We start from the raw sequence: 72,089 nt of genomic DNA on the forward strand, positions 1-72,089 counted from the left end.
GTAGCTGGTTGCTTGAAGCCCACCCCGGCATTCCACCTGCCAGTCCTAGCGGGAATCGCCCCGGCCGGCCTCCGACGGGAGGCTGCTACCCTCGCCCTGGCAAGGAATGCCCAGAAACACGACTGGCACATCCTGCACAACACCACAACGATAGTGGCGCCTCCAAGCAGACTCAAGTCCCACCATCCCTACAACAAGGCGGCACAAGAGATGCTCAGTTCTATCCCTGAGGACCTGTCTAGAAGCGCATGGCTGGCGGCATCTTGGAAGCAGGTGTGGGAAACGGCCGGACCCACCCGCATCCACCGCTACATCTGGGACCCAGGAAGTGGTGTCGTAGGAGAAGACCTACCATGCCTGCAATGGACCTTGCTGAACCGTCTACGTACGGGGGTCGGCCGCTTCAAATCATCACTAAAGATGTGGGGCCTGGCAGACAGCGCCGCATGCGAGTGCGGCGAGCCTGAGCAGCCTGCCGAACACATAATTACCACCTGCCCCCTATACAGACCACCTTCAGAAGCCGGCCTCTTCGACGTAGGACCAGAGACGAGGGCATGGCTGCACGACACTGAGCTGGCCATCTGATGATACACGAAAGAAGAAATGGCTGTCAAGGATATTTTTGATTTATGGATTAATCATTTAATCGATGAATTATTTATTGATTAATCAATTAATTATTTATTTTTTTATTAATGACTTATTTCATTAAATTTTTAAAAGATACATCTTTGGATGAAGCACTCGTGGTTTAGTTATGCTATTAGACAATTGATTAAGAAAATATTTTGTGACAATTGTACACCGCACCTTTCCTATGCCATCTCCAGGCATTGCAAATCGTCATTGCTGGGCACCGAAGGGGGCTCGGCAGTGACGCATGCTGAAAGGGAGTACTCTGTTTTCACTCTGGTTGTTGTACACCGCACCTTTCCTATGCCATCTCCAGGCATTGCAAATCGTCATTGCCGGGCACCGAAGGGGGCTCGGCAGTGACGCACGCTGAAAGGGAGTACTCAATTTTCACTGTGGTTGTTGTACACCGCACCTTTCCAATGCCATCTCCAGGCATTGCAAATCGTCATTGCTGGGCACCGAAGGGGGCTCGGCAGTGACGCACGCTGAAAGGGAGTACTCTGTTTTCACTCTGGTTGTTGTACACCGCACCTTTCCTATGCCATCTCCAGGCATTGCAAATCGTCATTGCCGGGCACCGAAGGGGGCTCGGCAGTGACGCACGCTGAAAGGGAGTACTCAATTTTCACTGTGGTTGTTGTACACCGCACCTTTCCTATGCCATCTCCAGGCATTGCAAATCGTCATTGCTGGGCACCAAAGGGGGCTCGGCAGTGACGCACGCTGAAAGGGAGTACTCAGTTTTCACTCTCGTTGTTTGTTTTCTTTCTTGTTTTTGGACACCGCACCTTTCCAATGCCATCTCCAGGCATTGCAAATCGTCACTGCTGGGCAACGAAGGGGGCTCGGCAGTGACGCACGCTGAAAGGGAGTACTCAGTTTTCACTCTGTTTGTTTGTTTTCTTTCTTGTTGTACACCGCACCTTTCCTATGCCATCTCCAGGCAATGCAAATCGTCATTGCTGGGCACCGAAGGGGGCTCGGCAGTGACGCACGCTGAAAGGGAGTACTCAGTTTTCACTCTGGTTGTTGTACACAGCACCTTTCCTATGCCATCTCCAGGCACTGCAAATCGTCATTGCTGGGCACCGAAGGGGGCTCGGCAGTGACGCACGCTGAAAGGGAGTACTCAGTTTTCACTCTGTTTGTTGTACACCGCTCCTTTCCTATGCCATCTCCAGGCATTGCAAATCGTCATTGCCGAGCACCAAAGGGGGCTCGGCAGTGACGCACGCTGAAAGAGAGTACTCAGTTTTCACTCTGGTTGTTGTACACCGCTCCTTTCCTATGCCATCTCCAGGCATTGCAAATCGTCATTGCCAGGCACAGAAGGGGGCTCAGCAGTGACGCACGCTGAAAGAGAGTACTCAGTTTTCACTCTGGTTGTTTGTTTGTTTGTTTGTTTTCTTTCTTGTTGTACACCGCTCCTTTCCTATGCCATCTCCAGGCATTGCAAATCGTCATTGCTGGGCACCGAAGGGGGCTCGGCAGTGACGCACGCTGAAAGAGAGTACTCAGTTTTCACTCTGGTTTCTTGTTTGTTTTCTTGTTGTACACCGCTCCTTTCCTATGCCATCTCCAGGCATTGCAAATCGTCATTGCCGGGCACCAAAGGGGGCTCGGCAGTGACGCACGCTGAAAGAGAGTACTCAGTTTTCACTCTGGTTTCTTGTTTGTTTTCTTGTTTTCTTTCTTGTTTGTTTGTTTTCTTTCTTGGTTGTCCGGACGATATCTCAGCCATCCTTTGAGCTAGGAAGCTGAAATTTCGGCACAATAGTGAGCAAGTCCTTTGTCAAATACGGTATTTTTTGTTTTTTGAATAATCAATTAATTGAGGAGTTATTTAATTATTAGCGTTTAATTAAGTACTTATTTAATTAATTAAATTTCATTTATCTTCTGACCATTATTAACTCAGGCACCTTTTGAGTTAGGAAGCTGATATTTGGACATGCCAATGACCAGGTGATTTGGCTGCAAAGGATATTTTTGATTTATTAATTAATCAATTAATCGATTAATTATTTAATTATTCGATTAATGACAAAAAAATTTTTTTTTTTTAAGTTACAGATTCTGATGAAATAGTGGTAGTTTATGTGTTCTCTGACCAAATTGATTAATAATTTAATTTTTTTATGATTATTATTTATTTATTTTCATTATTAATCATTTATTTATTTTCTTTCTCATTTGGCCAATATCTCAGGCACCTTTTGAGCTGGGAAGCTAATATTTGGACATGAGTGACCAAGTGATGTGGCTATCAAGGATATTTTTGATTTATTGATTAATCATTTCATCTATTAAGTATTTATTGATTAATCGATTAATTATTTATTGAGTAATCAATTAATTATTTAATTTTTTATAAATGACTTATTTAATTAAATTTCTAAAAGATACATCTTCGGATGAAGCACTACTGGTTTAGTTATGCGATTAGCCAATTGATTATGAAAATATTTTGTGATAATCTTTTATTGATTTTAATTATACAATTAATCAATCAATTAGTGTACACCTCTCCCTCCCAATGCAGCCTCAATGAGCTGCACTGCGGTATTGCCGGGCGCCGGAGGCGCCCCGGCAATGCCGCGCTGCAGCATATTTAATTATTTGGCATGGGGCGGTGTACTTTGAATGTATGTGTACTTGTTTTCTTTCTTGTTTGTTTGTTTTCTTTCTTGGTTGTCCGGGCGATATCTCAGCCATCCTTTGAGCTAGGAAGCTGAAATTTCAGCACAATAGTGAGCAAGTCCTTTGTCAAAAACGGTATTTTTTTTTTTTTGATTAATCAATAAATTGAGGAGTTATTTAATTATTAGCGATTAATTAAGTACTTATTTAATTAATCAAATTTCCTTTCTCTTCTGACCATTAACTCAGGCACCTTTTGAGTTAGGAAGCTGATATTTGGACATGCCAATGACCAGGTGATTAGACTGCAAAGGATATTTTTGATTTATTAATTAATCAATTAATCGATTAATTATTTAATTATTCGATTAATGACAAAAAATTTTTTTTTTTTAAAGTTACAGATTCTGATGAAATAGTGGTAGTTTATGTGTTCTCTGACCAAATTGATTAATAATTTAATTTTTTTATGATTATTATTTATTTATTTTCATTATTAATCATTTATTTATTTTCTTTCTCATTTGGCCAATATCTCAGGCACCTTTTGAGCTGGGAAGCTAATATTTGGACATGAGTGACCAAGTGATGTGGCTATCAAGGATATTTTTGATTTATTGATTAATCATTTCATCTATTAATAATTATTTATTGATTAATCGATTAATTATTTATTGAGTAATCAATTAATTATTTAATTATTTATAAGTGACTTATTTAATTAAATTTCTAAAAGATACATCTTCGGATGAAGCACCAGTGGTTTAGTTATGCGATTAGCCAATTGATTATGAAAATATTTTGTGATAATCTTTTATTGATTTTAATTATACAATTAATCAATCAATTAGTGTACACCTCTCCCTCCCAATGCAGCCTCAATGAGCTGCACTGCGGTATTGCCGGGCGCCAGAGGCGCCCCGGCAATGCCGCGCTGCAGCATATTTAATTATTTGGCATGGGGCGGTGTACTTTGAATGTATGTGTACTTGTTGTACACCGCTCCTTTCCTATGCCATCTCCAGGCATTGCAAATCGTCATTGCCGGGCACCAAAGGGGGCTCGGCAGTGACGCACGCTGAAAGAGAGTACTCAGTTTTCACTCTGGTTTCTTGTTTGTTTGTTGTACACCGCTCCTTTCCTATGCCATCTCCAGGCATTGCAAATCGTCATTGCCGGGCACCAAAGGGGGCTCGGCAGTGACGCACGCTGAAAGAGAGTACTCAGTTTTCACTCTGGTTTCTTTCTTGTTTGTTTGTTTTCTTGTTTGTTTTCTTTCTTGTTTGCTTTCTTGGTTGTCCGGACGATATCTCAGCCATCCTTTGAGCTAGGAAGCTGAAATTTCGGCACAATAGTGAGCAAGTCCTTTGTCAAAAACGGTATTTTTTGTTTTTTGATTAATCAATTAATTGATGAGTTATTTAATTATTAGCGATTAATTAAGTACTTATTTAATTAATTAAATTTCATTTCTCTTCTGACCATTAACTCAGGCACCTTTTGAGTTAGGAAGCTGATATTTGGACATGCCAATGACCAGGTGATTTGGCTGCAAAGGCTATTTTTGATTTATTAATTAATTAATTAATCAATTAATCGATTAATTATTTAATTATTTGATTAATGACAAAAAAAAATATTTTTTTTCACTTACAGATTCTGATGAAATAGTGATGGTTTATGTGTTCTCTGACCGAATTGATTAATAATTTAATTTATTTATGATTATTATTTATTTATTTTCATTATTAATCATTTATTTATCTTCTTTCTCATTTGGCCAATATCTCAGGCACCTTTTGAGCTCAGAAGCTAATATTTGGACATGAGTGACCAAGTGATGTGGCTATCAAGGATATTTTTGATTTATTGATTAATCAATTAATCAATGTATCGATTAATTATTTAATTATTCGATAAATTACTAAAAAAAAATTTTTGCCCCCAGTTACACATTCTGATGAAATGGTGGTGCTTTATGTGTTCTGTGACCGAATTGATTGATAATTTAATTTTTTAATGATTATTATTTATTTATTTTCATTATTAATCATTGATTTATTTTCTTTCTCATTTGGCCAATATCTCAGGCACCTTTTGAGCTGGGAAGCTCATATTTGGACATGACAGTGACCAAGTGATGTGGCTATCAAGGATATTTTTGATTAATTGATTAATCATTTAATCGATTCATTATTTATTGATTAATCGATGAATTACTTATTGATTAATCAATTAATTATTAAATTTTTTATTAATGACTTATTTGATTAAATTTCTAAAAGATACATCTTCGGATGAAGCACGAGTGGTTTTGTTATGGTATTAGCCAATTGATTAAGAAAATATTTTGTGATAATCTTTTATTGATTTTAATTATACAATTAATCAATCAATTAGTGGACACCTCTCCCTCCCAATGCAGCCTCTATGAGCTGCACTGCGGTATTGCCGGGCGCCAGAGGTGCCCCGGCAATGCCGCGCTGTAGGATATTTAATTATTTGGCATGGGGGCGGTGTACTTTGAATGTATGTGTACTTGTTTGTTTTCTTGGTTGTCCGGGCGATATCTCAGCCATCCTTCAAGCTAAGAAGCTGAAATTTCGGCACAATAGTGAGCAAGTCCTTTGTCAAAAACGGTATTTTTTGTTTTTTGATTAATCAATTAATTGAGGAGTTATTTAATTATTAGCGTTTAATGAAGTACTTATTTAATTATTTAAATTTCATTTCTCTTCTGACCATTAACTCAGGCACCTTTTGAGTTAGGAAGCTGATATTTGGACATGCCAATGACCAGGTGATTTGGCTGCAAATGCTATTTTTGATTTATTAATTAATCAATTAATCGATTAATTATTTAATTATTCGATTAATGACCAAAAAATCTTTTTTTTTATAGTTACAGATTCTGATGAAATAGTGGTAGTTTATGTGTTCTCTGACCAAATTGATTAATAATTTTTTTTATTTATGATTATTATTTATTTATTTTCATTATTAATCATTTATTTATTTTCTTTCTCATTTGGCCAATATCTCAGGCACCGTTTGAGCTGGGAAGCTAATATTTGGACATGAGTGACCAAGTGATGTGGCTATCAAGGATATTTTTGATTTATTGATTAATCATTTAATTGCTTAATTATTTATTGATTAATTGATTAATTATTTATTGATTAATCAATTAATTATTTAATTTTTATTAATGACATTTAATAAAATTTCTAAAAGATAGGTCTTCGGATGAAGCACTTCTGGTTTAGTTATGCTATTAGCCAATTGATTAAGAAAATATTTTGTGATAATCTTTTATTGATTTTAATTATACAATTAATCAATCAATTAGCGAACACCTCTTCCTCCCAATGCAGCCTCTATGAGGTGCACTGCGGTATTGCCGGGCGCCAGAGGCGCCCCGGCAATGCTGCGCTGTAGGATATTTCATTATTTGGCATGGGGGCGGTGTACTTTGAATGTATGTGTACTTGTTTGTTTTCTTGTTTTCTTGTTTGTTTGTCCGGACGATATCTCAGCCATCCTTTGAGCTAGGAAGCTGAAATTTCGGCACAATAGTGAGCAAGTCCTTTGTCAAAAACGGTATTTTTGTTTTTTGATGAATCAATAAATTGAGGAGTTATTTAATTATTAGCGATTAATTAAGTACTTATTTAATTAATTAAATTTCCTTTCTCTTCTGACCATTAACTCAGGCACCTTTTGAGTTAGGAAGCTGATATTTGGACATGCCAATGACCAGGTGATTTGGCTGCAAAGGATATTTTTGATTTATTAATTAATCAATTAATCGATTAATTATTTAATTATTCGATTAATGACAAAAAAAATTTTTTTTTTTTTCAGTTACAGATTCTGATTAAATAGTGGTAGTTTATGTGTTCTCTGACCAAATTGATTAATAATTTAATTTTTTTTATGATTATTATTTATTTATTTTCATTATTAATCATTTATTTATTTTCTTTCTCATTTTGCCAATATCTCAGGCACCTTTTGAGCTGGGAAGCTAATATTTGGACATGAGTGACCATGTGATGTGGCTATCAAGGATATTTTTGATTTATTGATTAATCATTTCATCTATTAATTATTTATTGATTAATCGATTAATTATTTATTGAGTAATCAATTAATTATTTAATTTTTTATGAATGACTTATTTAATTACATTTCTAAAAGATACATCTTCGGATGAAGCACTAGTGGTTTAGTTATGCGATTAGCCAATTGATTATGAAAATATTTTGTGATAATCTTTTATTGATTTTAATTATACAATTAATCAATCAATTAGTGTACACCTCTCCCTCCCAATGCAGCCTCAATGAGCTCCACTGCGGTATTGCCGGGCGCCGGAGGCGCCCCGGCAATGCCGCACTGCAGCATATTTAATTATTTGGCATGGGGCGGTGTACTTTGAATGTATGTGTACTTGTTGTACACCGCTCCTTTCCTATGCCATCTCCAGGCATTGCAAATCGTCATTGCCGGGCACCAAAGGGGGCTCGGCAGTGATGCACGCTGAAAGAAAGAGAGTACTCAGTTTTCACTCTGGTTTCTTGTTTTCTTTCTTGCTTTCTTGCTTTCTTGTTTGTTTGTCCGGACGATATCTCAGCCATCCTTTGAGCTAGGAAGCTGAAATTTCGGCACAATAGTGAGCAAGTCCTTTGTCAAAAACGGTATTTTTTTTTTTGATTAATCAATAAATTGAGGAGTTATTTAATTATTCGCGATTAATTAAGTACTTATTTAATTAATCAAATTTCCTTTCCCTTCTGACCATTAACTCAGGCACCTTTTGAGTTAGGAAGCTGATATTTGGACATGCCAATGACCAGGTGATTTGGCTGCAAAGGATATTTTTGATTTATTAATTAATCAATGAATCGATTAATTTATTTAATAATTCGATTAATGACAAAAAAATTTTTTTTTTTAAAGTTACAGATTCTGATGAAATCGTGGTAGTTTATGTGTTCTCTGACCAAACTGATTAATCATTTAATTTTTTTATGATTATTATTTTTTTATTTTCATTATTAATCATTTATTTATTTTCTTTCTCATTTGGCCAATATCTCAGGCACCTTTTGAGCTGGGAAGCTAATATTTGGACATGAGTGACCAAGTGATGTGGCTATCAAGGATATTTTTGATTTATTGATTAATCATTTAATCGATTAATTATTTATTGATTAATCGTTTAATTATTTATTGAGTAATCAATTAATTATTTAATTTTTTATTAATGACTTATTTAATTAAATTTCTGAAAGATACATCTTCGGATGAAGCACTAGTGGTTTAGTTATGCTATTAGCCAATTGATTATGAAAATATTTTGTGATAATCTTTTATTGATTTTAATTATACAATTAATCAATCAATTAGCGTACACCTCTCCCTCCCAATGCAGCCTCAATGAGCTGCACTGCGGTATTGCCGGGCGCCAGAGGCGCCCCGGCAATGCCGCTCTGTAGGATATTTAATTATTTGGCATGGGGGCGGTGTACTTTGAATGTATGTGTACTTGTTTTCTTTCTTGTTTTCTTTCTTGTTTGTTTGTCCGGGCGATATCTCAGCCATCCTTTGAGCTAGGAAGCTGAAATTTCGGCACAATCGTGAGCAAGTCCTTTGTCAAAAACGGTATTTTTTTTTTTGATTAATCAATAAATTGAGGAGTTATTTAATTATTAGCGATTAATTAAGTACTTATTTAATTAATCAAATTTCCTTTCTCTTCTGACCATTAACTCAGGCACCTTTTGAGTTAGGAAGCTGACATTTGGACATGCCAATGACCAGGTGATTTGGCTGCAAAGGATATTTTTGATTTATTAATTAATCAATTAATCGATTAATTATTTAATTATTCGATTAATGACAAAAAAAAATTTTTTTTTTAAGTTACAGATTCTGATGAAATAGTGGTCGTTTATGTGTTCTCTGACCAAATTGATTAATAATTTAATTTTTTTATGATTATTATTTATTTATTTTCATTATTAATAATTTATTTATTTTCTTTCTCATTTGGCCAATATCTCAGGCACCTTTTGAGCTGGGAAGCTAATATTTGGACATGAGTGACCAAGTGATGTGGCTATCAAGGATATTTTTGATTTATTGATTAATCATTTCATCTATTAATTATTTATTGATTAATCGATTAATTATTTATTGAGTAATCAATTAATTATTTAATTTTTTATGAATGACTTATTTAATTACATTTCTAAAAGATACATCTTCGGATGAAGCACTAGTGGTTTAGTTATGCGATTAGCCAATTGATTATGAAAATATTTTGTGATAATCTTTTATTGATTTTAATTATACAATTAATCAATCAATTAGTGTACACCTCTCCCTCCCAATGCAGCCTCAATGAGCTGCACTGCGGTATTGCCGGGTGCCAGAGGCGCCCCGGCAATGCCGCGCTGCAGCATATTTAATTATTTGGCATGGGGCGGTGTACTTTGAATGTATGTGTACTTGTTGTACACCGCTCCTTTCCTATGCCATCTCCAGGCATTGCAAATCGTCATTGCCGGGCACCAAAGGGGGCTCGGCAGTGACGCACGCTGAAAGAGAGTACTCAGTTTTCACTCTGGTTTCTTTCTTGTTTTCTTTCTTGTTTTCTTGCTTTCTTGTTTGTTTGTCCGGACGATATCTCAGCCATCCTTTAAGCTAGGAAGCTGAAATTTCGGCACAATAGTGAGCAAGTCCTTTGTCAAAAACGTTATTTTTTTTTTTGATGAATCAATAAATTGAGGAGTTATCTAATTATTAGCGATTAATTAAGTACTTATTTAATTAATTAAATTTCCTTTCTCTTCTGACCATTAACTCAGGCACCTTTTGAGTTAGGAAGCTGATATTTGGACATGCCAATGACCAGGTGATTTGGCTGCAAAGGATATTTTTGATTTATTAATTAATCAATTAATCGACTAATTATTTAATTATTCGATTAATGACAAAAAATTTTTTTTTTTTTTAAGTTACAGATTCTGATTAAATAGTGGTAGTTTATGTGTTCTCTGACCAAATTGATTAATAATTTAATTTTTTTTATGATTATTATTTATTTATTTTCATTATTAATCATTTATTTATTTTCTTTCTCATTTTGCCAATATCTCAGGCACCTTTTGAGCTGGGAAGCTAATATTTGGACATGAGTGACCATGTGATGTGGCTATCAAGGATATTTTTGATTTATTGATTAATCATTTCATCTATTAATTATTTATTGATTAATCGATTAATTATTTATTGAGTAATCAATTAATTATTTAATTTTTTATGAATGACTTATTTAATTACATTTCTAAAAGATACATCTTCGGATGAAGCACTAGTGGTTTAGTTATGCGATTAGCCAATTGATTATGAAAATATTTTGTGATAATCTTTTATTGATTTTAATTATACAATTAATCAATCAATTAGTGTACACCTCTCCCTCCCAATGCAGCCTCAATGAGCTCCACTGCGGTATTGCCGGGCGCCGGAGGCGCCCCGGCAATGCCGCACTGCAGCATATTTAATTATTTGGCATGGGGCGGTGTACTTTGAATGTATGTGTACTTGTTGTACACCGCTCCTTTCCTATGCCATCTCCAGGCATTGCAAATCGTCATTGCCGGGCACCAAAGGGGGCTCGGCAGTGATGCACGCTGAAAGAGAGTACTCAGTTTTCACTCTGGTTTCTTGTTTTCTTTCTTGCTTTCTTGCTTTCTTGTTTGTTTGTCCGGACGATATCTCAGCCATCCTTTGAGCTAGGAAGCTGAAATTTCGGCACAATAGTCAGCAAGTCCTTTTTCAAAAACGAACGGTATTTTTTTTTTTGATTCATCAATAAATTGAGGAGTTATTTAATTATTAGCGATTAATTAAGTACTTATTTAATTAATCAAATTTCCTTTCTCTTCTGACCATTAACTCAGGCACCTTTTGAGTTAGGAAGCTGATATTTGGACATGCCAATGACCAGGTGATTTGGCTGCAAAGGATATTTTTGATTTATTAATTAATCAATTAATCGATTAATTATTTAATTATTCGATTAATGACAAAAAAAAAATTTTTTTTTAAGTTACAAATTCTGATGAAATAGTGGTAGTTTATGTGTTCTCTGACCAAAATGATTCATAATTTAATTTTTTTATGATTATTATTTATTTGTTTGTTTGTTTTCTTTGTTTCTTGTTTTCTTGCTTTCTTGTTTGTTTGGTTGTCCGGGCGATATCTCAGCCATCCTTTGAGCTAGGAAGCTGCAATTTCGGCACAATAGTGAGCAAGTCCTTTTTCAAAATCGGTATTTTTTTTTTTTGATTAATCAATAAATTGAGGAGTTATTTCATTATTAGCGATTAATTAAGTACTTATTTAATTAATCAAATTTCCTTTCTCTTCTGACCATTAACTCAGGCACCTTTTGAGTTAGGAAGCTGATATTTGGACATGCCAATGACCAGGTGATTTGGCTGCAAGGGATATTTTTGATTTATTAATGAGTCAATTAATCGATTAATTATTTAATTATTCGATTAATGACCAAAATTTTTTTTTTTTTAAGGTACAGATTCTGATGAAATAGTGGTAGTTTATGTGTTCTCTGACCAAATTGATCAATAATTTAATTTTTTTATTATTATTATTTATTTATTTTCATTATTAATCATTTATTTATTTTCTTTCTCATTTGGCCAATATCTCAGGCACCTTTTGAGCTGGGAAGCTAATATTTGGACATGAGTGACCATGTGATGTGGCTATCAAGGATATTTTTGATTTATTGATTAATCATTTCATCTATTAATTATTTATTGATTAATCGATTAATTATTTATTGAGTACGTAATCAATTAACAGTAATCAATTAATCAATTAATTATTTATAAATGACTTATTTAATTAAATTTCTAAAAGATACATCTTCGGATGAAGCACTAGTGGTTTAGTTATGCGATTAGCCAATTGATTATGAAAATATTTTGTGATAATCTTTTATTGATTTTAATTATACAATTAATCAATCAATTAGTGTACACCTCTCCCTCCCAATGCAGCCTCAATGAGCTCCACTGCGGTATTGCCGGGCGCCGGAGGCGCCCCGGCAATGCCGCACTGCAGCATATTTAATTATTTGGCATGGGGCGGTGTACTTTGAATGTATGTGTACTTGTTGTACACCGCTCCTTTCCTATGCCATCTCCAGGCATTGCAAATCGTCATTGCCGGGCACCAAAGGGGGCTCGGCAGTGATGCACGCTGAAAGAAAGAGAGTACTCAGTTTTCACTCTGGTTTCTTGTTTTCTTTCTTGCTTTCTTGCTTTCTTGTTTGTTTGTCCGGACGATATCTCAGCCATCCTTTGAGCTAGGAAGCTGAAATTTCGGCACAATAGTGAGCAAGTCCTTTGTCAAAAACGGTATTTTTTTTTTTGATTAATCAATAAATTGAGGAGTTATTTAATTATTCGCGATTAATTAAGTACTTATTTAATTAATCAAATTTCCTTTCCCTTCTGACCATTAACTCAGGCACCTTTTGAGTTAGGAAGCTGATATTTGGACATGCCAATGACCAGGTGATTTGGCTGCAAAGGATATTTTTGATTTATTAATTAATCAATGAATCGATTAATTATTTAATAATTCGATTAATGACAAAAAAATTTTTTTTTTTAAAGTTACAGATTCTGATGAAATCGTGGTAGTTTATGTGTTCTCTGACCAAACTGATTAATCATTTAATTTTTTTATGATTATTATTTTTTTATTTTCATTATTAATCATTTATTTATTTTCTTTCTCATTTGGCCAATATCTCAGGCACCTTTTGAGCTGGGAAGCTAATATTTGGACATGAGTGACCAAGTGATGTGGCTATCAAGGATATTTTTGATTTATTGATTAATCATTTAATCGATTAATTATTTATTGATTAATCGTTTAATTATTTATTGAGTAATCAATTAATTATTTAATTTTTTATTAATGACTTATTTAATTAAATTTCTGAAAGATACATCTTCGGATGAAGCACTAGTGGTTTAGTTATGCTATTAGCCAATTGATTATGAAAATATTTTGTGATAATCTTTTATTGATTTTAATTATACAATTAATCAATCAATTAGCGTACACCTCTCCCTCCCAATGCAGCCTCAATGAGCTGCACTGCGGTATTGCCGGGCGCCAGAGGCGCCCCGGCAATGCCGCTCTGTAGGATATTTAATTATTTGGCATGGGGGCGGTGTACTTTGAATGTATGTGTACTTGTTTTCTTTCTTGTTTTCTTTCTTGTTTGTTTGTCCGGGCGATATCTCAGCCATCCTTTGAGCTAGGAAGCTGAAATTTCGGCACAATCGTGAGCAAGTCCTTTGTCAAAAACGGTATTTTTTTTTTTGATTAATCAATAAATTGAGGAGTTATTTAATTATTAGCGATTAATTAAGTACTTATTTAATTAATCAAATTTCCTTTCTCTTCTGACCATTAACTCAGGCACCTTTTGAGTTAGGAAGCTGACATTTGGACATGCCAATGACCAGGTGATTTGGCTGCAAAGGATATTTTTGATTTATTAATTAATCAATTAATCGATTAATTATTTAATTATTCGATTAATGGTCTGGCACCCCACGATTAATGGTCTGGTCTGGCACCCCGCGAAACCCATTCAGGGATGTTTTATACCTCTCCCACCACCCCCTTCCCATGCCACCCCCCCCCCCCCCCCAAAGCCCTCGCCCTCTCTCAGATCTCTCGATGTCTCCATGTCTCTCGGTCCCTGCTCTCAAATGTTGTGTTTGTGTCCTTCCCCCTCTCTCCCCATCTTGTCTACCGCTCCCGATGTTATATGTTTTATGTGTCGGTTTGTCTTTCTGTGTGATTAATGTTCGCTCTTTCACGAGCCTCGATCTTGTATAAAAAAATAAAAATAAAAAAAAATGACAAAAGATTTTTTTTTTTAAAGATACAGATTCTGATGAAATAGTGGTCGCTTATGTGTTCTCTGACCAAATTGATTAATAATTTAATTTTTTTATGATTATTATTTATTTATATTCATTATTAATCATTTATTTATTTTCTTTCTCATTTGGCCAATATCTCAGGCACCTTTTGAGCTGGGAAGCTAATATTTGGACATGAGTGACCAAGTGATGTGGCTATCAAGGATATTTTTGATTTATTGATTCATCAATTCATCAATTAATCGATTAATTATTTAATTATTCGATCAAGTACTAAAAAAACATTTTTTTTTTGGATAACATTTTTTGGATAACAAAACATTTTTTATCAAGGATATTTTTGATTTATTGATTAATCATTTAATCGATTAATTATTTATTGATTAATTATTGATTAATCAATTAATTGTTACATTTTTTATTAATGACTTATTTAATTAAATTTCTAAAAGATACATCTTCGGATGAAGCACTTGTGGTTTCGTAATGCTATTAGCCAATTGATTAAGAAAAAAATTTGTGATAATCTTTTATTGATTTTAATTATACAATTAATCAATCAATTAGCATACACCTCTCCCTCCCAATGCAGCTTCTATGAGGTGCACTGCGGTATTGCCGGGCGCCAGAGGCGCCCCTGCTATGCCGCGCTGTAGGATATTTAATTATTTGGCACGGGGGCGGTGTACTTTGAATGTATCTGTACTTGTTTGTTTGTTTGTCCAGGCGATATCTCAGCCATCCTTTGAGCTAGGAAGCTGAAATTTCGGCACAATAGTCAGCAAGTCCTTTTTCAAAAACGAACGGTATTTTTTTTTTGATTAATCAATAAATTGAGGAGTTATTTAATTATTAGCGATTAATTAAGTACTTATTTAATTAATCAAATTTCCTTTCTCTTCTGACCATTAACTCAGGCACCTTTTGAGTTAGGAAGCTGATATTTTGACATGCCAATGACCAGGTGATTTGGCTGCAAAGGATATTTTTGATATATTAATTAATCAATGAATCGATTAATTATTTAATAATTCGATTAACGACAAAAAAAAAATTTTTTTGAAAGTTACAGATTCTGATGAAATAGTGGTAGTTTATGTGTTCTCTGACCAAACTGATTAATCATTTAATTTTTTTATGATTATTATTTATTTATTTTCATTATTAATCATTTATTTATTTTCTTTCTCATTTGGACAATATCTCAGGCACCTTTTGAGCTGGGAAGCTAATATTTGGACATGAGTGACCAAGTGATGTGGCTATCAAGGATATTTTTGATTTATTGATTAATCATTTAATCGATTATTTATTGATTAATCGTTTAATTATTTATTGAGTAATCAATTAATTATTTAATTTTTTATTAATGACTTATTTAATTAAATTTCTGAAAGATACATCTTCGGATGAAGCACTAGTGGTTTAGTTATGCTATTAGCCAATTGATTATGAAAATATTTTGTGATAATCTTTTATTGATTTTAATTATACAATTAATCAATCAATTAGCGTACACCTCTCCCTCCCAATGCAGCCTCAATGAGCTGCACTGCGGTATTGCCGGGCGCCAAAGGCGCCCCGGCAATGCCGCTCTGTAGGATATTTAATTATTTGGCATGGGGGCGGTGTACTTTGAATGTATGTGTACTTGTTGTACACCGCTCCTTTCCTATGCCATCTCCAGGCATTGCAAATCGTCATTGCCGGGCACCAAAGGGGGCTCGGCAGTGACGCACGCTGAAAGAGAGTACTCAGTTTTCACTCTGGTTTCTTGTTGTACACCGCTCCTTTCCTATGCCACCTCCAGGCATTGCAAATCGTCATTGCCGGGCACCGAAGGGGGCTTGGCAGTGACGCACGCTGAAAGAGAGTACTCAGTTTTCACTCTGGTTTCTTGTTTGTTTTCTTGTTTGTTTTCTTGTTTCCTTGGTTGTCCGGACGATATCTCAGCCATCCTTTGAGCTAGGAAGCTGAAATTTCGGCACAATAGTGAGCAAGTCCTTTGTCAAAAACGGTATTTTTTGTTTTTTGATTAATCAATTAATTGAGGAGTTATTTAATTATTAGCGTTTAATTAAGTACTTATTTAATTAATTAAATTTCATTTCTCTTCTGACCATTATTAACTCAGGCACCTTTTGAGTTAGGAAGCTGATATTTGGACATGCCAATGACCAGGTGATTTGGCTGCAAAGGATATTTTTGATTTATTAATTAATCAATTAATCGATTAATTATTTAATTATTCGATTAATGACAAAAAAAATTTTATTTTTAAAGTTACAGATTCTGATGAAATAGTGGTAGTTTATGTGTTCTCTGACCAAATTGATTACCAATTTAATTTTTTTATGATTATTATTTATTTATTTTCATTATTAATCATTTATTTATTTTCTTTCTCATTTGGCCAATATCTCAGGCACCTTTTGAGCTGGGAAGCTAATATTTGGACATAAGTGACCAAGTGATGTGGCTATCAAGGATATTTTTGATTTATTGATTAATCATTTCATCTATTAATTATTTATTGATTAATCGATTAATTATTTATTGAGTAATCAATTAATTATTTAATTTTTTATAAATGACTTATTTAATTAAATTTCTAAAAGATACATCTTCGGATGAAGCACTAGTGGTTTAGTTATGCGATTAGCCAATTGATTATGAAAATATTTTGTGATAATCTTTTATTGATTTTAATTATACAATTAATCAATCAATTAGTGTACACCTCTCCCTCCCAATGCAGCCTTAATGAGCTGCACTGCGGTATTGCCGGGCGCCGGAGGCGCCCCGGCAATGCCGCGCTGCAGCATATTTAATTATTTGGCATGGGGCGGTGTACTTTGAATGTATGTGTACTTGTTTGTTTTCTTGTTTGTTTGTTTTCTTTCTTGGTTGTCCGGACGATATCTCAGCCATCCTTTGAGCTAGGAAGCTGAAATTTCGGCACAGTAGTGAGCAAGTCCTTTGTCAAATACGGTATTTTTTGTTTTTTGAATAATCAATTAATTGAGGAGTTATTTAATTATTAGCGTTTAATTAAGTACTTATTTAATTAATTAAATTTCATTTATCTTCTGACCATTATTAACTCAGGCACCTTTTGAGTTAGGAAGCTGATATTTGGACATGCCAATGACCAGGTGATTTGGCTGCAAAGGATATTTTTGATTTATTAATTAATCAATTAATCGATTAATTATTTAATTATTCGATTAATGACAAAAAAATTTTTTTTTTTTAAGTTACAGATTCTGATGAAATAGTGGTAGTTTATGTGTTCTCTGACCAAATTGATTAATAATTTAATTTTTTTATGATTATTATTTATTTATTTTCATTATTAATCATTTATTTATTTTCTTTCTCATTTGGCCAATATCTCAGGCACCTTTTGAGCTGGGAAGCTAATATTTGGACATGAGTGACCAAGTGATGTGGCTATCAAGGATATTTTTGATTTATTGATTAATCATTTCATCTATTAAGTATTTATTGATTAATCGATTAATTATTTATTGAGTAATCAATTAATTATTTAATTTTTTATAAATGACTTATTTAATTAAATTTCTAAAAGATACATCTTCGGATGAAGCACTACTGGTTTAGTTATGCGATTAGCCAATTGATTATGAAAATATTTTGTGATAATCTTTTATTGATTTTAATTATACAATTAATCAATCAATTAGTGTACACCTCTCCCTCCCAATGCAGCCTCAATGAGCTGCACTGCGGTATTGCCGGGCGCCGGAGGCGCCCCGGCAATGCCGCGCTGCAGCATATTTAATTATTTGGCATGGGGCGGTGTACTTTGAATGTATGTGTACTTGTTTTCTTTCTTGTTTGTTTGTCCGGGCGATATCTCAGCCATCCTTTGAGCTAGGAAGCTGAAATTTCGGCACAATCGTGAGCAAGTCCTTTGTCAAAAACGGTATTTTTTTTTTTGGATTAATCAATAAATTGAGGAGTTATTTAATTATTAGCGATTAATTAAGTACTTATTTAATTAATCAAATTTCCTTTCTCTTCTGACCATTAACTCGGGCACCTTTTGAGTTAGGAAGCTGACATTTGGACATGCCAATGACCAGGTGATTTGGCTGCAAAGGATATTTTTGATTTATTAATTAATCAATTAATCGATTAATTATTTAATTATTCGATTAATGACAAAAAAAAAAAAAATTTTAAGTTACAGATTCTGATGAAATAGTGGTCGTTTATGTGTTCTCTGACCAAATTGATTAATAATTTAATTTTTTTATGATTATTATTTATTTATTTTCATTATTAATAATTTATTTATTTTCTTTCTCATTTGGCCAATATCTCAGGCACCTTTTGAGCTGGGAAGCTAATATTTGGACATGACAGTGACCAAGTGATGTGGCTATCAAGGATATTTTTGATTTATTGATTCATCAATTCATCAATTAATCGATTAATTATTTAATTATTCGATCAAGTACTAAAAAAACTTTTTTTTTTCAGTTACAGATTCTGATGAAATGGTGGTGGTTTATGTGTTCTGTGACCGAATTGATTAATAATTTAATTTTTTTAATGATTATTATTTATTTATTTTCATTATTAATCATTATTTAATTTCTTTCTCATTTGGCCAATATCTCAGGCACCTTTTGAGCTGGGAAGCTAATATTTGGACATGACAGTGACCAAGTGATGTGGCTATCAAGGATATTTTTGATTTATTGATTCATCAATTCATCAATTAATCGATTAATTATTTAATTATTCGATCAAGTACTAAAAAAACTTCTTTTTTTTTTCAGTTACAGATTCTGATGAAATGGTGGTGGTTTATGTGTTCTGTGACCGAATTGATTAATAATTTAATTTTTTTAATGATTATTATTTATTTATTTTCATTATTAATCATTATTTAATTTCTTTCTCATTTGGCCAATATCTCAGGCACCTTTTGAGCTGGGAAGCTAATATTTGGACATGACAGTGACCAAGTGATGTGGCTATCAAGGATATTTTTGATTTATTGATTAATCATTTAATCGATTAATTATTTATTGATTAATTATTGATTAATCAATTAATTGTTAAATTTTTTATTCATGACTTATTTAATTAAATTTCTAAAAGATACATCTTCGGATGAAGCACTTGTGGTTTCGTTATGCTATTAGCCAATTGATTAAGAAAAAAATTTGTGATAATCTTTTATTGATTTTAATTATACAATTAATCAATCAATTAGCGTACACCTCTCCCTCCCAATGCAGCTTCTATGAGGTGCACTGCGGTATTGCCGGGCGCCAGAGGCGCCCCTGCAATGCCGCGCTGTAGGATATTTAATTATTTGGTACGGGGGCAGTGTACTTTGAATGTATCTGTACTTGTTTGTTTGTTTGTCCAGGCGATATCTCAGCCATCCTTTGAGCTAGGAAGCTGAAATTTCGGCACAATAGTGAGCAAGTCCTTTGTCAAAAACCGTATTTTTTGTTTTTTGATTAATCAATTAATTGAGGAGTTATTTAATTATTAGCGATTAATTAAGTACTTATTTAATTAACCAAATTTCCTTTCTCTTCTGACCATCAACTCAGGCACCTTTTGAGTTAGGAAGCTGATATTTGGACATGCTAATGACCAGGTGATTTGGCTGCAAAGGCTATTTTTGATTTATTGATTAATCATTTAATCGATTAATTATTTATTGATAAATTGATTAATTATTTATTGATTATTCAATTAATTATTTAATTTTTTATTCATGACTTATTTAATTAAATTTCTAAAAGATACACTGCGGTATTGCCGGGCGCCCTGGCAATGCCGTGCTGTAGGATATTTAATTATTTGGCATGGGGGCGGTGTACTTTGAATGTATCTGTACTTGTTCATGATCTTTCTTGGGAAAACCACATTTCCAAGCTGGCCTCCAAAGCCAGTCGCCGACTGGGCATCCGCCATCGTGCGAAGTCCTTGCTCGGCACCACTGAGCTTCTCACCACTTGCAAAGCTTTCATTCGCAGCTCAATGGAATACTACTCTCCGCTTTGGGCTGGTGCCCCTGCCTCACACCTAGCTCGGCTTCACGCTGTAGAAACCAAGGCTTTTAGGATCATTGGAATCTCCCGCGATGAAGCTGATTCTGAGGGCCTTTCATTGTCTCACCACAGGCAGTTTGGTGGACTTTCTGTCTTCCACCGACTCCTCTCCAGCCTAGCTCCCCCTGCTGTGTCTGTTCTCCATCGCCCAAATATTTCTGCAGGACGCACAAGATCTGCCAGCAACCCTCTTCGAGTGAAACTGACAAAATCAAGACTCTCTGCTCACCCTTTCATTCACTCCATTTCAACCCCTCCCTTTCACTTTCACTCCCTGATAAGTGATAAGATTCGATAAGATAAGGATAAGTGATAAGTTTCACTCCCTTACATTCCTCTTTTCTCCCGCCTCTGGAACAAACTCCCTCATTCTCTTCAATCCCACTCCTCCCTCCAGGTCTTTAAAACAGCTGTTCACCACCATCTCTTATCTTACCCCATCCAAAACCTTCATCTTTTGTACCCCCATTAATCCACCCCAAATCCACCATTTTCAAATTTTTCTTTCCTGAGAATACTTGGTGTTCATCTTGTTTATCCCGTGCACCGCTCCCCAACCTTCTCCCTTCCACAGGTCTACCAATCCCTGTTCTCCACTGTTGTTGTGCTTCCCTCTCTCTCACCCTCTTGTCTCCCGCTCCATTTACTGCATGTTTTATGTTTTCTGTGTATGTCTTCATGTTTTATGTTACTCTTACACGAGCCTCGACTTTGTATACAAAAAAAAAGTATAACTTTTTTTTCAATAAACCCCACATTCCTGTGCCACCTTTAGTTGAACACCAGATATTGACAGCAGGTTCGTGAAGGACTTGGACAAAAAAAGATGTACCCAGTCCGTATGTTGCTTTATCCAGTCAATGGCGAAACTGCAAATGGGGAATCCGCAAATGTCACGGATGGAAACCCTTACGTCTTTTCCTCAATCTGCTTTAATCTCAAAATCTCTATTTTCATTCCAAACAGCATATTTCATCATTCCAATCACAAATTAATACTATATAAATAATATATCAAATGTAATGTTAAATCACAATTGTATTGAGATATCATCAATCCAGCGAACAGTCTCATCTTTTCACTTCCAAATTCGGGAGCAAGGTCCGTGTCAATCGCATTTCAAATTCATGTGTATTGAGTAATTTGTGAAACCTCCTCCCTACCTTACGACACCCGCTGGGACCCCAAAACATTCCACAGGTTACTAAATTTATTTTGAGTGAAATATGCAACTGTAATGGTTGCTAAATGCTGTCCACCTGTCATGTGACCAGATCCTCAGCTCTGATTGGTGGACGTTTGTGAAGGACATACATACATACACCAGATGGAGAGACAAACGCTGCTCCAGACGGCATTGCCCTCCGGACTACGCCATAAAAATCTTTAGTATAACTCGGCTGGGGTCACGGGTTCAACTGAACCTTCCCAAAGTCAGAGCAGATTCTCCAAACTCTAACCGTTGAATGTTGCACCTATTGGAAACTATATATGCAGCACTCAGTAAAAGTTTATAATTTCTTGGAAAAGCTGGACTTACTAGTCGGTAGAGTCGACGTTTCGAGGAGGACCCACTCACCTTGGTCACGGCAGATGTGGAAGTGAAGAAGCTTGAGAATCGTCGCATGACCTCAAACGTTGGGAGGGTGAATTGGTGTGCTGACCAATCCGGTCCTCACGTGACGATTGCAGACGACGTGGGAGAGGTGTTATAGATTCAAGGCGAGTGGATCCTTGTCAAAACGTCAGCTCTACCGACTAGTAAGCCCAGCTTTTCCAATTATAATGGTTGTGGTTCGTGTGCATCCACTCGGCTGCTGGTTGCATCATTTTTCTGTGGGCGCCTCTGCCGCTGATGCAATGCCTCTCTATAACCAGTTGTCTGGTACTCTTTTTGCCGACTTCCGAAGGATGAACAGGCCGAGTCAACCCCACCCGGTGTTAATTCAACGGGATTTTGAACTCGGGACTTTAGGATCCCAAGCCCACCGCCCTAACGATTAGGTTAGGCCAACACCAAGTATTCCAATTATAATAAACTTTTACAAATATTATTTCCACACTTGATACAGACTGCTGCACACTTTGTGTTCTGTCATGGTTTTGGATTGGGGATGATCCGAGATGGTGGTGAACAGCTGTCTTGAAGACTTGGAGGGGAGAATGAAATTGAAGAAAATGGGAAAGTTAGATCACAGGCAGAAAAAAAAGAGGGACAAATGATTGGAGGTGAGCGGTGATCCTGGATATAGATAGTTTAACCAGAAGGGGGTCGATGGTGGACCACGTATGCCCTGCAGAAACCTGGGGGAGATGAAGCACTGAGAGGGCAGAGGGTGGAAGACCAGAAAGGAGGTGGTAAAAGAACAAGAGACCACTGACCTGTCTGCAATGGTGAAGTGATAGATCCATCGACTCAGCTTCAGCACAGGAGATTCCAATAATCTTGAAGAACTTGTTTTCCATAGCGTCAAGCTGAGAAAGATGTGAGGAAGGGTAGCCAACCCAGAGGAGAGAGAGCAGCCATGCCTGCAGTAATTTGGCAGGAATTTCTAATTTGTTTGGGATGATGATAGCTTGCATACTCTTCGCGAAGGACACCGTGGGATCTTATCGTCCAGCAACTGTCGGCAGACGGGATGCCCAGTTTAACAGGGACGACACACGCATTGTCAAATCACTCTGCCTGTGAAACACTGGGATGACTGTTTATAGCTGGGTCGGGATTCAATCCCAGGATAGACGACTTAGAGGAGTGCATGCAAACCTTCAGGCCATCCTGTCAGCCCTTAAGGATTTAGATGATTACAGAGCAGAAACAGTATTAAGCACAGCATCTTGACAATACCTAATCACCACAATCAGTGATCCTGGAGCTTGGAAAATCAGAAACAAAAGTGAAGCTTGGCAATGGAATTGCATTGGTAGCCAGCTAGCACCATCGAGGAATCAACGCTAGATAAGGAATTGACCATCAAGATCACCGCTGAAGTTAAAAGGCCCAAACAGAGTAAATAGTAAATGCTGGCACCAGCCTGTGTAAGTTCGTTCATGTGATGTATTGACTTTACTTTTTATTTACTTTACTTTGTTTCTGGTTACTCAAGCTCTCATGCAAAGGTATTTTAGACAGGTAAAAGGAATTTGGCTCATAATTCTTGTGCCACGACACGCCAGAACTCACACCTCCTGCAGGAATGCCAAATACATGATGAATGGTCTCTGTATTTTTAAAAATCTAGTAATCAAAGGCTTTATGTAGATCTTGCAGTGTCACATGCAGGACGGAGATTAGAGATATTAATGCACTTTTATTTGGATTTGCAAAGCCATTAGTAGCCAATGGACAAAATAATGGGAAGTTTTTTTTTCTTTTTTTCCTCAAATTTGGTTCAGGGGTTGTTACTTTTCCATAGGTAGCATTTCAGTTGCCTTAAAGGCAACAAGAACTCACAGGTGTATAGATGTATGTATGCATGTGTATATATATATATATATATATATATATATATATACTCAGAGGCAAAAGTTATTTTGACATGGAATTTTTTCATTGGTAATCTTGTGAATGAATTTTGGGATTTGAACCAGAGAAAGTGTGTTAAAATGGTAGAAGAAATGCAATCAAGCAGTTGTTTTTCGAATTGCACGAAATTTGCAAGAAGCATGACATATTCGAGAAAAATGGCCAGCAATGTTCACTTGAAAAGGCCAGACAACCAGACGCTTATCATTTCCACTCAATGCAGTCTTAAGAAGTGCAGAAGTCAGAAAAACACCTCCATTCATCGTTCTGGAATAAGTTCGACATGCCACGCCTCGGGGAAAATGACAGATGGAGAGCTATAGGTATGCTTGTCTGGTACCTCGCAGCGTGACGTTGCTCGTCGATTCAACGTCCATAGAAACACCATTTGGCACTTATGACGACATCAGGCCATGTGTTCTGGAAGGGGATCGTTTTGGAGGTCGGGGCGTTATGATCTGGGGTGGGATAACAGTTGCAGCAAGGACGCCAATGATTGTGATTGAGGGGAACTTGAATGCTGCGAGGTACCGAGACGAGATTTTGCAAATGGCCGCTCTACCGTTTTTGCAACAGAACGGCCCTGGAGTGACGTTTCAACACGATAACGCCAGACTACACGTTGCTCGAGTTGTACAGCAGTATCTTAATCAGAACAATGTTAATGTGTTACCCTGGATCCTGGATGTTACCCTGCAAGATCCCCTGATTTGTCACCCATTGAACACGTCTGGGATGAAATGGAGCGACGTTTATGACGTCATCCGAATCCTCCAACAACGCTGCAAGAACTCCGCCAAATCCTTCCTCGGATATGGAATGATCTTCCCAAGGACTTTCATCGACGTTTAGTGGCCTCAATGAGACGAAGGTGCCAGGCCTGCATCAATGCACAAGGTGGACACACTCACTACTGACCGTGTGAACTTGCTTGTGAACCCCCTCTTGTGTTGTGGCTCATTTGCATATGCCAGGTGCGCTGTTCTTATGGACTGTTGATCGTTACCACACCTTGAAGCATTTGTCTTTCCATGTAATAACATTTCATTCGCAGCAGTAAAAGTTTAACACTGATTCTGTTTGTTGTTTGTGTGTCACAATAACTTTTGCCTTTGAGTATATATATATATATATCAAATGACAATCCAATAGTGCCATAACTCTCCTGAAACTAACATGGTTTTTAAGCTTAGAACCAAAATGCTCAATACTGATGCCTTCTTGCAGCGAATCCACACCAACTGGTGTTCTTCAATCAGTCTTCTTCATTCATATGCAGCACAAGACTGCGGGTAGCATAATTTGCCGAGGGTGCGGCTGTGCGCTGATGCAATACCGTGCTGCTGGTTCAGGCAGGAATGTGGAATTTGTTCAGCGTGCCGGCGATAGCTTGCCTGCTCTGGACTCCATGGTATCTTTAGCCTCCACCAACGAATGGTGGCAGACTGGATGACCGTTTAACGTCTATCCGAGTGGGGGAGGGCACACACATTGATAAATCACCTCACCTGTGAAACAATGAGGTGACAGTTGAAAGCTGGGTCAGGATTCAAACCCAGGCTAGACAGCTTCGAGGCGAGTGTGCAGACCTCCAGGCCATACTGTAGGCCAATTGTCTTCAATTAGGCCGCAATCATACTCTACCTGTCATCACAACCTCATGAGGAACGTGATCATGAGGGAACAGCAAGCAAACACACCAACCCCAAATTACATGTATGTCAACAATTACATTGATCGTAAAAAACAATATGTACCTTTGCCTGTCCCGTGGTTAAATAAATCATGCCTCTGATGTTCTCTCATCTCTACAGTGATTAAGGTTCCTCCATTTGTGGGACAGAATAGTCCTTTAACATTGAGAACTACTTCTACATTTGGTCGTTAAACCGACTCACTTGTAAAAAATATATAAAATTGCCCTGAACATTTTTTGTTGGGAGGAAGGAGGAGAAGAGGGAGGGTGGGGGGGGGGGAGCAGAGAGGGGTGGGGTGGATACAAAGTTAATTTCAGTCTTGTTAATTTTTATGTTAACAATTCTTAATTAATTTCTCAATTCAATTAACAATTCTCTTGTTAATTTCACAGTAATTTACGTGGAAGTTGCATTGTTTTGCCTTTGATCGAGTTGGGAGGAGTTGAGGGGGGGGGGCAGGGGAGGGAGGAGGAAGGCATGGTTTGATATTAAAGAGTAGGTTTTTGTTTTTGTAACGAGACAGTGCAAAAGGGAACATCCGGAATTCTACATCTCCCATAAAATGGAGGTGGGTTTGGTTCTTCAAGGTGCATTTTATATCAGCAAGTTATCATATCCATGTTTATTTCAAAATATAAATATAAAGTTTTCAAATAAATCACGAGGCGTCACGTGTGAAAGGCAACAAAACTCCACGTACGCCTCAGAGAGCTTCCCAAAGCAGCAGACAAAACAAACAAAACAAGCAAACAAAAAGAACAACAAAACATTTGCAGCAATGTAAAACAATACAATTACAACTTGGCAAACCTTAAATATTTCCACAACCATTTTTCAAAGTACAAACTCAGCAAACATGACACATTTGTTGGGAAATTATGGAAGGGGGGGTGGAGGGGGGGAACTGGGCTTGTGTGCAATCAGATGTTTGACAAAGCCCCTGTAACATGCCTTGATCCTGGGAGCAGGAAGACCCGATAGTGCTTGATGGGACATGAGCAGTGAGCAGTGTGGCAAAGACCAATGATTTATGGCAGAATAATTAAGGAACAAACAACTGTGGCGCCCCGATGGATTGTGCAGTGTTTGAGCTGCCCTGGTTCAACCCCATCATGTTTTTTTTTCAAAAGCCTTCACCACAGAAGCCTGCCCAAGTGGCTTTAGTGCTTCGCAAACATCCTCACATCAGCCCATCCATCAAAGTAGTTCAGATGCTCGCTTTGCCACTCTTTTCAAGCCAATCGCCATGTGAACTTGGCCTTATACAGTCCGCCAAGTTAGGGATTGGTCCTGCGGCAACACTTCAATCAACCCTCTAGCTGCTGACGGCTTGTAGTTGGGGCACTTCTTCATTGGTCTCACACAGAAGCTTGGCCGACTCGACTCCATTCTGCAAGCTCGCTTGGTCATCTGGCACATCCCACTGCACAAGGATTCAAAGACTCAGGCCTTGGTCACATTTGTCGCCCAGTGGAAGTGAAGACCAAGAGGCACAGAAACGTTTGCACTCACATGGTGATGGTCGCTGCGGTCCAGGTGGAACTGTTGCTTGCACAAGTTATTCAGGAATGCAATCCCTGTTCAAACAAAGTTAGGGTAGTATCATGTGCCATGAAAAAAAGATGAAAAGAATAAAAAGCTCAGAAAGAGGAATAAAAGAATAGGTTTATGAGAATGTTTGCTCGGAAGAATTGCTCGAACCGTTACTTTTTGTGCTATAAATGTATACATTAATTGCAGTGATTAATGAAACATTTACGACAGCGGTTCAAGGTTGAAATGGACTCTGTTGTAGAAAAAGAAAATGTAAAAAATATATATATATATATATATATATATATATATATATATATATATATATATATATATATATATATATATATATATATACTGTACTGTATAAAATAAAATTTAAAAAAGTATTCAAAAAGACAAATGCCAAAATATGTGTACTTCCCAATGGAGGATTGGCTTTGGGGAGGAGCGGTGTGGGGGAGGTGGTGCAAGTGTGGCATGAAGTTGTCACCAATACGGAACTGCGACATTACGATCTCCCCCTGTTCCTGTAAGCCTAAGCCTGCAGATATTTAATCCATGTACACCGAGTTTAACTGCTCTGCATTTCTTTCTCTTACACTTTTGTGTATACATAGTCAAGGCTCGTAGAGCTCGTACTGGTACACTGGATGGATCAGGATGCAACATGACAAAAGGAACAGCAGAGAGAGAAGGGGAAAACAGCAACAGCAGAGAGGAAGGCCAATTTGGAGGCAGACTTGGATGAACAATTGGTGTGGGGAGAAATGGGGGACAGGAGAGGACGCATGGGGTGCACAAGATGGATACAGAAGGCAACTCTCAGGGGGAAAGATTGGGAATTTGGAAGGAAGCGGGATGAGGTGCAGTGGGAGTTAATGAGGGTAGAAAAAATTACTCATATAATTTCCTGTCATTTTATACCGATGTTCGGCTTTCTGCTATTGATATAGACCAGCAAAGAACCAGTCCTTACAGACAGGTTAATTCTTCCACTTCTATGATGTTTCTGGCGGATTTTATTATGACTTGCAAAACAAGCCTACACCAGGCATACAATATTAGATGGAACTGCAGATGGAACTGCTCTCCCCCCTCCATTCCCCCCCCCCCCCCCCCACTCCAGCCCAAACTCCAAGGGGGCTATTATTTCCCAGGAATAATAATTCCTTTTTTTGACAAGTCCATCTTCATGATGTTAGTGACGCTCAGCATCTATGTCAATATCCAAAAAAAAAAAGAAAAAAAAATGTTTGGCATGGCAGTTCCCACTTCCGGGAGTATGTTTTTTTTTTACTGGCTAAAAGCTTCCAGTGCACATCCCAAGTAACACCACCAGTTTTCAACTCGACCCAGCCAGCAGTTCAAGAGTGCATAGAAGCAAAACAAACAAACAAACAAACGTATAATATAGTATGACCATTCCCCCTCCTGCGTTGTTTACGATTTTCCCACAGAAAGATGTAATACAGGAAATACTGGCTCCCACTAGGTGGTGCTGTATGATACACATTCACAAAGAGAGAGTGGGGTCCTACCCACCACGTTCCAAAACCCACATGCACACGTCAAGTGCAACCACCAGTTTTAAACTCATTCTGTCCAGCGGTTCAGGCGGCACCATTGTGAAAAAGGCAGCACCATTGGTGTGGCGTTGCTGATACCCATAGTACTCCATAAGAGATGGCATTTTCCCCAAACTCAGTGGCTGTGCTCGTCTCGTCTCAGTCGTGTTGTGTCTTGCGTATTTGTCTGTATGCCCATGTGCAAGATGTTTGTGAGGCAGCTCTGACACAATGTGCCTTAGGTGCTGCAAAAAAACCCCCAAAAACCATGAAACACCCAAGGAAACACAAACAAACAAACAACAACATGCATTTTAAGGCCATTTTCCCTGCCAGAGCGGGGGTTAGCCTTGCGGTCCCCATGACAATCTTCTCCATTTTGCCCTATTTTCTGCATCTCTCATTGTTAACCCCCTTGCCCGCATTTCTTCTTCCACCATCTTTAGCCATGTCGTTCTCGGTCTTCCCCGTCCTCTACTTCCTTCGACATTCATTTCCATCACCCTTCTCAACCAGTCACTTTCATCCTTCCTCAACACATGACCAAACCATCTCAACCTGTTCCTCTTCACAGCATCAATCACAGGCTCTATTCCCATCATCTTTCGCAATTCATCATTTGTCTTCCTCTCTCTCAACGATACTCCGCACATCCACCGAACCATTCGCATTTCCACCCTTTCCAGCCTTTGTTGCTGCTCTACGTTCATTACCCATGTCTCGCTCCCATAAATCATAACACTTCTCACACATGCAGCTTACACCTTTCCCTTCAGCTTCAACGACACTCCCCTCCTCATCAGCACGCCACTCAGTTCCCGAAACTTCTTCCATGCACATCTCACTCTTGCAACCGTTGCCGAGTCTGATCCACCTTCTCCATTCAGCATGTCTCCGAGGTAGCAAAATGTTTTCACACCTTCCAGCTTCATGCCGTCTCCATGATCCAACTCAACATTTCCTCCATCTGCAGCTCCCTCTGTGCACACCTTACATTTGAATGTAGTTGCCACACTGGTTAATGACCCTCTCAGACCACTACATTTTTGATGAACCGACTCAGCGCACATGGTACATTGAATGGAGTTCACTCCGACACCCTTCCTGCACACAGCACATGGCCACTTCCCAGTTCTTTCCACCTCACCACATGCTTTACCACTTGCCATCACCTTCGTCTTTCCTATATTCACCTTCAGACCTTTTGTCTCCATATATTCCTTCCACTTGTTCATCTTTTCCTTCAGTCCATCCATACTTTCCGCAATCAACACCAGATAATCTGCATACAACAACTCCCACGGTAAACCATCCTTTACATTCTGAGCCAGCACCTCCATCACAGCTACAAATAGTAGTGGACTTAGTACGGACCCCTGATGCACTCCCACCTTCACCTCAAACTCACCACTGTTCCCGTCCTTCGTCCTTACAGCTGTGCGCGCTCTTTTGTACATTGCCATCACTACTCTGATCAACCATTCCTCCACTCCTAACTTCCTCAATACCCATGTCAATACTTCGCGTGGAACCCTATCGAATGCTTTCTCCAGATCAACAAACCCAAGAAACAACTTCTTCCTCTTCTCCATGTACTTCTCCTGCAAATGCCTCACAAGAGCACGTCTGTCGTTCCTCTTCCTGGCATAAATCCAAACTGCATTTCGTCGATCTTCACCTTATTCCTCATCCGCCTCTCCAACACCCTTTCCAATACCTTCATTCCATGCTCCAATAACTTTATCGCTCGGTACGAGCCACACTCCAGAGGATCACCTTTCCCCTTGTATAGAGGGATGAGGGTACTCAGTTCCCAATCCACTGGAATGCGGCCTTCTTTCACCACCAGATTACAGATCTCTGTCATTCTCTTCACACCCCAACTTCCTCCTGCCTTCAACATATCTCCCACAACTCCCGTCGGCCCTCCCGCTTTTCTAATCTTCATTGATTTTATGGCTTCCTCAACTTCCTTCTCAGTTATCTTCTCTGCCGGTCCTAAAACTGGGTTACTCTCTATCTCTATGTTGCCATCCCATTCATTCTCTGTATTCAACAGCATTTCCATACGTCTTTTCCATCTTCCTTTAATTCCATCTGGGTCCACAACGATTTGTCCCACTTCATCCTTCAAGCAACTCACCCCCATCACATCACACCTCTCTTTCGCTATCTGCTTTGCAATCCTGAATACCGCTCTCTGAACCTCTTCCGAATCCAAGCTTTCTCCGAACATTTTCCTACATGCCTCCTGCGCCTTTGAAAGGAAACAAGGAAACACAAAAATGACAGTTATTGAAATACCTGTATATGTAGTACAATTAGTTATTACCTCCACCCACGGAGGTTGTTTTCAACCCTGTTTGTGTGTGGGATGTGTCAAAAAGTTGTGTATGGATTCGGATGAAATTGCATGGACAGGTTGGGCGTGTGACAAGGCCAAAACTGATAAAATTTTGGTGAAGATCCACATTCAGATCCAATCTTTTAAAGTGATTCTTTACCATTCAGAGATGGGGCCAATACGACATATAGCACAATATTTCAAAAACTTATCGATGAGTTATGACAAAACCTGGTGGATGAGGTGGTTGGGTGAGAAGAACAAGCCAATTATATTTTGGTTCAGGTCTGGATCCAGATCCGGTCCATCAGTGGGATACAAAATGTAAACTGTTCAGCCTGGCAGAGGAACGTGCTATACATACCGAGTGCTGTTCAAAATTATCTTTCAATGGGAAAAGTAAAGCTTTCACCTCAAGCAATTTAATTCAATCGCAGAACATCCCAGTTGAGAAGGAAAGAACAAGCAGATGCACACACTACAGCAGTCTCTTCTCTCTCTTTCTCAAATAAATAAACAAACAAACAAACAAAACAAATAAACATATGAAGAAAGTAGACACCAGCCTTTGTGTCGGGCAGCATGGTGCAGCACTTCCCATTGGTACAGCAGGAAATTGTAGTAACGGGGAACCTCTAAAAATCTCAGGTAATGAACCGTAGACATGGTTGGGAAGACCCTCTCAAACTGTCCACACCGTGACAATTCATCCTCTGCTTGAACGAGTGTCCACACATCATCTGGTGTGAGAGCGTCTAGCAAGGATGGAACAGCCTGGTAGAAAACGACAAACTGATTAGGAAGAATAGCTGATGTATTGCAGAGTCAACGGAAAGCCTACAGACAAAGCTTTTCATAAAACTCACCAAGAAATCAATTAAAGAGTACATGTTTTGGGAGAGTGGGGAGGGGGCAGGATTATATATAAAGTCAAGGCTCTTGGAAGAGCGAGAATACTGAAAAGATGAGGTTGCAACAGAACAAAAGGACCAGCAGAGAGAGAGTGGGGAATCACCAACAGCAAGATTGAAGGACAAAATAGAGAGACCTGGACATATAATGAGGTGGGAAAGAATAAGGGGTCGGGGACGACGCATGGAGAGGACAAGATGGATACAGAAACAAACTTTTCAGAAGGAAAAACTGGAAAATTTGGAAGGAGGTAGGTTTGGGGTGGAGTGTTGGGGTCAAGGGGGTAGTGATCATGGTTTTGTATGGGGAATGATCTGAAATGGTGGTGAACAGCTATTTTGAACATCTAGCAGGATTGAAGAGAATGTGGAAGTTGGTTCCACAGGTGGGAAAAAGAGGAACGAGTGAGTGGAAGTGAGCAGTAAAAGCGTTTAAATCAATATTTCACCCTCAAGTACGTTCATTACTCCACACACACAAAGCGAAAAACAGGGTTAACCGAATGGTTCACTTCTGTCTGTCGGTCATATCTACAAATGTCAGTTTGTGATCAAGGAACAACTTAATTTGAAATGGATGTTATATTTTGAACATTAATTGGAAAACCCGATGGTCACTCTGGCTGAGCTCCAGAGATCCTGTGTGGAGATGGGAGAAGCTTTCAAAAGGACAACCATAACTGCAACACTCCACCGATCTAGGATTTATGGCAGAGTGGCCAGACGGAAGCCTCTCCTCAGTGAAAGACAAATGAAAGCCCACAGAATCTTGTTTCTCACATTCTGGGAGTCCTTTAGGTGCTTTTTTGCAAACTCCAAGTGGGCTTTCATGTGTCTTTCAGCGGGTTCTTGGTCACCTCTCTTACCAAGGCCCTTCTCCCCCGATGCTCAGTTTGGCCGGGCGGCCAGCTCGAGAAAGTCCTGGTTGTTCCAAACTTCTTCCATTTAAGAATTATGGAGGCCACTGTGCTCTTGGGAACCTTCAATGCAGCAGAATTTTTTTTTGTAGGCTTCCCCAGATCTGTGCCTCGACACAACCCTGTCTCTGAGCTCTGCAGGCAGTTCCTTCAGCCTCATGGCTTGGTTTTTTCTCCGATATGCATTGTCAGCTGCGAGACCTTATACAGACAGGTGTGTGCCTTTTCAAATCATGTCCAATCAATTGAATTTACCACAGGTGGACTCCAATCAAGGTGTAGAAACACCTCAAAGATGATCAAGAGAAATGGGAGGCGCCTGAGCTAAATTTCAAGTGTCATAGCAAAGGGTATGAATACTTATGTCAATGTGATATTTCAGTTTTTTCTTTTTAATAAATCTGCAAAACTTGCTAAAATCCTGTTTTATCTTTGTCATTATAGGGTATCGAGTGCAGATTGATGAGGGAAAAAATGAATTTAAACGATTTCAGCATAAGGCTGCAACATAACAAAATGTGAAAAAAGTGAAGGGGTCTGAATACTTTCTGAATGCACTGTATGGCTGGACGGACCAGCGTCAGTTGAAATCCCTTACAGCTATTCTCAAGTATCACATTTTTACCTGACATGATAGCTGATCTTTGACACCATAATCTAATCAGTTTGTCTTTGCATCATAATATGTACTTATACCAAGTTTGATCAAAATCCCATCACTGGCTCACAAGTTAGCGCAGTAACAGTTTTTTCCCAGTGGAACCTCTGACCTCTTGACCCCATAATCGAATCTGTTATCTTCAAATCATTATACATACTTGTACCAAGTTTGACTTTGTTCCCTTCAGACGTTCGTTATCGCAGTAACGAAAACCTATTACAGACTCTTACCTTTGACTCCTTGGACACAAACCCAAATCAGTTCATCTTTGCATCATAATACATACTTGTACCAACTTTGGTCAAAATCCCATCGCTGGTTCACAAGTTATCACGGTAACGGGATTTTTTTTTTTTACCCTAAGATGACCGTTGACCTATTGACCCCAAAATCGAATCAGTTCATATTGCTGCGGTTTTGAGATTGGCACATTGAAGTCAATAAATGTTAAAGGTTTGCCCCCCATAGTTAGTCACACGAGCAACATATAGGCCCATTTGTAGTATAGTTGTCTTAGTATGTGTAAGAATACGTAAGTATGTGTAATAGGTCGGCGACGTCACGTCTTTTCGAAGCTGTTCCATGCGCTCACGCTTTCGAAGCCAAGTAATTTTTCACAATTGTGTTTTTGTCGAGACTGTATCTATCTTTCGGTGTGTGTACCTATAGCGTGTCTTTAGGAAAATTTTCGGTGTTAATTTTTCGTACATGTATACACAATCGTCGGTTAATGCGTGTCGAGTATTCTGAGGCCTAGTACTAGTAGGCTTAGGCTACCGTATCCGACCTTGTGGTTTTGTTTTCTCTCAGCGGTTCGTCGAATGTGCTGCACTTATTTTCGTTCTCTGTTTCCTCCCAGTCGTTCACCCCAAACTTCCTTGTTTAATATCTCGACTCAAAAAAAAAAACCCCCCCAAAAAAATATTTCCTTCTCAGTTCTTATTCGTTCATTTGTTGTTCTTATTTGTTCGTTCGTTCTTCGTTCACATTGTTCGCGATCACACGATCACGTGGTTAGAAAAGTTTAATCTCTCCCCTGAACAACTGTTTTCTGTCATATATTATAACACGTTTTTCTTCTTCTCCTACAAAAGGATGCTTTCGTCTTGCTCACCAAATCTATTCATTCCAAAAAAATAAAATAATACCATCTCTTACAGTTCCTCTTTTCTACATTCCCGAAACTCTCCAGAACTCCACCCCTCCTTCAGCGTCCTCAAACGTATTTTTGACTAGAAGGTCTCAAACTCATTTTGCAAAAAATGTTCGTTTCCCATGAATCGTACACTTTTCAAAATCCAATCTCACCCCTCCCCTCCAAATCTTCCCCATCCCCCCTTCCCTCCAAAACTTCCCCATCCCCCCTCCCCTCCAAAACTTCCCCATCACCCCTCCCCTCCAAATCTACCCCCTTACCCCTCCCCTCCAAATCTTCCCCATCACCCATCCCTTTCAAATCTTCCCCCTTGCCCCTCCCCTCCAAATCTTCCCCATCACCCCTTCCCTCCAAAACTTCCCCATCACCCCTCCCCTCCAAAACTTCCCCATCACCCCTCCCCTCCAAATCTACCCCCTTGCCCCTCCCCTCCAAATCTTCCCCATCACCCATCCCCTTCAAATCTCCCCCCTTGCCCCTTCCCTCCCCTCCCTCCTAAACTCCCCCCACACCCCTCCCCTCCGAGACTCTCCCTCGCTCCTCCCCTCCTAGACTCCCCTCTCACCCCTCCTCCTCAAAGCATCCTCCCTGCTTCTTCCCCCTTCCAACTTTCACCTTCATCTCCCCCAACCTTCTGCCTCGCTCTTCCCCCTCCTCAAATAACACCTCACTGTGCCTCACCTAATCTCCATCAAACCTTTTGTCCGCCCCATTCTTCCCTTTCTCCAAGCTATTCTGAAATCTCTGAAATCTCTGACACACCTTCAACAGCTCTCCCGACCTCTTCCTCCTCTTCTACATCTTACCCTACCCCTCCCCCCCCCCCCCCCCCTGTTCTGTATCCAATGCTCCCCCTTCCTCTTCATTAATGGTATGGACCTCAAACATTCGGGGCCTTCGCTCAAACTTGACTGATCTCTCCATACAGGTTGCTTCTGACAAACCAGATGTGATCTGCTTCACAGAAACTTTCCTCCTTCATGATGTCTCTGATGCCTTGGTATCTCTCCCAGGTTACTCCATCCTCCGGTATGATAGACTTGAGCCTCGTCCTGGAGGTGGGGTTGCTATCTTTATAAAAAACTCTCTTCCTCACTCGCCCTCCACTGCCCTCTCTCCACCTCACCCCCAGGAATACCTTTGGCTACGGCTTCCCCTTCACTCCCACCTTTTGTTCATATGTGTGTTGTACCATCCACCAAACAGTGATGACTCCATCTACATCTCGCTGTCTGATAATATGGACCAACTTCTATCTACCCATCCCAACTCTCTCTTCCTCATATGTGGTGATTTCAATTGTCACCATGCCAGTTGGCTGGGTGTGGGTACCTCTCTCACCAGCCATGGCTCTTCAGCAAAGGAATTCTGCGACTCACTGGGACTGACACAATCTGTCAATTTCCCGACCCGGATCTCAGTCAACGGAGCATCTTCTCTTCTGGACTTGGTTATGACTAACTTCCCTGAAAATGTCTGCTGCTCTTCTTCTGCTCCAATCGGCTCATCTGATCATGTGCTTGTTAAAGTGGACATCTCTCTGACCATTCTCAGAGAGCCTCCTCAGCGTCGACGAGTCTGGCATTTCACTCAGGCCAACTGGCACGGTCTTCAAGCAGCCATCAATCATCTGGACTGGTCTCCCATCTCTACCGCCTCTGACATCAACTCATCCCGGGAATTCTTTCAAAGTAAATTGCTCTCTCTCATGCACAGATTTATCCCATCTCATCTTCAGTTGTCATACCCTTCCTCCCGTCCATGGTACACGGAATCTTGTGGTGAGGCTGTTGCCCAGAAACAACTTGCTTTCGTCTCCTGGAAAGCAAATCCAACGGAAGGAAATCTCATTTCCTTTCACAAAGCCCGAAACAAGTGTGTGTCCAAGCTCAGGAGAGCCAGGAAACAATATCTCACCGTTCTCAAGACCGAACTCTCTTATCTGTCTCCCTCTTCCAAATCCTGGTGGCGTCTGGTCAAATCTGTTTCTGGTGTTTGTTCCCCCTCCATCCCCTCCCTCACCTCAAACGGCTTAACGGCTGACTCCGCACGTGAAAAGGCTGAATGCCTCAACTCTGTGTTTGCCTCTAAATCTTGCGTCCCAAACCCATCCCTCTCTGTACCCAGTCGTACCCAGCTGCTCCTGGACTCTGTGTCCTTTCCTCCTGACAAGGTGGAAAAGTTTCTGTCAACCCTCGACTCTGATTCTGCAACTGGTCCTGACGGCATCAGCCCACGGGTCCGAAAATCATGTTCTTCCGCTCTTTCACTCCCTCTTTCTGTTCTCTTCACCCTCTCTTTTGCTCAAGGTCATCTGCCATCTGCTTGGAAATCAGCCAACGTCACCGCTTTGCACAAAAAAGGTGCAAAAACAGACCCTAGCAACTACAGACCAATCAGCCTTCTCCCAATTATCAGCAAAGTCATGGAATCCATCATTGCTTCAGATTTGAAATCTTTCCTCTTCTCCAATGGCTTGATCTCTGACCATCAATTTGGTTTCAGACCAGGTCACTCTACTCTGGACATGCTGCTTCTGCTTTCTCAACAATGGATGGAGGTCCTCAACGCCAAACAGGAAATTAGAGCTGTCTCCCTTGACATATCACGTGCCTTCGATACGGTCTGGCACCCCGCTCTGCTCACCAAACTCTCCTCCTTTGGTATCCATGGAAATCTCCACGCATGGCTGGCGGACTTCCTCTCTGGTCGTAGTCAACATGTGGCCCTGAATGGGTTTCTCTCATCTCCTCTTCCTGTTCAGGCTGGAGTTCCCCAAGGCAGTGTTCTGGGCCCTGTGCTTTTTCTGGTCTTCATCAATGATCTCTCTGACTCTCTTGAAAATCCTCTCTATCTCTTTGCTGACGACTCTACTCTCTGTCACTCCATTCCTCATCCCTCAGATCGGCAGCCTGCAGCCTCCTCGCTCTCTGCAGACCTGGACAAAATCACAGACTGGGCAAGCAAATGGAACATGTCTTTCAATCCTGACAAATCTCACACTCTTACGATGTCTCTCCAAAACGACCGACTGGACAACCCTCCCATCCACTTTCTGAATAATCCTCTCCAAGAAGTTCTGTCACTCAATCTTTTGGGTCTCACTATCTGCCATGATCTTTCCTGGGAAAACCACATTTCAAATCTGGCCTCCAAAGCCAGTCGCCGACTGGGCATCCTCCGTCGTGCGAAGTCCTTCCTTGGTACACCTGAGCTCCTCACCACTTACAAGGCTTTCATCCGCAGCTCTATGGAATACTGCTCTCCCCTCTGGTCTGGTGCTCCTGCCTCACACCTAGCTCATCTTCACGCTGTTGAAACCAAAGCGTTCAGAATCATTGGAATCTCCCGCGATGAAGCTAACTCCAAGGGCCTTTCACTCACTCACCGCAGGCAGGTTGGTGGTCTTTCCGTCTTCTACCGACTCCTCTCTGGCCTTGCCCCCCCAGCTCTCTCTGGGCTCTGTCCCCCAAATATTCCTACAGGTCGCACAAGATCTGCCTGCAACCCTCTTATGGTTAAACTGCCAAAATCAAGACTTTCTGCTCACCTTCACTCCTTCATTCCTCTTTTCTCCCGCCTCTGGAACAAACTCCCTCACTCTCTTCAATCCCACTCCACCCTCCAGGTCTTTAAAACAGCTGTTCACCACCATCTCTTATCCTCCCCCATCCAAAACCTTGATCTTTTATACCCCCGCTAATTTCGGTCCCCTTGTGTTTTATACCCCCCCCCCCCCTTCCCACGCCTTCTCCCCCCAAGCCCTCTCCCTCCCACACTTCTCCCTGCTCTCAAATGTTGTGTTTGTGTGATTTCCCTTCTCTCCCCATCTTGTCTTCCACTCCCTCTTTTTATATATTTTCTGTCCGGTTGATTTGTTTGTGAAATAAATGTTAGCTCTTTCACGAGCCTCGATTCAGTCTCAAAAAAATTTTTTTTTTAATATTTTAAAAATAGGCCATTTCCTCTCTTAGTACCTGCGTAGTGTAAAGACAGAAGAATAGGCCCTCCATTCATTTTGCTCAGACCTCCATTCTACCTCTATGTGCGCAATCCATCCCACGTCCCATTTGGCTGTCCACTAGTCAAGTTAACATGAGGCAGGGCCTCGAAAGGTGGAGGGTTGAGCTCGGCGCGGCAGCAGTGGGGACGGTAAGAATGAACCAGCGAATCAGAGCTCGAGCGGCATGGCGTGAGGGGGCGTGGTGAAGAGCGTCTGGTGAGTTCCAGAGGGTTCGAAGGGCGTGGCATATAGAACATGATGCGAAAAGCCCTCGAAAGGACTTGCAGAGGATAAGCGCGTTGTAAAGGACTCGCGGAGGGAAGGACTTGAGAGTTATCGAGGGAGGTGCGCTGAGCTGGTGCGGAGTTTATAGAGAGGATTCTAAGGAAACGAGCTTGGAAAGGATCCTTCGCACTGTATGAACCTTTTTTACGTGGGCGCAGACAGGGCGTTGATAACTCACGCGGTTCGGCCAAAGCGAGTGAACGCGGCAGAGTAACCGCCAGCCGCGCAAAGTCCACCCTCTACAGTTCGCCCCAAGAATACCCGCTTTGTTCGAGCGACACGATACAGGTCCCTGCCTTCGCCTGCCTGCATCTTCGCGGAACGTGCCGGGGACCGTGGAGAGTGAGACGGGGCCGATCCTGGACGACCACCACAGCGCTGGTGAACATCATCCTGCCAACCTGTAATCCCCGTGTGAGACGGGCCCGTTTGTCCTGGGGTATTAAGTATAAGACTGTATAAGGATTGCTCGGTGTCTCCTCCTCCTGTGCTGTAAATACGTGCGTAATAATTAAACCAATTTGTTCTTCCTTTTCTTTCCAATTCGATCGCCTTTGTGATTTCTCCATTGACTAAGCGTGGTACGAATAAGATCGCACCAATCGGGTCTAGTAATTGTAAATAGCGCGGATCACGTGTACGCAAACCGCTCGGCGTATCACCATCACACGTGGTCCGAGTGAGGCTTATTCCCTCGCTTCCAGGGCAGCGCTAGTACTTAGGTAACAGCTAATTTGGTCCCGAAACCCTATTTAGCGCTGTCCGGAAGGGACGTAATAGGTATCGGGTCGCGCCAGGTCAGTAAAAACAAGGGGATTAATCCCCCCTTGATAAGGGGAGAAAGCCGGCGACAGATCCACAACAATTGGTAGTCAGGAGTGGGGATTTGAAACCTGGGACAAAATTTGTAGACAAAATTTTGGACCCCAATTTTACATATTGGCAGCAACAATTGGTGTCGGGGAGTGGAATTTGGAACCCTATCAATTTTTTTTGGACGAATTGCCTCCAAAATTACGAGCAGCCAAAATTTAGTTTTTAAGAACCAAAACTAAATTCGTGCCATGGCTAGCCAAAGCGATCGAATGCCGGTGGGGGTAGAAGAGGAGGTAGGAGAGGAAGAATCAATAACCCAGGACCCCCGGGAAGAATGGGAAGAAGAGGAGAGCATTGATGAGGGGCCGGCAGTAGGGGTAGAAAATGGGGGCGCCTCGCACGAGGCAGCGGAAGCCGAGCCTGTGGCGCCAAAGAATGTAGACCTATTTATGGCACAAATATGGGCCTATATGATAAGGTCAGACCATAAAATGGATGCAATGAGTGGGCAAATGGCTAATCAGATGAAAGAAATGGGCGGTCGATTGGAAGTAGAGGGGGACAAATCAAGGGCAGAAATGACAGAATTGGGGGACAAATTCACCCGGAACATTAAAAAAATGGGGGAGGACATTGATCACATGTTGAGCGAAGAGGTCGCATTGGTACGCAACGAGGTAACGCGGTGCGAGGAACGCGTAGGGAGCGAGCTTGGGCAGAGCGCAGTCAAGTTGACCGAGAGGATAGAAATCGCGACTCAGGGTGTAAAAAAGCCGACGGCCGCCGAATTGGAAGAGAAAATTTTAAGTGCGCCGGCGGTCGTCGAGCTAGATAAAGAGAAAGAAATTATAGTTGAAATTGGGGCCGAAGAGAGGGCAGAGTTAGAGATTAAATCAGAGGAAGAAATGGAATGTCCTCAGAGTCCGTATTCGCATTGTGATGCCGTGCTTGCTAATCCCAATAAAGGTTTGCAGGTGCGGTTGCCGGAGGAGAAGAGAATCCCGAAGGTGAGTAGGGGTGTGTATGGCGCGAAAGTGTTTGGCGGGAAAACATTTTTGGCGCGCTTGGGATCCAGACGAAAACCCGGGCGCTCGTGGAAGGTCCGTGGTGCGATGTACGAGAGTGAATGGCGCGCGTGTGCGAAGGAAGTGTGCACCGGAGCGAGAATGTGAAACAGAGTGTGAGATGGAGAGTGAGAGAGGATGCACACCAGAGCATGTTGAAGAGAGTGTGCAGGAGTGCACACCAGAGCGCATGATAGGGTGTGTACCGGGAGAGTGCACACCCGTGGTTGTTACTGAGGGTGTAACAAAAGAGTGTACAAAAGAGTGTTAAAGTCAGGGAGCAGGGCTTATTTTGTCAACCCTCTCACTTTCCAGGGTGTACGGTAAACGAGTGTGTGGAGGAAAAGTGTGTAACGGAGTGTGTGAGGGGCGTGAGTACGCCTGGGTGGTGTGCACCTGAGTGTGTAAGGGAAGAGAATGCACGGGAGAGTGCTGTAATAGAATGCAGGGGGTGTATGGGAGGCGCTGGAGCTCCTCGGTGTGCGAGGGTGGAGTGGGTCGTGAGGTGTGTTGAGAATGCGGCCCAGGCATCGACGCAGACCGGGGGAGCGTTTAGGGCGACGTATAGCCGACGCAAGCCCTCGGTGCGCTGTGTGCTTTGTGTGCAGCGGGGATCGTTGCCGCGGCGGTCTCAGGAGGGGCGCCGTGCACGGTACGCGCCGGGCCCTGCCCTGTATGGTCGGTGCCGCGCCTTGGCCGGAAAGGCGATCGGCACGGTTTGAGGGGGGGTAGGAGAGGTCGGAGCTTCACCCCCTGGTGGCCGCGGTGCTCCGACTGTGGATGGTTGGGCCATCGTGCATGGGACCGCAAGGCTCCACATAGGGATGGCGCCTTGAACCTTGGCCCAACAAAACCTCCTCCCCTGAATCGAAAATGCTGGACGGACCCAACCTACAGGCGACCAACCACCACATGCATCGCTCTGCTTTTCGAAGCCGAGTTGTGATGACGAAAATGTATTGCCGCACGGAGAGGCTCGAGTACAGTGGACGACTAGCCATAGTGTTGGCGAATGGTACCCGGCGTAGAGGAATGGCAGTTTACCATTCCTCAGTATGGGGCACATGAGCAATAGATTATGGGGTGGCAGTGTAAACTAGCCGAGGGCGGGCTAGGTTAATTGTTAGGGATTTAGTAGATGACGGCAGAGGACAAGATTTAAGTAGTGACATTGGTACAGGTCGATGAGACGTAGTCAGATTAGTTGGATGATAATGACGAGGGAAGTGCTTCGTGTAAGGGAAAACGGGGAAGCACGAGCTTTAGGGGAAGTAGTTAGTTAGATGATGCTGCGTGTGTGTAGTAGTGTGGAGAAATTGTGTGTGTGGATGAGCTTGAGCAAATGAGGCATTGGTTGGGGATAACCAGCGGTGGTGTATGAGTGGTGTATAGAGGACGAATGGAGTGTGTTGAAGTGAATCGACTTGCATGGTGTGCAAGTGGGGAACAGGTGTGAGAGCACAAGAGGTGTGCAAGAGAGCTTGGTGTGTGGAATAAATGGTGTGGAATGAGTGGTGTGGAATGCTTGGTGTGAAGTAAAAGGTGTGGAATGCATGGTGCGAAGGAGTGAATGGGGGGAGATCGACCCCTCCAAGGATACCCAGGGTGGGTAGTTTAAAGTCAGGTAGAGGGCTTAGGTAAATTGTTTGGATATCGACACCTGTGGTGCAGGAAGTAGCAGGAAGTGCTTGGATGGGTGCATGAGTCTGTGGAATGGCTGGGCATGTGGGCTTTGTTGGTGCGTATGGTTATTGGAGCACTCCGCCACTGGTAGTTTGTCAGCCAGGTGAGGCCGCAGCTAGGCTCTGGGAGCCAGTCAGAGTAGTGTTCAGTGGGGCCCGAGGATCCAGGAGAAGGACCCGGATAGCCCAATGCCAGAGAGGGCATCAGGGGGTGAGAGAGCCAGGAGGGGCCTTCCACAATTTAGGTAGTCGCAAGGAGCAAGGTAAGCTTGGGTGGCGACTTCAGTGGCGGAGGTGCGCAGGTAGGTAGACCTGCTCGTGGAGCCACACGACCCAGCCCCGAAATTGTGCAAAGGCACAGTGTGAAAAATTGGGGAGAGACCCAAATTCGTAGGGTGCCGCAGAGTGGTCAATGGGAATTGGTTTTTAGGACCGCATAGTTTAAAGATGCCAATCGGCAGGGCATGATCCCGGGGTAGTGCAAGTGAGTTAATGTAACTAGTGTAGTTAGGACGAGGAATTCCCTTCGCGCCATCCGCATTCATTCACCGAGGTGACAAAGCTCCGCACCAGCACCAAGTGCAATGATTTGAGTGAGTAAGACGCATCCCGACGTGAGAGTGACATTGTGTGTTATTCCATCTCTTCCTTCTTGGGAGGGATTGGAAGACGAATTTGGAACTAGATGGGGATAGAAGAGACAAGACGTAGAGACGGATTTGTAATTTGTAAATACAGGGAAGGGCAAGGGTAGTGTAAGCTGACATGGGGGGGAGGGGGAGGGGAGTACGAACAGTTAGGAACGAGCTTGCTCTGCTCGCTCTCCCGCGCCCCTCATGTTGCATTACCTTGTGCTTTGGTGTACCCTTGCGCCCTTTCCTTTGCTGACTGTGCTTTGTCTTCCTCCAGACCCATGGACCCACATTGGAGGAGTTGTGCAGCCACCTCAAACTGTGCGGCTGTACTTTGCTACACATGTGCAGCTGCACTTGGTTAGCTCTTTGCAGCACCCCTGCTGCACATTACTACACCTGTGCAGATGAACGGCGTGGTAATTTGCTGCCGTACTCTCATTGTAACTTTGCTGCACATGCACAGACACTTTGCTGCACCACATTACACCTGGACCACACGTTTTGTGGCTTGACACTTTGCTGAGCAGTCATTTGCTGCAAACTTACCTTTCATCTTCGGACCACGTATTTTGAGTGGCATCAATGTCACGCAGTTGGACCACATAAGGTTGGCCCTGCTGACAAATAAAAACGAACACGGCTTCTTGTACATTTTATTCTGGTGTGCCAGGAAAGAAGAACTAAGTTTTTATTGCACACAGAAGATGAAGCAAGAAGAAGATGCGGCCCAGCAGCAAATGGTGAACTTTTTGAACTGTGCATTTATGAATGTGTTTTTGGTGTATTGGTGCATTGCTGTGCTTTTTCTCCCCTCCAGTCTTCTTTCCACAAAAAGAACAGGTCCTGCGTTATAGAGATGTAAATAATTAGGTTTTGTAATTGTAAATAAGATGCTACCCACCGGCTTTATGTGCAGTTTGAGAATTAATTCCGCAATTTGGTTAGTTGTGGGTGCGAGTCTGTTAGTTAGTTACACAACACAGTAGGTGGGACATATTTAGTGTTGTAAAACTGTCACAAACACGGGGTTAGAGTAAATGTTAGAGGGGAACCACATCTACAGACTTGGCATTTAATATGGAATATTTTTTTTTTCCACACTTGGTTTACTTTCTTAACTCAGTATATCAATCTGGTGAGTTTCTTTTACACTTTGGTGACTTATTTGTTAAAAGAACCATGTCACTGATTGTCTGTCGCAGCAAGAAGTCAACAACAGGATTATATCACAGGTGGCGTGGCAAAATGTACGGACAGGTGCATTTGATGATTGGCTTCACAGTCGGGTATACAAGGGTTGTTGCGTTCTGTATTAGTGGAAAACAACTGCTGCACATTTACAAAAGTTATTGCCGCTTCCTCTGGAGATGGTCCGTCAACTCGACAATGCTGTTTGTCATGGAGTGGTGGCTTTACGAAATTACGGCATGAAACAGCGTGCTATTGCTCGGCAGTATGGCATCACTCAAGGTCAGGTGTCAAAGATCCTGAAACGAAATGCTCAGAGGGGTGTCCCTACTCCAATACCGAGGCCAGGACGTCCCCGCAGAACCACAAGGAGGGATGATCGCCAGCTGCACCGGTTAGTCCGCAATGGCCGCACCAAGTCAGCTAATCGGCTTAGGGCTGAGTGGCAGCAACTGACAAATGTGCCTGTATCCAGAAGACGAGTCAACCAACGACTTGTTCAAGCAGGCTATCGTGCCAGGCGTCCCCTGAGAAAGCCACGCCTGACCAGACAACACCGCCAGTGCCGATTGCAGTGGGCCAGAGAGCACCGTCAATGGCAGCCAGGACACTGGAATCACGTGATCTTCAGTGACGAGTCTAGATTTCTGGTCTATCGTCAAGATGGCCGCGTCCGAGTGTGCAGACAGGTGCATGAAGCCTACAAGAAAGATTGTATAGTGCCAAGAGTCCAAGCTGGAGGTGGTGGGGTGACATATTTGGGCTGCTTTTCATGCAGGGGGCAAAACTGACCTGGTTGTTCTGAATGGAAACCTGAACCAGTTCAAGTACAGGGCCATTCTGGAAGAAACATTGCTTCCATTTGCTCGTGCAACCTTTCGAGGAAACTTTGTCTTCCAAGATGACAATGCACGGCCTCATCGTGCTCGCATGATCCAACACTTTCTTGCTGACCGTGGTGTAGAGCATATGGAGTGGCCTGCCATGTCCCCGGATATGAATCCGATAGAGAACTTGTTGGCAGAATTAACGCGTCAAATCGACCACTTCGACCAGCAGCCGACCTCTGTGCGTGAATTGGAGCAGGCTATTGTCACTGCATGGCAAGCGATTCCTGTCCAAACCTTCGCAAATCTCGTGAGCAGCATGCCTCAACGTGTACGTGCTCTCCTGAATGCTCGTGGGGGTTACACGAAGTACTGAACTGTTATTTTACTGTCCGTAATCCCAGTCGTAATTTAACTTTTGTTTTGGTTAAAAAAAAATTTGGCTAATGCGCAAAATAAAGAGATACTTCTGGAATAACGTACAGAAGTTTAACACACTACTGTCCATGAATTGAGTTCGATATCAGTTTACATCACTTTCAAGGATCAAATTATTTGTTTCGAAATGTCAAATGTGGTTTTTGTTTCTTTTAAAGGTCACACTAACAAAATCTAGAATAATTTCAACATAATTCCAATGAACTTTTGGTTCTAAGACATCTTGAAAAGTAAGTTCACCCCCACAAAAAAAATATTCCATATTAAATGCCAAGTCTGTAAGTGTCACACATAATTAAAACTAGTCCCAAGTCTTGCTCAAAACCGGTCATTCACACTTGTGTGGGTTCGACTCGGGGACGAGTCTGACGAGGGAGGGGGGCAGTGCTGCGGTTTTGAGATTTGCACATTGAAGTCAATAAATGTTAAAGGTTTTCGCCCCATAGTTAGTCACATGAGCAACATATAGGCCCATTTGTAGTATAGTTATGTCTTATTATGTGTAAGAATAGGCCATTTCCTCTCTTAGTACCTGCGTTGTGTAAAGACAGGAGAATAGGCCCTCCATTCATTTTGCTCCGACCTCCATTCTACCTCTATGGGCGCAATCCATCCCGCGTCCCATTTGGCTGTCCACTAGTCAAGTTAACACGAGGCAGGGCCTCGAAAGGTGAAGGAGGGTTGAGCTCAGCGCGGCAGCAGTGGGGACAGTAAGAATGAACCAGCCAATCAGAGCTCGAGCGGCATGGCGTGAGAGGGCGTGGTGAAGAGCGTCTGGTGAGTTCCAGAGGGTTCGAAGGGCGTGGCATATATAACCCGATGCGAAAAGCCCTCGAAAGGCCTTGCAGAGGATAAGCGCATTGTAAAGGACTTGCAGAGGATAACTGCGTTGTAAAGGACTCGCGGAGGGAAGGACTTGAGAGTTATCGAGGGATGTGCGCTGAGCTGGTGTGGAGTTTATAGAGAGGATTCTAAGGAGATCCTTCGAAGGATCCTTGGAAAGGATCCTTCGCACTGTATGAACTTTGTTACGTGGAATACGTGGGCGCAGACAGGTCGTTGATAACTCACGCGGTTCGGCCAAAGCGAGTGAACGCGGTTGAGTAACCGCCAGCCGTGCAAACTCCGCCCTCTACCGTTCGCCCCGAGATTACCCGCTTTGCTCGAGCGACACGATACGAGTCCCTGCCTACGCCTACCTTCATCTTCGCGGAACGTGCCGGGGACCGTGGAGAGTGAGACGGGGCCGATCCTGGACGACCACCGCGGTGCTGGTGAACATCATGCTGCCAACCTGCAATCCCCATGTGAGTGTGAGTGAGACGGGCCCGTTTGTCCTGGGGTATTAAGTATAAGACTGTATAAGGATTGCTCTGTGTCTCTTCCTCCTGTGCTGTAAATACGTGCGTAATAATTAAACCAATTTGTTCTTCCTTTTCTTTCCAATTTGATCGCCTTTGTGATTTCTCCATTGACTAAGTGTGGTACGAATAAGATCGCACCAATCGGGTCTAGTAATTGTAAATAGCGCGGATCACGTGTACGCAAACCGCTCGGCGTATCACCATCACACGTGGTTCATGCGAGGCTTATTCCCTCGCTTCCAGGGCAGCGCTCGTACTTAGGTAACAGCGAATTTGGTCCCGAAACCCTATTTAGCGCTGTCCGGAAGGGACATAATAGGTCTCGGGTCGCGCCAGGTCAGTAAAGACAAGGGGATTAATCCCCCCTTGATAAGGGGAGAAGGCCGGCGACAGATCCACAACAATATTTACATCATAGTACATGCTTTTTCTAATTTTTGCTACTATTGAATGCGTGAACATTGTTAAAGTCAGGGAGCAGGGCTTATTTTGTCAACCCTCTCACTTTCCAGCGTTCATCAAACACCATTAGTACGACGCGCTAGTGCACCATGGCATTGATTTGTGTGAGCATGTTTGTGGTGTCTGGCGCTTTTGTAGGAAATGTTGAAGTTTGAGGAACATGCAAACATGAAATTTTGTTTTAAATTTAGCTACAGAAACAAACACACAAAATGCTCCGAACGGTGTATGCAGATGAAGCTGTGACAAAGAAGACTATTTTCAAGTGGTTTCAAAGGTTTTGGGAAGGAAACGAGTTGCTGAAAGATGAAAGAAGCGGTCATCCGTCAACAGCACAAACTGATGAAAACGTCGCTCAAATCAGTGCTGTCGTCCAAGCAAACCGACCTTCAACCATTTGAGAAATCGCAGTTGTGACCAGACTTTTGTTTGGTTCCATTCAGGCCATATTGGCAGACGATTTTAACATGAGACGCGGCAGCACAAAGTTCATTCCACATATCCTCATAGATAACCAAAATAAAATTGTCTTCATTTCATCCAACTTGTTTGATGGATGCGTTTCGGATCCAACATTCTTCCCTCGGTGATGAGTCGTAGGTTTACCGCTATGACCAGGAAATGAAAGCACAGAGCTCCCAGTGGAAGATACCAGTGTCACCGAGACAAAAAAGGTGCATCAGTCAAGATCGGAAATGAAGGTCATGCTGATTGCGTTCTTTAACATGGAAGGAATGGCTCAAGTATAATTTATTCCCAAAGGTGATAGTTACTGTGTCTTTCTACGTGGAAGTTATGAAATGTTTGCGAGAGGCAGTCAGATGGAAAAGACCAAAAGAGTGGAAGAATGGGTGGCTCTTCCATCACGACAATGCGCCCTGCCACTCGGCACTCTCTATCCAACAATTTTTGCTGACAAAACATTCCTATCACCCTGTATTCGCCTTATTCACCTGACTTGGCACCGTACTACTTCGAGCTGTTCACCAAATTGAAACAAACAATGAAAGGGAAGTGATTTGACACGATTGAAGACATCATATTCAACACAACAGACCTTCTTGAAGGTGATTATCAGAGGTCTTCCAGAAATGATTCTGACAGTGGCAGGAATGGTGGAACAAGTGTGTATGTGCAGAAGGGGAGTACTTCGAAGGGGATTAATGATGTGTTTAATAAAATGATTTTATTCTAACATTCACCAAACATTTTGATCACACCTTGTATACAAGTGAACTGAAATAAAATTAGGATTTTGAAGGTCGTAGAAAAAAAATTCCGGAAGTTTACCATCGTTGATGCTGAGCTGGAATGAGCTTCCCCTTGAAGTTGATATTCAAGGCTGAGCTAGAGTGCAGGCTGCAAATGGATAATAAAGAAACAAACAACTTTCCAAGGTCTTTCCAATTCGCAGAACCATCAGTATATGACTTTGACCTACCCAAGGGTGTCAGCAACAACGTCAGGAACTCATTGTGGGAACGTCCAAGAGAGTGACCAAAATTTTTTTTTAAACAACCAAAAAAAAACAAGTACAGATACATTAAAAGTACACCGCCCCGATGGCAAATAAATAACTAACATATCCTCCAGCGCAGCATTGCCGGGGCGCCTTTGGCACGATCCGATTTATGTTCGTTTTCCGATTTATGTTCAAAAGATAACATTCAATTGAAATTAAATTGTTCCTCGATAATATACTGACGTTTGTAGACAGACGGACAAAGTGAACCAAATGCTTAACCCTGCTGTTTGCTTTACGTGCATGGGGTAACAAGATTTGCCAAGTTATATGGGTTAACAAGGTTTGCCAAGTCAGTGCTGTCTGATGCTGTTATTTTCTGACAAATCGATGTGGTACCTTGCAATCTCTATAAACCTACTTTGGGCCACCTTGTACGTGTTAGCCAATGGTGTACAAGAATCTGTTGCGATTCAGAATAACTGAAAATATCAATGAAGTAGGATGCTTTGTACACCTGCCACAGAACTGTACTCTACTACAAAACAAGCCAGAGTGCTCCAAGATGTGACATCACTTACTCCACACTAGGTGGTTGTGTTTGTCTGAAGTAAAGTCCAGTGGTGTCTCGTGTATTTATCGATGTGACTTGTGTTACAGCTATGCCACGAAGCTTAGACCCTGCAGAATTAATCATATTCATGCCAATCTCCTTTTTCTTAATCTTAAAATGCTCAGTTAGTTTGGTCAGTTCAGTGAGAATTACAGAAAAAAAGAAGGATGCTGTGGTACCTGTTTGGAGAGGTATGCAGAGAGGTAGTACGACTGCTTTGATTTTTCATTTTCAGTCAAGCTGCACGGCTGCTGTTCTTTCCTGCATATAAGAGGTAAATACAGATAACCTCGACAAAGAATGAAAAAAGAGAATAATGCCCCCAGGAAGCAATGTGCCAGCTACCATTTTAACTCTAACTGCTCTTGGAAGGGGAGGGCAGGGGGGGGGGGTGCATGTGAGGCCCACCCCACACCCGGTCTCAGGGAAAGCTCAAAATCACCTAATTCAGTTAGGCCAGAAATTTAACCCTAACTGAACTGGGTGATTTTCAGCCTTTCCTGACTGAGGAGTGAGGGGGGGGAGAGAAGGATCCCAGCCTCCTCCCCCAGTGCAGTTGTTAGGGTTAAACCTTCAAATATGTTAATCTCAAGAATCAACAAAAGTCACCAAAATAAGCTTTATGGATGCAAGTATAAAAATAAAAAAAAGAATTAAAAATGAGAAAATGTGAGAGAGAGAGAGAGTGAGAGAGTGAGAGAGTGAGATAGAGAGATAGAGAGATAGAGAGATAGAGAGAGAGAGAGAGAGAGAGAGAGAGAGAGAGAGAGAGATAGAGAGAGAGAGAGAGAGAGAGAGAGAGAGAGAGAGAGAGAGAGACAGAGACGGGAAGAAGACGGAGGAGAAGAAAAAAGAACAACAACAACAACAACAACAACAACAACAACGACGGACAAGAAGACCAAGAAGAACAAGAAAACAGCAAACAGCAAGGGCATGGTCATAATGCAAAAAAAGAATAATTGAATAGTTTGACAATTTTTATGTGACTTATTGGTATGACAGTTTAATAGAAAAAAAAAACCCCCAGTTTCATTCTGGCTTGGATTCAAACCAATAAATGAGGTGTATATGGAGGGTGGTGGAGGGAGGAGGGAGTGGGTGGAGCTTGAGGGGATATAAAGCGTTTACCTCTGAGGAAGTTGTATTCCAGCCAAGTTCAGCAGATCCTTGATGAGCTGCCCCTTGACGTTGATATCCAAGGTTGAGCTCGAGTGCAGGCTGCAAATGGATAATAAACAAGCAATAGTCCAAGGGCTTTCCAATTCACTGAACCATCAGTATATGGCCTTGACCTACCCAGGGTGTCAGCAACAACTTCAATAACTTATGGTGGGAACATCCAAGGAGCGACAAAAAAACTACAAATCATTCCAAGAGCAGAGCAAAGAGCAGATGCAGCCATGGGCACCTACCTTGGCGAGATGTTCACCTCCAGGAGCCAAGGCTTAAGCTTCTCATCTAGCATTATGTCAAAGCCAAAGAGTTCATGGCAAGAGCTCTGATGCTGGACAAACTGTTCCATGTGGGTGTTCACAACTGCTTCTGAACTGCATTCACAAAAACACCACCACCAACAACAACAACAACAACAACAACAACAACAACAACAACAACAAAAGAAAAAAGAAAAAAAAGAATCACACATGGTTCTTGCAACAAGTTTTGCAGCGTCTGCAGCACTGGACCTGCAGCTTCAGAATGCCAACAAAGTTATGGTGAGGGGATGATAAATTACTCAACACTTCATTTATGGTCGTACCCATGGAGGAGATATAGTCGGGCCTTTAGATTACATGCTCGTTACAGCACCTAAAGCTGTGTCCAAAATAAATGCTCCCAATTAATACCCCAAAATTGATTGCACAGTCGATTTTAAAAAAAACAAAAAAAACATTGACAGTATTGTCAAAAACAAATTCATGTTTGGGAGAGGGATCCATGTGTAGCTTTCCAAATGCTCTCTCGACAGCAGGATTTTATTGCCATATCCCTCACCACCCCCACCCCTTTCCCCCATACTCCAAAAATAAATAATTGATTTTGGCTGAGGGTTGGGAAAAGGTCCGTCTGTCTCTCTCTGTCTCTCTCTGTCTCTCTCTGTCTCTCTCTGTCTCTCTCTGTCTCTCTCTGTCTCTCTCTGTCTCTCTCTGTCTCTCTCTGTCTCTCTCTGTCTCTCTCCGTCTCTCTCTCCGTCTCTCTCCGTCTCTCTCCGTCTCTCTCCGTCTCTCTCCGTCTCTCTCCGTCTCTCTCCGTCTCTCTCCGTCTCTCTCTCTTTGATAATGTGTCCAAATTCATGTAATCTCAAAGCCTGAGGATGGTTATATAACTCTTTTGCATTGCCTCTCCCAAAATCTTCCAAGGAGTACAAGACAGTTTTGGAAACATCCATGTGCTCTGTTAGCTCAGCAGGAGCTATCTTTGTATGTCAGGAATAGAGAAGCCTTCTATTTTTGTTTGGGTTTCTGTTTAGAATAAATAAATAAAAAATCGCACCCATGTCTGAAGGAAACAGTTCAGTTTGACATTTTAAATATGAAATACGCAAAGCCTAGAAACGAACAAAACCCATGCATGATGTGAAGGTCTGCTTGCCAGTTCCTGCTACCTAATTTATCAGACAGCTTACATCCTGTTTCACCCACAAACTGCTTACCACAATCATTCCAGGTCACACAGCAGACATTATCAGACTAACCACACCCACTGCATTTAAGCCTCATGACCACATTGAGGATCGTATGCAGCATCCTAAACGCTCGTTTGATGTTCACATCACGCAAGGTATGAGCAACAAGAGGGAAAATTGCTTTGCCATACATGTCTGCAACCAAGTTTCAGTTCAATATTTTAAAGGGTAAGGGGGAAAAGTCTGGAAAATTGACCCATGTATAACATATGAAATTTTCTAAGTTCAAAAAGGGCATAACTCATAAAAATTGGTGAAACACCCCAAAACTAAAACTTGCTCTGTAACTCATAATTAAGCCATGCACCAAGTTTCAGTTGAATATGTTAAAGGGTATGGTAAAAAGTGTAGAAAACCACAGGTGGGACAGATAGATGGAGCACAAAGCTATAGGCCACTCCGGGTAGGGGAATAATAAGCTCAAAGGGCCTTGGTTAACGAAGAACATACATCTGCCTCACCAGCTCTCCATTGAGATAGACAGGTTTTGGAAACAGAAGTGTAAAGGAGGGTGGTGCAAGGGATATGAAAGAATGCTCATCTCCATTTTCAGCTGAGACGGGTACATACACATTTTTCAGATCGAAGCAAGACATGCTCTCGCTACATCTGGCGGACTGTGCTCAGACACCACCATACGACAATGTGAGACTTAGGATGGCCAATTATCTGTCATGGTAAACTGTAAACTGGATATTAAATTATTCACGTATTCCAATGCAAAAACAGAAAAGCATCACACATATAACATGGTCACATCAACAACAGGAAATCCTGTCCCTGAGCACTCGCTCAGTCTTCCAATCCCTCCATTACCAAATTTGCTACAAGTGCCCATAGACGTACCAAAAACATGTTTACATAAGGCTGCCCCCTTAATGAAGGTAAGTGCTGGAAAGACAAAGTGATAATAAATTGGCAAAGTCCTCAGATATTGAATTATTAGGACTAGTGAGGTACCAGTGCTACGCACGAGTGGGAGGCCAGAAGCAAACAGACAATGCAGAAACGGCGAATGCTACAGCATGAAACCAATAAGTTCCACATTCCTGTAGCACCTTCAGTCGCACGCCAGACATGGACAGCAAGTTCGTGAAGGACTTCCATGAAAAACGTACCCGTTGGCAAACAAACGCGTACGTTTGTTCCATACCCAGTCAATGGCAAATCTGCATATGGCGATCCGCGAATTCACGTTTAGAAAGTAGAAACCGTCACGGCATTTCGTCATTCACTTGAACTCGATATCTCTTTTTTCATTCCAAACAGCATAACAACAATCACAAATTAAATAGCATTAATATAAAAAATAAACTTTTAACAACATTTGTGACATAAACAAATATTTAAATCCTGATGGGAAGTTCCATACGGTTGGGTGAATACAATTACGAATTCAAAATCGTAATTGTATTCACTCAATTCCAATCATCCATTGATACTTTAACAAAACGATTAACACGATTAACGTTTAACGATTTAACATTACATTGAATGACGGTTGTATTTGGATATTATCAAACCCACGCATTGCTGTCATCTGTCCACTTCCGCATTCGCGGTAGGTTCATAATTGTCATCAAAATCTACAGTATTTGTAGAATTTCAATAAAAGCCACATCACTGTTCATATAGGTAAATATTATTCCATCGTGTTTGGAAAAACTGGAAAATTGGAAAAAAAATATAGCCTATTTTACTCCCAGGAATACCCACCCAAATATCGTTGATCGGTTGAGCCATTTTTGCGGTACCTTCGAACGGACAGACGGACATTTGGTGAATTATAGTAAGATTTTCTGCCTTCCAAATCATCAGGACAATTGAGCCCATTCTTTGTGACTTCAACAGCCAGGGCAACTGAAATATTATCAAAGCTGACCATCATCTCTTCCTCCGTTATTCATATTCTGCTAATCTTATCCACACAGTGACAGCTATTCCACACTGACTTCTTAGTCTTTCCCAAAAACCCATGCAGGTAATTTGGACAGTGTGTATCCATGGAGTACCCACAAACAAGATGCAAGCCTTAAAGGCACATCTGCCTTATTTATCTTAAGCAAACAATAAAACATTAAAGCTCCATCCTTACTGCTATACATCTGGTAGTAAAGCATTGTTTAACCTCCCTGCTGTTCTTGTTTAATTTTTAATTATTTAATTATACAAGTTTTATTTATTCCAGCTGACTGTTTTAGATCATTATCTTGCTGTAAGATGAGGTTTGGTCCAATAAGCACAATAAGCTAGATATTAATGGGATTGTTTGAGTTAAAAAAAAAAATGCATTTACTGTTTTTTAACGTACATTTTCATTAAGGTTTTTGTTTCACAGTTTACAGTTATAAAAAATTACAATTTTCGAATGTTAGATATCAATTGAGGATTTTTATGGCATAGCCCATGGGGCAAAGCCATCTAGAACAGTGTTTGTCCATATGTATGTATGTATGTATGTATGTATGTATGTATGTATGTACATCCCCTCAAACGTATACCAATTAGAGCTGAGAATCTGGTCACATGACAGGGTGATGTGATTACGTCTGATGTCATTACGGTGGCTGACTCTACACACCGCCATTTTGATTTATATGCCGTTCATGCCGAAGATATTGTCAAACCTGTCATATATCACAAACGCCATGCTCTACCCTTTACGTTTTCCACTCAGTGTGAAACACAAACAAATCGATTGTTAAAATGACCATCAAATATAGAAAGCATCGGCGTTATGTCTTTTCCAACAAAACGGAACGAACGCAACTTTTTTGAGGTATAATCTAGATTACAGTAGATCTTCCTCAGTTCTGGAAGTAAACTTAACTCACGGATGTCAGGATTCCTCCAAATTTCTTTGTTTAATGTTATAAACTGCATTGGCAACTGTTTAAAAAGCTAATCATGTGTGTTTGTGGTTTATAGTATTTTACCAGCACGGCTACGCCGTTGCGAGACGTTCGGTCTTGTATTTATTATTTTTTTTAAACAGATGCGTTTAGTTTAGTTTTTTTTTAAACATAAATTTTCATTTACAGATGCTTTCCAAAAGTTCTGCGATTTTTTTCCCAGTGTACCAGCTTCGATGTGCGTCCGCATACCGAATTTTAGATTTATATGATACCTGGAAGGTACCGAACATTAATCGTCAGTGAGTCAGTGGTTAGAAAAAGCTATATATATATATATATATATATATATATATATATATATATATATATATGTATATATATATATATATATATATATATATATATACGTATATAGATGTATGTATGTATGTATGTATATGTATATATATATATATATATATATATATATATATATATATATATATATATATATATATATATATATATATATATACGTATATAGATGTATGTATGTATGTATGTATGTATGTATGTATGTATGTGTATGTATATATATATATATATATATATATATATATACAGTGATCCCTCGTTTATCGCGGGGGTTACGTTCCAGAACCCCCTGCGATAGACGAAAATCCGCGAAGTAGCGACCATATTTTTATTTTATTATTTATATATATTTTAAAGCTTTATTACCCTCCCCACACTCTTATTAACCTTTCCCACACTCTTATTAACCTTTCTCACACTCTTATTAACCTTTCCCATACTCTTATAAACACTTCCTATACTCTTAAACACTTTTTACACTCTTAAACATACTGTCGCGTAACCGTGATTAACACCACAGTTACGGATGACCGATTTGCGAGACTTTAACTCCCGAGGCGAACACTCAATGGCGGACTCAAGTTCAACACCAACGCGCGGAATGGCGGGGCGCAGCGAAGGCTCCGCAACCTTATCTATTAAAATCAAACACCCAGGAAAACTGCGTTCAGATATTATGTACAAAAAGTAATATAAGGGTTTATTAGGAAAAGTAAAGCCAGTGAAAAAGCCCGCCGGTAAATCTAATAATTCTAATAAACCTAAATCGGGACGTCCCCACACGACTGACAGCAAACACAAACGAGGGAGATTAATCACGAAAATAACACGTCCCGTCGTTCAAAATATACGCGGAGATCGGGCTTATCTGTCTTTGTCGTCTTGTATTGTTGGTGTCCAGCACCGCTCCTTCCGGCCCGATCGCACACCACGAGGCCCCTCGCTCCAAGCACCACGCGTCCGACGCAGGCCAGCGGCTCCACTTGACCAGGGACAGGAAGGACTCCTTTCAACTCCACTCGACTCGACGCGGGAGTGCTGGCAGCCAAGTGCCAACGAACTGCTCAGTGCCAACTGGGTGTGCTCTCGTGTGTCTCCTGCGACTCCCTACAACCCGAACTGCACTCGAACTGCGACTGGAATGGCGTGTCCTCTCCAACTCTCCACCACCGCTCAACTCTCTGGTGCCTGCCTGCGTCTCCCAGTGCCTGCCACGAACTCAACTCAACTCTTGAAATGGCGTCCGACCGTCGCCTATATTGGTGGCCGATGACGTCACATTGCGCACTCCTCAGCCAATCAAAGCCTCCCGCGACTCCTGACATCTCCCCCGTTACGCGACCCTGCGGTCCTGGCATAACACGTGCCGGCCAGGTTTTTAGGCCTTTGGAGGTGTACACGGTGGCGGCCAATTGTGGTGGTGTTTTTGACCTGGTTTCCTGTCAATTTAATACGAAGTCCTTGTCAGGGAAAGGGGATTATTTAATGTTGCGCTAAGGACCTAACTAATGTTTATGTGGTTTGCAGTGCCATAAAGGACAAAGGTTTGATTACTAGGTGATACTCACAGGGGCGTTACCTTTAATCCCTCACTATTTAACACTCGAATCTCCAGGTAGATCCACACTCATACATCTTACCCCGACAACCGCCTGAACATCAATAACTTATTACATGTAGAGTCCCTGTCACGACAGCCGAATACCTACCTATTCAGATCTACCTAGCTCTAGATGTTGCATTACCAAATTCATAACACAGCCCCCCCCCCCTGGAACCGTAGCTCCTGCAAGGTTCACCGCAGGGCTACCATTCCAGCCTTAACACTTACTGTCACACACTTAATTAACCTATGAAATAAATCAGGAAGGGCTGTGGGAAGTGAGTCGGACTACCTACCTACACTTCCTTAACATGCTGAACCCCTTAACCATCATGCAAGTATGTACATCTTCTTCGTTGTTCCTGTGGAGGGAGGAAACAACAACACACAACACTAACTTAACCACAAAACTTAACCATCTTTCCAAAACTCAAAACTCTAACCTTTGTACATACCCCGGTCTACAGACCGCGTCCCCCGGTGGATGCCACAAGACACAACCTTACCTGCGGGGCCATCCCCAATGCATCCCACTAAATTTCCACGGGCCCTGTCCAGATGTTACAGGTGAGTGACACGGCTCGGTGGATTTCGCCCACATTCATGCAACACAGACCCCTTAACCACTCATTCTCATTCCATAGGTCATCAAGGCATTTCAAAAATCAACAAAGCACTTATTTCAATACACCCCCTGCAGGACCATGGCATTGATGTCATTCACGTGTGTGTGCATTCCTCAACTAGGCAGCGGGGAGGTACCGCACAAAAGATGGTGGGGGCGCATCAGGCTGTGGTGCCCGCAGTCCCAAAAACAAGTCAACCGACTTACAAATTTATTGCCCCCCCCCCCCTTTACCTCTTGGCCCCGTGACAGCCCAACAGCCCCTTTCCGCCGTTACCTCGCCGGTGAGGGTCTCCACACACACCAGGCTCCTTTGCCTCCTGCTTTCGCGCAGCAACACGGGTCACCGGGGGACTTCCTCACCCCGCGGCGCCCAACCAGACCCTTTCCGCCGTTACCTCGCCGGTGAGGGTCTCCACACACACCAGGCTCCTTTGCCTCCTGCTTTCACGCAGCAACACGGGTCACCGGGGGACTTCCTCACCCCGCGGCGCCCAACCAGACCCTCCACCGACGAGCTCCAATTTCCAGTTACCACCGGCTGCCAGGGGTAATTGCCGCAGAGGGGGGCCCGCAGGCATCGCTCCTCAGAGCTTGCTCTGTACCTGTGGACACACACACCTTCCCCACCCATGGTCCCCAAAACACACTTCCTCCCCCGCTGCCATTCAATTCTCCACACAACTCAGCACAATTCAGTACAATTCCATAGATGGTGTAAAAGGTGTTACAAGGCTTGCCATGGCCTGCCACATGTGAAATTCCCCCAGTTCACATTTAAACCATCACATCTTCCCAAAAGCACATTTCCAAAAGCACAATTATCACCCCTCATTATCTCCAATAATCATCACACACTCTCCAGGTTCCACCCTCACGACCACATCAAAACACCTAACCACAACACAAAAACATACGCCACCCACAAGACACTGTGGCTCCCATTCCATCCCCTCACCGGCCATGTCATCACTCGCTCTCACCTCCCAACTCCAAATTACATGTCCCCAATTTCCCAAAGCAAATCCTGAAGCCTGGGACAGTACTCCTCAAAACACTCACCTCAAGTGCAGGTAGTTGCAGGTTGGTCAGGTCCAAGAGTGTCATCCACCCTTCACAATCCCAAAATTTCACATTGGGCCTACCAAATACTTCCAAATTTCTCTTTTGTCCCCACTACACTGGCAGGTATGTGGATCCGCATCCAACGGTGATCATCACTACACAACTACCTGTGGCCACGACAGCTCTGCACCTCTACCGTGCAAGGGTCACCGGGACAAGGTGAGCAGTCAAAACGCCAACATGGCCCATGAGTGTCCATAAGGGTGCGACCCACCATCCATCCTTCGGCCCCCCTGCGAGGAACACAGCTGCAGCAGCCCCAGCTGGCCAATGTGGTGAGCACTTGCTGCCAAAACACACACTACCGCACACACAACCTCGGCCCTGGGGGGCACGGTCGCAGTGCGTGGCATCCCTACAGCCACGTCCCCTGCACCTCCCCATCATCCCCCAGTCCGACTACAGAACTGCAGCCCCCCAGTGCTCACCCACACTTGACCACACCAAGGTTCAGTCAACAGCCATGCTCCACCAGGAGACCCACCCAGAAGACATGGTCCACACACCTCGGACACACACAGCACCACGTTGACCCTCAGGCTACACAACTACATCCCCATCATCCCGCGTCCCAAATATCAGCACAGTTGCCCCCGCAACCAGTTGAAAGCTGTGCCTTGCTACCCTATTAATTTCATCACAGCCTCCAACACTTTGGTCTACACACCTGGATCAATAATGGCGTCACTGTACAGTGTCCACCATGGCATTTCAAAATCCACCCTTAAATTTCCATCTAACCCACAGATTACCCATGCCAACCATTTGTCACATTTTACTAACCTCACCAAAGAAAGATGCTTTGCCATACACATGCCAGCCGAGCATGGCCCATATGCTCGGCGCGTTACACATCTCCCGATTCACATCCCCATGGCTCTCTTCCCAACCCGAGAGTCCATAAATCACAACGGAGCATCTGTGGAAGGTCACTCACACCATCACGTTCCACAGATGCCCCAATGGTTGTCCGGCAGGCTATCTCCATCCCTGTCCATTCGGTTTGACCCGCGTCCATCGACCAACACGGCATGGCAGGTCATCACATGCCAGTTGTCCCAAAGTCCCTGGAGGAGAATGCCAGGCCGCATGCCCGGGTGGTCACCACATCAGTCCCAAGTTGGCCATCCACAGTGCCACCACCAAAGCGCGACCCACAACACCTCCCCCTAGTGGTCCTCAATAAATGCCAACCCAGGCTTGAGAAACCACCTCGGACCCCTCTGGAGGTCTTAACCCCCACCAGGGTCCGGTGACCCTGCCGGCCCGAGCCACCAGCTCGGACGGCGCCCCGACGGACAAGGGACGCCACACTCCACCAGACCCCCCGTGGGACCCAGGTCGTACCTCGACACCCAAGGCTGGACCCCACGTCCAAATCTCGCCATCACAGCCCCCCAGCTGGCTGGCATACCCAAATTTTGAAAGGGGCAACTTTGGCCCGAGGCCATCACCCATGACCTCTCCATGTCCAGATCCCGCAGCCCGGGGACCAATCCCCACCATGGCTGCTCCAAATCAATTTCCCATTGTAATTTTATTTTAAATTTTATTTTACAACTTTTCATTCCCACTGCCAAACCGCAGCTGCAGGGAACAACCTCTACCACCGGTTGTTCTGCCCCTCCCTGCAGTTGATCCAAATTCCCTACAGGGACCAAATCTCCAGAAGCTCTATCTCCCGATCCTCCAAGATCCAAATCCAGCCCGGAGCCAACACACTCCCCCAACTGGTTGTCCAATTTTGGAGCCTCTGTTTCCAAATAGCAGTGTACAGTGAGCGTCCCCTCGGTCATTCCAACCACCTCCTCGAACCAACTCACCTCTTCCCCCAGACTCCTTTGGGCCTGAACAAGCTCTACCTCCATGGGACTGTCACAGGTCTCCAGCCGCTGGATCAACTCATCCTCATCATTAGAAATCATTCCTGGCCCCGCCAGGCTTTGATCAATATCCCCAATAAATACCCGGTCCGGCTCTATCGCATGGACCCCCAAAAACTCTACCCCCTCTTGCTCCGCACCACCGCCCTGGTGCTGCACAATTTCAAATTCATCCCCCGGTTGGGGTGTTGTGACATCCACACGGTCCCGATAAACAACCAGGCCAGAATGTGGGAAACATTCCCCATTACAACTCTCACATTCCAAATTTCCTTCCCCGCTCACCTGTGGACTCTCCACGTTTACCTGCAGGCATTCCCCCTCTACCTGTACACATTCCCCATCCACCTGTGGACATTCCCCATCCACCTGTGGACATTCCCCATCCACCTGTGGACCTGCGGTCTCCCCATTTACTTCAATTGCCATTCCCTGTGCAATTCCCAATTTTGCCATTCCCGGCTCCTGAGCCCCGTGCACATCTGCATGGGCCGTACTCTCTCCTGTTCCCAATCTAGCTTCCCCCCGTTCCGATTCAATTTTTGCCACCTTTGGCTTCTCCTGTGCCCCCATTTGAGTTTCTACTTTACCCTCAAATTTCCCCAGTCTGTCCGTAATTTGGTTTTGCACTCTCCCTTCTATGCCATCAATTCGTTCCCCCAGCTGCTGTGCCATTTCCCCAATTTTTCCTTCCAATTGTTCATTCCTTTCCTTTATTTCATTCCTCCATTCCTTCCCCTGGGACTCCATTTTATTTTCCAACCCACTTTTCATTTGTCCCATTTGTTCCTCCAATCGATCACTCATTCCCTTCATTCCTTCCCTACATTCCTTCCCCTGGGACTCCATTTTATTTTCCATCCCACTTTTCATTTGTCCCATTTGTTCCTCCAATCGCTCACTCATTCCCTTCATTCCTTCCCTACATTCCTTCCCCTGGGACTCCATTTTTTGAAGCAATTGACCCAACATCTGGTCGGTTGTCGGGGCCGTTCCTACTGCTCCCGACTCCCCGGTGGGGGAGGGGGATAAGTTGGTGCTCGGGACGAGGGAGGTTCCAAGGCTCACCTCCACATCTAATTCCCCTATTTCCGGCTCACTCCCAACGCTGACGGAGGCCTCGCTGCGTACTTCCATCTCATCAATTTCCGACATCCGCTTTCCGGAAGATTGTTTCCCGCGCGCGTATTTATTTTAATACCAAAAACACAATTTAAATTTGACGAAGACGCGATATCGCGCTCCGTATGCCCAATTGATTATTAAATTTCTCCGCCTCGCCTATACAAATTTTGCGTTCGAACGTCGGACGCAATGTACGCCCGACCGTGTCGATGTCTCGCCGCGGACAAAAAAATTTGTCCGACGGGTTCAAATCCCACTCCTGACACCACTTGTCGCGTAACCGTGATTAACACCACAGTTACGGATGACCGATTTGCGAGACTTTAACTCCCGAGGCGAACACTCAATGGCGGACTCAAGTTCAACACCAACGCGCGGAATGGCGGGGCGCAGCGAAGGCTCCGCAACCTTATCTATTAAAATCAAACACCCAGGAAAACTGCGTTCAGATATTATGTACAAAAAGTAATATAAGGGTTTATTAGGAAAAGTAAAGCCAGTGAAAAAGCCCGCCGGTAAATCTAATAATTCTAATAAACCTAAATCGGGACGTCCCCACACGACTGACAGCAAACACAAACGAGGGAGATTAATCACGAAAATAACACGTCCCGTCGTTCAAAATATACGCGGAGATCGGGCTTATCTGTCTTTGTCGTCTTGTATTGTTGGTGTCCAGCACCGCTCCTTCCGGCCCGATCGCACACCACGAGGCCCCTCGCTCCAAGCACCACGCGTCCGACGCAGGCCAGCGGCTCCACTTGACCAGGGACAGGAAGGACTCCTTTCAACTCCACTCGACTCGACGCGGGAGTGCTGGCAGCCAAGTGCCAACGAACTGCTCAGTGCCAACTGGGTGTGCTCTCGTGTGTCTCCTGCGACTCCCTACAACCCGAACTGCACTCGAACTGCGACTGGAATGGCGTGTCCTCTCCAACTCTCCACCACCGCTCAACTCTCTGGTGCCTGCCTGCGTCTCCCAGTGCCTGCCACGAACTCAACTCAACTCTTGAAATGGCGTCCGACCGTCGCCTATATTGGTGGCCGATGACGTCACATTGCGCACTCCTCAGCCAATCAAAGCCTCCCGCGACTCCTGACATCTCCCCCGTTACGCGACCCTGCGGTCCTGGCATAACACGTGCCGGCCAGGTTTTTAGGCCTTTGGAGGTGTACACGGTGGCGGCCAATTGTGGTGGTGTTTTTGACCTGGTTTCCTGTCAATTTAATACGAAGTCCTTGTCAGGGAAAGGGGATTATTTAATGTTGCGCTAAGGACCTAACTAATGTTTATGTGGTTTGCAGTGCCATAAAGGACAAAGGTTTGATTACTAGGTGATACTCACAGGGGCGTTACCTTTAATCCCTCACTATTTAACACTCGAATCTCCAGGTAGATCCACACTCATACATCTTACCCCGACAACCGCCTGAACATCAATAACTTATTACATGTAGAGTCCCTGTCACGACAGCCGAATACCTACCTATTCAGATCTACCTAGCTCTAGATGTTGCATTACCAAATTCATAACAATACGTAATTTTAACAACATATAAAATTCTAATGGGTACTCACCATTGAAGATACTGTAGCTACCCATGGGTCCCCCAAGCAAGACCAGCATCAGAATCTCCTTGCTCCAGCCGGTGACGTCACCGGCGGGGATCCCCGGCGCGAGAGTGGCTGGTCACGTGACCGCGTGCCGCGCTTTGCGGGTATAATCAGCTACACCTGTTGATCACGTGACCACCGAAGCACGCCACGCTTGAGAGGCATGGCTTTCGGTTTCTGGTTGTGCTTTATAATGCAGCCCGATAAACGGGCTTTTCAGTGTTCCCGAGTTGGTTTTGAGAATAAATATCTTCTCGGACGAGTTTGTGTCTTGCCCGTCATTTCGTCCGTATCAAGCAAGAGCCCCGGCTCTTCAATACTACAACTTGCGTGATGAAGATGATGATGAATTAGCTGTGCAGTACTGATGACGATGAAGGTGATGACGATGATGAATGTACTGCACAGCCAGAAAGAGCATTACAGTTACCCATTACGTGGGTAACTCGCGCAAGTGGAAGCTGCCGCATCTGCGTTTTCCATACGCACGACTCTTTGTCTACCCTTCTACTGTACACTATGTACAGTATTTTATTTCTTGTAATATGTTTTAATTACTGTATTTTTCTTATTTCTTTAGGTTTTTTAATTTTTTAGGCTAGAAAATGCTTATTTTACCACAAAAATATTTAAAATAATAGTATATAAAAATACATTTATACCGCAAAATCCCGCGATATAGCGAAAAATCCGCGATATAAATTTACATATACTAGCGAGAAAAACCCGCGATGTACCGAAGCCGCGAAAAGTGAACCGCGATATAGCGAGGGATGACTGTATGTATATATATATATATATATATATATATATATATATATATATATATATATATATATATATATACATACACGAGGTGTGTTCAAAAAGTATGCGACCTTAATTTGTTGTGCGTAAACAAATGAAGCTAGGGAGGCATTGATTGGTGCACATATGTAGGCGATCCTAATGCGCACGCGTGAATTTTTTCCCACCTGCAGAAGCCGTCATTCGACGGCAGACCGCCGATGAGTGAAGAAGTGTAAGTGAGCGCCGTCGGATTTTCGTTTTTGACAAAATGACAGAAAAACTTGAACAACGCTACTGCATCAAATTTTGTGTAAAGCTTGGCGATTCCCAAGTGGAAACGATCCGCAAGATTCAACAGGCCTTCGGGGACGAAGCAATGAGCACCACACAGATAAAGGAGTGGTACAACCGCTTCAAACATGGCCGCACATCAGTGGAGAGTGAAGCATGTTTGGATAGGCCCTCAACATCCCGAAATGAGATCGTCATTGACCAATTGAGGACCCTGGTGATGCAGGATCGTCGAATCACGATCAGAGAACTTGCAGACGAGGTGGGCGTCAGCATTGGATCCGTTCATTCCATTATGAAGGAGGATTTGGGCTTCAGGAGAATCTCAGCGAAGTTCGTACCAAAGCTGCTAACGATTGAGCAGAAGCAACTCCGTTTGGAGATCGCACAGGACATGCTGGAGACTGTGAACAGCGATCCCAGCTTCCTCAACACAGTGATCACTGGCGATGAGTCCTGGGTTTATGGGTACGACCCAGAAACCAAGTTGCAGTCATCACAATGGAAGCATCCAACATCCCCGAGGCCAAAAAAAGCAAGGCAGGTCCGCAGCAATGTCAAAGTCATGCTGACCGTCTTCTTCGACTCCAGTGGCGTGGTTCATCACGAGTACGCACCACACGGCACAACCATCACCAAGGGGTATTACCAAGAGGTTCTGCGTCGCCTTCGTGACACTGTGTGACGCAAACGGCCGGACCTGTGGGCAGCGGGCAATTGGCAGCTCCATCACGATAACGCACCCGCCCATTCGTCACATTTGATACAGAGTTTCTTGGCCAAACACAACACACCTGTGCTTCGTCAGGCTCCCTACTCTCCCGACATGGCTCCGCGTGACTTCTGGCTTTTCTCCAAGCTGAAAATGCCCCTGAAAGGGACCAGATTTCAGTCCAGAGAAGACATCATGCGGAATGCGACGGACCAGCTGCGCGCCATCCCAAAAGAGGCGTTCCAGCGCTGCTTCCGACAGTGGCAGAACCGTTGGGAGAAGTGTGTGGCAGCCCAAGGGGACTATTTGAAGGAGATTAGTATAAGTTTGTTGTATCTGGATACGAGTATTTTTATGAACAAAGGTCGGATACTTTTTGAACACACCTTGTGTATGTATATGTATGTGTGTGTGTGTGTGTGTGTGTATGTATGTATGTATGTATGTATGTATGTATGTATGTATGTATGTATATGTATATATATATATATATATATATATATATATATATATATATATATATATATATATATATATATATATATATATATATATATATATATATATATATATATATATATATATATATGTCAGCCATTAAGGTTTAAACTAAATGACTCAATTGATCATAACATCTGAAATTATATATCGTGCTTCTGAAAACTGATTTGAACTCAACTGCAGGCAGAGGTGAGTGGACAAAATGTGGTTTCGAGGCTCGACGTGCAGGGTGGATCCTTAGCCCAATAAACAAGTCCTTGAATTATGTGCCAAACAGTAGATAAAATGCTCGCGACCCATGTACAGGAAAAACATGTCATCCAAACGCCTCCTTCACAAAGGGAATAATTAATTATATATCTTCGTAGTGTTTAGTATGTCTCCTAAACCAAGGACGTATCCAATCTTCATCTACCATTTAGCCTAGTGTATAAGAATATTTACTTCGGCCTGCGCTCGGGTCTGATATGTTTAGATAGATAGCCAAAAAAAGCGTAGCCTATCATTATGCTTACATCTTGTTGTCTAAATTTGACCTTCTATAGGACGGGACAATGGGAGGTGTTGTCCTTATGGCCCAGTAGTGCTATGTCTTTAGCGCAGATTCTTGTCTAATATTTTGCTATAAATGAAATGCCTTTCCACTTATTTTTTAGCGAGTGTCTTGAGGAATTGTCCGCTGCGTGTTAGGCGGTACATTCTCGAGCCTCGCTCCACACGTGTGTGTATAATCGATTCTATTAAACATTTTTGCTCTGATTCTTCTTCTTCTTCCTTCCCTTGAGGTCTTCGACCGAGAATTTGGTGTCAGAAGTGGGATACATCCAAGTGTGCAGACGAGGTGGATCCTCACGTTCCAGGTCGGGAGGGAGGCCTGCCGGCATCTAATTTGGTGGGTACGCATTTTTGCACCTCGAAATTGAAGCCTCCCGCCTTGCTTTGGACGTGTGGACCTCTGTCGGCTGTACCACCTGGCTTGCATTCCGAACCAAATTTAGTTTAAACCAGAGCAGCAGTGGGTAATGAATCGATTATACAGGGCGCCCGGGATAAGGAGGGGTATCCCTCAGGTAAGCTTCCTGCGTGGGAAGCAGGTAGACCCATATGTGGGTGATAGATAATAGGTATTAAGTTACTCCGGCGTGAGAACTGCGTTTAAGGTTAGGAATCGGGGGGCGACCCGATCTTAGGACTACCAGGAGGGACTAGCCCAAGAAAGGTAGAATAATGAGTATTTTAAGTTAAGCTACGCACTGGATGTGTTAGAGTTCACAGGTAAGTAGGATTGAAGTGTGCATGAGTGTGCATGAATTTATACTGTATTGTATGGAGAATGAAAGGTCAGTCACATGGTATTTGTGTATAAGGGAATGAATGATCTGTCATTGCAGCGTGTATTTGTGTTTATTGTGTGTGTGTCATTGATGTGTGTCATTGACTGACAAGGGATTCCCCAAATTGCCTACGGGCGTTGGGCAATCCGGATGAGTAAAATTGGCAGGGAATAATGAGAATGTTATGGAGAGCATGTGTAGACAGGGCTTTAAAACAAGTGTTCAATTACATCCCCACATTAACGGCTCTCCAGATGTAGCAAGGGAGAATGGGAGTGAAAGTCAAAAATAATAGGCTGTCAACCGACAGGGTGTTTATTCAACGGCATGGCCAGGGCTTGTATTTGGCCGACTTGGGATGGCAGAATGCGTTGAATGAAGGCAAGAATGACATGTGATGCTGACGTGAGTCCAATCGGAAGGATGGATGGTTATGGTTTCACCCGGTCCGTTTATCTGTCTGTCTGTCCGGACACAGAGCTCTTGGGGAGAGCCAGAATGGGTTGGGTTGACCAAGATGAATGTGGACAATATATTAATTGTTTATATTAATCTATTAATCTCTGTATATTAATCTGTAAAAATATATTAATCTCTGTGTGTGTGTGTCCGTATTTGTCTGGCTTTCTGGCTGTCTATGGAGTCATGTCTCTGAACACTGATTTTGAGGGAGTTGCAGGTGCGGACCAAAGCGGTGTCCGCGGTATCTACTGGGGGTCGAATGTCACTCCCTCAGTGTCTGCGAACTTGTCGTTCGGCAGTGTCGAAAGACAGGTTCGATTGTCGGTCTGTCTGCTTGATTTTCGGGTCTCACTCTGAGTATATGGCATATACTCTGAGTATATGGTCGTTTTCGGTTTTGTGCTTTAATGATGGTTGATTTGACTTCCCTGAAAGGGGGACAATAAATATTCGGATGTTTGCAGTTGTAATGTGGAGCCAGTCTGTCTGTCCAACTGGGTGTGTCTGACTGCGTCTGCAGATATGGATCAAGGAGGAACAGTGTCTGCGGTGTCTGTTATGGTGTTGAATGTCATTCACTGTGTCTGCTGACGTGTCGTGTGACTATGGTGACTATGATGATGTGTCCTGGCGGGAAGAATCGTGGCAGCCTACAGATTTGAATGGAATGGCCTCTGTGAGACCATCCTGTTAGTACGTTGGGGGTTCGTCTGTCTGTCTGTCTGTGAATGGAAATTGAACTGGACTTCGACAGAAGGCAGGTGGGTGGTCACCTGCTGTGAATTGTGGTGGAACATTTGTGACGTCCCCTAATACGAGGGGACGAATTGGTTTGTAAATGTGTTGTGCAGGTACTTTCTCTGCAGGTAGCCAAATTCTACCTGGGATAAGTTCAGGTGGAGAGGGGAGTTGTCTCTGATGCCTTGCTCCACGGGGCAGGAATATTGTTGTCAAGTCTCATGTAACCTTGGTTAACGTATATCTACGGACAAGAGCTGCACTTTATTTTAGTAAGTGACTGGGAAAGTTTGTTTTAAAAGGTGCCAGCGGAGTTGTTTAGAGTTATGGAGGTCACAACTCGCTGGAACCTCTCTGTTTATGTTTGGCTGACTTACATTGACTAGTGTATGGGAAAGGGGGACTGAAAATGCTTTGATTTTTTCGTGGATTGCCCATTGGGCATGTTTAGGATTTAATAGAGAGGTGGAGTTCTGTGAAATATGATGACGTTGTCTTATGGACACTTTGTGAGTGACTAGACACGTGCCTGGAAGGGGAAATTGTATTCATAACTCATGTGGGTTGTGTCTGAAGAAAAGGTTTAAAGTAAGTGTGAAGAAGGTCATGGAAAGTGCGAAGATGTTAAAGGAAAGTCGAATTAGATGGATCATTTGTCAATGACAAGTGACTTTGCAAGGTTTGCTAAGAAAGGGAGGGGAAAAGATTATAAAAGTTGATGGAAAAGACGGGAAATAAAGAAAAGCGGTTAGTTATGGACTGTTGTTTTGTGATAAGAAGGTGATTGGGGGCTGGTGAAGATTGGATCACGGCTCTGCAGACCAGGTGAACAGAACTCCACCAGGAGTGGGTATATGGGAATCACACCAATTAAATTATTGCTCAAAGGGAGGTGATAGAGCAAAATAAAAAAGATTGTCATGTGGACCGCAAGGCTAACCCCGCTCTTGCAGGGAAATGGTTTTGGGAGGCTAGTTATTTTTCAGATAATTTTTCCAGTGGGTTTATACTGATGTGAAATTCGCGTATCTAGGAAGGAAAGGAAAAAATTGTCCAGGTATTGATAGGATAACAGTGAAATTTTGAAGTGAAGTGAAGGATAACAGTGAAGAGTTAGTGTGTTCGTTGCGATTTTTGGGAATGGCAGGGTACTGTCGTACATGGATGATGGACCGACTGCGGAAAACGCCAGTAAGGCGTCGATACAATGTTGAACACCGAACGGTCCATGTGTTGGACAACAATGAAGGGTTCATAATTAATTTGGCACCTCAAGACAGACGTTCCGACATCCGCACCTACAGAGTTCGATGTAATACAATTACAAGCCGCGGCCTCAAACGTAGAACATCAAAAATTGGATTAAATTGGGAGCTCAGCGCCCCGCGGAAGGACAAATGTGGACGATTAATGACAAACCCGTGGCACCGCGAGCTTTAATGCCATGGTTGGCACGCATGGCGCATCAAAATGGCCATGTGTGCCATAGGGGGGTGATGAGGCAGGTCACTTCCACCTGGGCAGCACCAGGCCTTTCGACTGTGGTTACCATGGTCTGTCGCTCGTGCGCTATATGTCAACGGCATCGGCGCCAGTGGATATGGCAGCACTTGAATTACCATTCTTGACTTGAATTACCTATCATGGATGACAGACATGTTTTTAAAGTTTTGCATAGGTGCTGGTGAAGGTGAAGGTGAAGGAGATTACGTGCTGGTGAAGCATTTCACCCGTAAGACTGCGCTCGAACCAAGATGGACGGGGCCATACCAAGTTCTTCTGATCACACCAACAGCGGTGTTTTGTGAGGGCAAGTCGTCCTGGGTACATGCCACACATTGTAAGTTGGCCATACCCACAAACACAGACACCTCAAACGCACCACCACAGATCGAGGATGCTGCACCACCGCCTGTTAGGGGTGGCAATCACACTTAGTTTAATTTACAGCTTTGCCAGCACTGGGGACATGAGGGCATGGGCGAACTCGGAGACATATGTATATGGCGACCAAACTATTAAGGTCTACCGGCAGAGAGTTATCTGGGGTCAGAGGATAAATATACCCTGCTGCCATGTAAAGGAAGACGTATGGACACGGATAATGTGGAGGGTGTTGTACACAGACTCACATGGAAGGAAGACAGGTTTTGCTGCCCTCAGTCGTTTGAAGCAAGCGCCACGACAAGGCGGCTCACCAATAGTAAACATGGCCAGGGCAGGTTACAAATGGGGAAAGGACTCGAACAATTTAACCACGCATGTATTACTGAACAGCGGCACAACTCTATTACTACAATGTGAATTCATGACGTCACAGAGCTCCCCCTACGATTATAGGCCACCATGCATTTCACACATATTAATTCCGCACCCACGGATCGAAAGCAAGAAAAAGCCAAAGGAAAATACGTATTGGACTGTGACCCGTGCAATGGCGAAAGTACAGAACCGATCACGGTGTTGGGTGTGCATGCATTTTCCCCACACCAGTACGACAGGGATAGAAATGGTAGTGCTACCCCTGTCCCTACGAGATATGTGCTCAGGACCCTTGCGTACCCCATGTCTGACCACAACCTTGGAACTGATAGGCCCAAATCTACCCAGCAGTGTGTTCCCGGGAGTTTCGATATACCCCACCCATTAAGCAGGCTTTGTTAGACAAACCACCTGATCCAGTCTGGGTGACAGAGCAAAAGGGACGGGTGTGTCTTATAGGAAAGGGACACGTTCAGATGGGAACCTCGGAATGTACCCATCCCCTGCCATCCGACACCAGATGGAGAGAAAAGGGAGGCCCCCTTGTAATAACCATAGATGACCAAGCCCAGCATAACGTAACCAAGCTAACCATATCTTGGGGGACACCAAGCGCCACCCGCGTTGAGATCAGTAAATGCATGGCCTCGGCCCTTATCCCACCCCATGGAGTAATGTTTATTTGCGGAAATAAAGCATATCCATACCTACCCGAACAGTGGGGAGGGACTTGTTATCTGGGATCCATTTTTCCCAAGGTAAATTTGGTAAATCATGTATTATTAGATGTAGGGAAGATGATTAAAAGGAAGGTATTTTCGGAAATTAGTGAAAGTAAATATGGCATTTGAATTTCCAGACACGACACAGGAAATGCGGCTATGAATAAGCCAACCATCTGAGAGATAAGGTAACTAAATGCCAATTAGTGGGACGGGGGGCTAGGAATTGATCATGGTGTGTGTAAGAAAGTATTTTTCAGGATGGACGATGAAGAAATCGCCGTTGGAAAACCATGATCTTGACCACAGAGGCCGTCGATCTGAATGGGTCCTTCAACAAGGCAGATGTGACCAGCGCTTCAGAATTTTGTATTGATTTTTGTGATGACTGTGAAAATCCCTTGTGGGAACTGGCTACTGGCTGATGCCTGCATCGATGTTTGTGATGATTGTAATACTTGTGTTGAAAATCCCTTGCGTGTACTGGCTAACGCCTCTTATGTATTATGAATGATTGGCAAATAGATAGTCTCGCATTAGTAATGGAACGAATTGGAAACGAAACCTGAATCGCAGAACTACAATTGGAAAACGAATTAATGCATATGCAAATGATGGTGATGCAGAATCAAGTGGCTTTGGATATATTGTTGGCAGAAAAGGAAGGAGTATATGGGGTAATCGATGAACCTATTGATGCTTGGGATTCTGATAATGATTATGATTTTAGTTGGGATGATTTAACCTGTGATTTAGAAAGTGTAGGTTCTTTTAAAAGTCATTGCTATTATACCAGCAGTAAGGAGCGGATGGCAAAACATGTATCCGGAAGAACCACCCTCACCACCACTTACACCACC

General features: G+C 42.6%; 1 protein-coding gene across 2 annotated transcripts; it reads right to left on the reverse strand.

Moving 5' to 3' along the window:
• Window positions 1–26,220: 26,220 nt before the first annotated feature.
• LOC137417792 (tubulin monoglutamylase TTLL4-like) lies at window positions 26,221–51,530 on the reverse strand. 2 transcript variants are annotated; one of them, XM_078783459.1, is made up of 6 exons: window positions 50,960–51,530; window positions 50,676–50,765; window positions 49,724–49,805; window positions 31,623–31,834; window positions 27,128–27,192; window positions 26,221–27,038 (listed from the first exon to the last, which is right to left on the reverse strand). In XM_078783459.1, exons 1-5 carry the CDS (start codon window positions 51,190–51,192, stop codon window positions 27,174–27,176), a joined length of 636 nt encoding a protein of 211 aa, XP_078639585.1. In that variant the 5' UTR covers window positions 51,193–51,530; the 3' UTR covers window positions 26,221–27,038; window positions 27,128–27,173. The 2 variants fall into 2 exon arrangements, with proteins under 2 accessions (XP_078639585.1, XP_078639582.1); XM_078783456.1 differs by having other exon boundaries at window positions 31,627–31,834; window positions 50,960–51,526.
• Window positions 51,531–72,089: the final 20,559 nt, after the last annotated feature.

The sequence above is a fragment of the Myxine glutinosa genome, chromosome 1 (genome assembly GCF_964187855.1).
Source record: "Myxine glutinosa chromosome 1, kmMyxGlut1.1, whole genome shotgun sequence".
Classification (NCBI taxonomy): domain Eukaryota; kingdom Metazoa; phylum Chordata; class Myxini; order Myxiniformes; family Myxinidae; genus Myxine; species Myxine glutinosa.

Bases quoted from the DNA above. Each gene is read 5' to 3' on its own strand.
- LOC137417792 (XM_078783456.1), bottom strand. From the start codon at position 51,192: ATGTGTGATTCTTTTTTTTCTTTTTTCTTTTGTTGTTGTTGTTGTTGT. The intron at 49,806-50,675 runs GTAAACGCTTTA...TCTTATATGCAG, and splicing joins GGAATACAACTTCCTCAGAG to GAAAGAACAGCAGCCGTGCA. The intron at 27,193-31,626 runs GCTGGTGTCTAC...TTGTTTGAACAG, and splicing joins CCATGCTGCCCGACACAAAG to GGATTGCATTCCTGAATAAC.